At 42.5% G+C, this 71,659-nt stretch overlaps 2 protein-coding genes and 1 long non-coding RNA gene across 9 annotated transcripts; 1 reads left to right on the forward strand and 2 right to left on the reverse strand.

Annotated features, from left to right (window-relative positions):
- Window positions 1-20,833: 20,833 nt before the first annotated feature.
- On the reverse strand, window positions 20,834-26,554 carry LOC126084131 (uncharacterized). The gene is made up of 3 exons (XR_007518949.1): window positions 26,422-26,554; window positions 25,220-25,261; window positions 20,834-21,054 (listed from the first exon to the last, which is right to left on the reverse strand). It is a non-coding gene; the product is annotated as an uncharacterized LOC126084131 (long non-coding RNA).
- A 148-nt stretch (window positions 26,555-26,702) lies between these two features.
- Window positions 26,703-31,615, forward strand: SRSF5 (serine and arginine rich splicing factor 5). 7 transcript variants are annotated; one of them, XM_049898396.1, is made up of 9 exons: window positions 26,703-26,940; window positions 27,236-27,600; window positions 27,702-27,846; window positions 28,160-28,230; window positions 28,375-28,473; window positions 28,751-28,820; window positions 30,033-30,106; window positions 30,607-30,717; window positions 30,810-31,615. In XM_049898396.1, exons 3-9 carry the CDS (start codon window positions 27,721-27,723, stop codon window positions 31,069-31,071), a joined length of 813 nt encoding a protein of 270 aa, XP_049754353.1. In that variant the 5' UTR covers window positions 26,703-26,940; window positions 27,236-27,600; window positions 27,702-27,720; the 3' UTR covers window positions 31,072-31,615. The 7 variants fall into 7 exon arrangements, with proteins under 7 accessions (XP_049754353.1, XP_049754347.1, XP_049754349.1 ...); XM_049898390.1 differs by having other exon boundaries at window positions 26,704-26,940; window positions 30,807-31,615; XM_049898393.1 differs by having other exon boundaries at window positions 26,710-26,815; window positions 30,807-31,615.
- A 3,120-nt stretch (window positions 31,616-34,735) lies between these two features.
- Window positions 34,736-57,360, reverse strand: SLC10A1 (solute carrier family 10 member 1). Its single transcript, XM_049898388.1, is given in 6 exon segments — window positions 34,736-34,842; window positions 36,715-36,791; window positions 36,793-36,903; window positions 39,387-39,565; window positions 48,498-48,708; window positions 57,005-57,360. Coding segments are annotated over 6 exon segments (1,041 nt in total).
- Between the last annotated feature and the right edge of the window lie 14,299 nt (window positions 57,361-71,659).

Consider the following 71,659-nt stretch of genomic DNA (forward strand, 5'->3'; position numbering starts at 1 on the left):
CTTTGGTACAGTTGTGGTGACTTCCCCTATATCGTGTGTTGTCTTTCCCTTCACCAAATTTGACATTTGTCTACTGTCTACTCAGTGATTTCCCCTCTCCCTTCCTCCCCACCCTTGTAACCCTCAAAAAATGCTTTTTTTCTGCATGTGAATCTTTTCTTGAGTTTTTATAATAGTGGTTTCATACAGTATTTGTCCTTTCATGACTGACTTATTTCACTCAGCATAATACCCCACAGATTCATCTGTGTTGTGAGATGTTTTGTGGATTCATCACTGATCTTTATCGTTTTGTAGTATTCCATTGTGTGTTTATACCATGGTTTGTTTATCCATTCATCTGTTGATGGGCATTTAGGTTGTTTCCATCTTTTTACTATTGTGAATAGTACTGCAACAAATATGGGTATGCATATGTCTATTCGGTGATGGGTCTTATTTCTCTAGGGCATTTTCATAGGAATGGGATTGCTGGATGGTATGACATTTCTATTTCTAGCTTTTTAAGGAAGTGTCATATTGTTTCTCTAAGTGGTTGTACCATTTTACATTCCTGCCAGCAGTGCATAAGTGTTCCAATTCAATTTCCTCAAACCTCTCCAACATTTGTTATTTTGTGGGTTTTTTTTTTTTTTTTTATTATTGCCAGTATTGTCAGGGTGAGATGGTATCTCATTGTGCTTTTGATTTTATTTCTCTAATGGCTACTGATCACAAGCATTTCCTCATGTGTCTGTTGGCCACCTGAATGTTCTTTGGTGAAGTGTCCATTCATAGCCTTTGTCCATTTTTTAATTGGATTATTTGTCTTTTTGCTGTGGAGGTGTTGATGTATCTTGTAGACTTTAGAGATTAGAACCTTGTCGGATATGTTGTAGCCAAAATTTTTTTCCCAGTCTGTAGGTTCTCTTTTTACTCTTTTGATGAAGTCTTTCGATGAGCATGTTTAATTTTTAGGAGCTCCCAGTTATCTAGTTTCTCTTCTGGTGTTTGTGCATTGTTAGTTATGGTTTTTATTCTCTTTATGTCATATATTAGGGCCCCTAGTGTTGTCCTTATTTTTTCTTTCAGGGTCTTTATCATTTTTGATTTTATATTTAGATTTCTGATCCATTTTGAGTTAGTTTTTGTATATGGCATGAGGTATGGGTCTTGTTTCATTTTTTTACAGATGCATATCCAATTAGGCTAGCATCATTTGTTAAAGAGACTGTTTTTTCCCTGTTTAATGGACTTTGGCCCTTTGTCAAATATCAACTGCTCATAGATGAATGGATATACATCTGGGTTCTCAATTCTATTCCATTGGTCTATGACTCGACGACACTGGGGGATGTGTTGTTGTACCAGTATCAGGCTATTTTGACTACTGTGGCAGTTTAATAGATTTTAAAATCAGGTGGTGTGAAGCTCCCACTTTGTTCTTCTTCTCCAGTAATGCTTTACTTATCCAAGGCCTCTTCCTTTACTGTATAAAGTTGGTGATTTGTTTCTCCATCTTGCTAAGGAATGCTATTGGAATTTGGATTGCATTGTATCTGTAGATTGCTTTGGGTAGAATTGACATTTTCACACCGTTGAGTCTTCCTATCCATAAGCATGGTATATTTTTCCACTTATGTAGGTCTCTTTTGGTTTCTTGCAGTAGTGTTTTGTAGTTTTTTTTTTTTTTTGTATAGGTCTTTTATGTCCCTGGTTGGATATATTCCTAAGTACTTTATCTTCTTGGTATTGATTTGGTGATTTCCCTTTTGAAGTTCTCTTTGTTGGTGTAGAAGAATCCAATTGATTTTTGTATGTTAATCTTGTATCCTGCTATTTTGCTGAAATCTTCTATTAGTTCCAGAAGCTTTCTTGTGGATTCTTTGGGGTTTCTGTCTATAGGCCATGTTATCTGTGAATAGAGATAGTTTTACCTCTTCCTTACCAATTTGAATGCCCATTATTTCTTTTACTTGCCTTATTGCTCTAGCTAGCACTTTGAGCACGTTGTTGAATAAGAGTGGTGATAAAGGGCATCCTTGTCTGGTTCCTGTTCTCGAGGGGAATGCTTTCAGTCTCTCTCCGTTTAGAATGATGTTGGCTGTTGATGCCCTTTATTATGTTGAGGAATTTCCTCTCTATTGCTATTTTGCTGAGACTTTTTATCAAAAAATGGGTGTTGAACTTTGTCAGATGCCTTTTCTGCATGGATACATAAGGTTGTGTGGTTCTTTTGTTTTATTTATATGGTGGATTCTGCTGATAGATTTTCTAATGTTGAACCATCCCTGCACATCTGGTATGAATCTCACTTGGTCATGATGTATTATTATTTTGATATGCTGTTGAATTCTATTGGCTAGAATTTTGTTGAAAATTTTTGTGTCTGTGTTCATGAGGGATATTGGTCTCTAGTTCTCTTGTTTTGTGGTGTCTTTGCCTGGCTTTGATATCTGAGTTATACTGGCTTCATAGAATGAGTTTGGGAGTTTTCCTTCCTTTTCTATGCTCTGAAGTAAGAGAAGTTTGATAGAACTCTGAAAGTTTGATAGCATTCTGAAAATTTGATAGAATTCTCCAGCAAAGCCATCTGGGCCAGGGCATTTTTTTGTAGAGAGTTTTTTAAAAAATTATTATTTTATTATCTTCTTTTTTGGTTGACATGTGCATTTATTGCTGTAAAATGACCTCTAAGCACTGCTTTTGCTGTGTCCCAAAGGTTTTGGTAAGATGTGTTTTCATTCACATTTGATGCTATGGATTTTTTTATGCCATCCTTGATTTCTTCTATTACCCAATAGTTTTTTAACAAAGTGTTGTTCAGTTTCCATGTATTTGATTTTTTTTCTTTGCTGTTTCTGTTATTGATTTCTACTTTCTGGTATTGTGATTGGAGAAAATGCTTTGTCTTATTTTGATGTTTTGGATATTTTTAAGGCTTGCTTTGTGGCCGAAAATGTGGTTGATTCTGGAGAATGTTCCATGTGCACTGGAAAAGAATGTATACTTTGCTACTGTTGGGTAGAGTGTTCTGTATATGTCTATGAGGTTGAGCTGGCTGATTGTGGCATTTAGACTTTCTGTATCTTTACTGAGTTTCTTTCTAGAGGTTCTGTCCTTCACCAAAAGTGGTGTGTTGAAGTCTCCTACTATTATTGTGGAACTGTCTATTTCTCTTTTAAATGCTGTTAGAGTTTGTTTTATGTATTTTGGAGCCCTGTTAATGGGTACATATATATTGGTTACGGTTATGTCCTCCTAATGTATTGACCGTTTAGTCATTATATAGTGTCCTGCCTTATCCTTTATGGTGGATTTTGCTTTAAAGTCTATTTTATTGGAGATTAATATCGTCACTCCTGCTCTTTTTTTGTGATTGTTTGCTTGGTGTATTTTTTTCCATCCTTTGAGTTTTAGTTTGTTTATGTCTTTGTGTCTAAGGCGTGTCTCTTGTAGACAGTATATGGATGGATCGTGTGTTTTAATCCGTTCTGCCACCCTCTGCCTCTACTGGTACATTTAGGTCATTTACATTCAGTGTAATTATTGATAAGTATGAGTTTACTGCTGTCATTTTGCTGTTTTTTTTTTTTTTTTTTTAATGTGTGGTGGTGATGGTTTCTTTGTTTCATGTAATTTTCTGTGCTGAGTTCTTTTTGTTTTATGTATTTTCTTTTCATCTGTTTCATTATTGTTGATTTTGTATTTGGTGAGTCTATTTTTTTTTTCTTTTGATGCATAGGTTTGTTAACTTCCTTTGTGTTTACCTTGAAATTTACCTTTATTTTCCCAAGTTTAATTTTTGTTTTCCTTCATACCACCTTGACTTCCTCTCCATATGAAAGTTCTATGAGTACACCATTTATTCCCTTTTTTTGTTTTGATATTATCATCATTTACATATTAAGGTCTCTGGTTCCCTGTTTTCAATCTTTTATCTTTGTTTTTGTGAATTCCCTATCTGGGTAGGTATCTGGTTGATCTGCCCTGTGTCCTAGTCTTTGATTGTTGTTTGATGTTTTTGGTTCTGTAACCAGAGGATTCCCTTTAATATTTCTTATAATTTTGGTCGGATTGTTACTAATTCCCTTAATTTCTGTTTATCGGGAAATGACCTAATTTCAACATTGTATTTGAGAAATAATTTTGCTTGATATATAATTCTTGGCTAGCAATTTTTTTTTCCTCAAAGGCTTTATATATGTCATCCCATTGCCTTCTTGCCTACATGGTTTCTCCTGAGTAATCAGAGTTTAGTCTTATTGGTTCTCCTTAGTAGGTGACTTTTTGTTTAACCCTAGCCACTCTCAGGATTCTTTCTGTCTTCGGTTTTGGCGAGTTTGATTATGATATGTCTTGGTGACTTTCTTTTTGAGTCTATCCTTTATGGGGTTCATTGAGCTTCTTGGATAAATATCTTCTCACCTTTCATGATATTAGGGAGTTTCCTGCCAGCAAATCTTTGACAGTTTTCTCTGTTTTCTCCATTATCCCTCCCTGTTCTGGTACTCCAGTCACAAGTAGGTTTTTCTTCTTGGTAGCATCGCACATAATTCTTAGACATTCTTCATTTTTCTACAAACATGTTGGTGTCAAGGGATTTATCTTCAATCTCACTAATTCTGATGTCCATGGTCTCAGTTCTGCTCCTATGACCTTCTATTGAGTTGTCTAATTCTGAAAATCTACTGTTAATCTTTTTCATTTCTAGTTGCTGTTTTTATATGGTTTCTAGCAGCCTGTTTTTTCTGTTGTTTTGTTCTTGTATTGTTTTTCTGTGATCCTAATTTTTGGCAATTATGAATAAAGCTGCTGTAAACATTTGTGTGCAGATTTTTGTGTGAATATGTTCCCTAACATGGTAAAAGGGACTTTGCAGATATGATTTAAGTTAAGGATCTTGAAATAAGGAGACTATTTTGGATTATCCAGGTGAGCCCAATGTAATTACAAGGGTCCTTATGAGAGGGAGGCAGGTAGGTCAGAGGCCAAAAAAGTGATGTGGCAATGGAAGCAGAAAGAAAGAGATTGGGACATGCCATACTGTTGGGCTTGAAGATGGGGGGTGGGCCATAAGCCAAGGACTGTAGGCAACCTCTATCCACTGACCTACTGCCGTTGAGTTGATTCTGATTTACAGAGACCATATAGGACAGAGTAGTAGAACTGCCCCATAGGGTTTCCAAGACTGTAAATCCCTATGGAAGCAGACTGCCACATCTTTCTCCCACAGAGCTGTTGGTGGTTTCAAACTGCTGACCTTTCAGTTAGCAGTCAAGCGCTTTAACCACTGTGCCACCAGGGCTCCTTTTCCAGCAGTCTCTAGAAGCTGGAAAAGGCAAGGAAATGGATTCTCTCCTAGAGCCTCCAGAAAGAATGCAGCCCTGTGGACAGCTTGATTTTAGGTCTTCTGACCTGTAGAAATGAAAGATGATAAATGTGTAATTTTTAAGCCACTATGTTTGTGGTAATTTGTACAACAGCAATAGGTAACCAATACAACTAGGTACTGGGCTAAATATATTACATGCATTATGTCATTTAATCCTCATGACAACACTTTGCATTAAGTACTATTAGTGTACTTTTCACATGAGGAAACTGAGGCTTAGAAAGTCCGTCAACATGCTGTAAGTCAGAGATTTACTCCTTAACAAATATTGCCAGATTGTGTATTATGTGCCAGGCCCTCTTTTAATCTTTAGAGTTTACAGAAAATAATTGTTGGACCTAAGATTCCAAATGTACATCTGATCCCAACTCCTGCACTGTTAGCTGAGAGGTTTAGTTGCCTCCTCTGTATGATACAGCCTGTGGATGTTATTTGCAAAATAGCCTAGATGCTTCAGTCCTTACTAGTAGTGGCTTATGCTGAATCCATGTCCACATTCCAGCTCTCACTTTTGTAACATAGAGACAAATATGTAGCTAAAGTTACTTACCACTGATGTGACAATTTTCTCTCCTGACTTAAAAAATGCTATGAGGTTTTTGATATCTCCTTTGAATAACTGCTTTATCTCCAGAAAGAAAATTCTTTAGAACTCCAGAGTTGGAAAAAGACATACTGGGTTCAATTCAAGGGCCCACCACTTACCAGCAGTGTGACTTTCAGGTTTGGTTTCAATATATTTCAAAAAGGGAGGGAGAAGGAGGAGTCAGGAACAGAAGGAGAAAATGGAATGTGAGGCCACTTGCCTCCATGAACAACAGCCTCCTTTGCCATGAGGCTATAAGAACTGGATGGTGCCTGGCTACCATTACTGAATATTTTGATCAAAGATTTTATAGAAAAATCTTCATCAAAAGGGGGAACATCTAAAACAGAGTCTCGTGTTTTCAGGGACTCCAGACTTTCTGGAGCCACAGAGAGTGGATGAACCCCTGAAACTACTGCCCTGAGATAATCTTTAAACCTTAGACCAAAAATATCCCCTGGAGTCTTCTTAAAACCAAACAATAGTCTAGCTTAACTAGTAAAAAAAAAAAAAGTCTGCCTTGAGCATTATGTTCTTTTAAGATCTATATATATGGGATAAAATTGACAACAGCAACTTGAAAAATTAGAAAGGAACTGTCACGGATTGAACTATGTACCCCCAAAATGTGTGTATCATTTTGGCTGGGCCATGATTTCCAGTATTGTGTGATTATCCACCATTTTGTCATCTGATACGATTGATTTTCCTACGTGTTGTAAATCCTGCCTGTATGATGTTAATGAGGGGGATGGGTGGCAGTTGTGTCGATGAGGCAGGCCTCAATCTAGGAGATTGGAGTGTGTCTTGAGCTGGTTTCTTTTGGGATATAAAAGAGAGACAGGGGGCCTCATACCAACAAGAAAGCAGAGTCAGGAGCAGAGCACATCCTTTGGACCCACGATTCCTGTGCGGAGAAGCTCCTAGTCCAGGGGGAGATTGATGAGAAGGACCTTCCCCGAGAGCTAACAGAGAGAGAAAGCCTTCCCCTAGAGCTGACACCCCAAATTTGAACTTTTAGCTTACCTTACTGTGAGAAAATAAATTTCTCTCTGTTAAAGCCATCCACTTGTGGTACTTCTGTTATAGCAGCACTAGATAACTAAGACCGGAACCTTAGGGGGCAGTATGTTTACACTAATGGGGAAAGAACAACTCAGAAAAAGAGGGTGAGTATAGTTGCACAACTTGAAGAATTTAATCAATGTTACTGAATTGTACGCGTGGAAACTGTTGAATCGGTGTATGTTTTGCTGTGTATATTCTCAACAATAACAACAAAACATAAATTATAAAAAAAGGAAAAGCAGGGGAGAACTGAGGTACCCCAACCAACAGCCAGCACCACAGCTACAGGCATGTAAGTCTTCTAGCCCAGCTAAGCCCAGGTGAATGCTGCCACATGACCAGTAGAACTGCCCAGTGGACCCACAATAAACTATTGTTGTTTAAGTCCCTAAGTTTTGGGGAGGTTTGTTATGCAACAAAAGTGAACTAATGTAATTAGCAAATAAATGTTAAGTACATTAATAAATATAAGTGTGCAATCCACCCACTTTATTATAATTTCTCTGTAGATTCAATAAATTACTATATGTACAGCCAAGGTCTGGAACATAAAAAAAGGGGAAGGCATTAACTGACTTGGGAAGGTTGCATAAGGGATGGATAAGCTAATACAAAACACTGAGCACTGTGCCTGGCCTAGAGCAAGGGAAAGATGAACAGCAGCTCGTATTATTATAAGTAGGATGAGGATTGTAAAGAGGCCACAGATTTTGCAATTAGGTCCAGGTGAACCTTGACAGCAGTTTCAGTAGAGAGTTAGGGTAAAAGTTTGGCTGTGGGTGAATGAGGGCTTAAGAAAGTGGCAACTAGGGGGGTAAAGAGTAACTGCTCTGTTAAGAAGTGTGTTGGCTTAGGAAAGGAGAGGTGGGTCAGATTGAAAAGTGACATGAGTTTTTTGTTTTTTTAATTTTTAAGAGGAAAACAACATGTTTGAAAGTTAAGAATTAAAAGGTAGTAGAGAAGGAGGGCCACTATACATCTGTCAGTTTGTCATACTGTGGTGGCTTGCGTGTGGCTATGATGCTGGAAGCTATGCCATCGGTATTTCAAATATCAGCAGGGTCACCCATGGTGGACAGATTTCAGTGGAGCTTCCAGACTAGGACAGACTAGGAAGAAGGACCTGGCAGTCTACTTCTGAAAAAAGTGACCAATGAAAACCTTATGAATAGCAGCAGAACACTGTCTGATATAGTGATAGAAGATAAGCCCCTCAGGCTGGAAGGCACTCAGCTTTCACACCCTTATTTGCTTTTTTTTTTTTATGTGGCACGACTCAAAATGAGAAGCAACAGCTGCAAACATCCATTAATAATCGGAACATGGAATGTACAAAGTACGAATCTAGGAAAATTGGTAGTCATCAGAAATGAAATGGAATGCATAAAGATTGATATCCTGGGCATTAGTGAGCTGAAATGGACTGGCGTTGGCCATTTTGAATTGGATAATTAGATAGTCTACTATGCCGGGAATGACAAATTGTAAGAGAAATGGCATTGCATTCATCGTCAAAAAGGACATTTCCAGAACTACCCTGAAGTACAACACTGTCAGTGATAGGATAATATCCGTATGCCTACAAGGAAGACTAGTTCATATTTACCCTCCAACCACTAAGGCTAAAGATGAAGAAATTGAAGATTTTTACTAACTTCTACAGTCTGAAATTGATAAAATATTTAATCAAGATGCATTGATAATTACTGGCAACTGGAATGCAAAAGATGGAAACGAAGAAGGATCTGAAATTGGAAAATATGGCTTTGGTGACAGAAATGACACTGGAGATGGCATGATAGAATTTTACAAGATCGATGACTTAATCACTGCAAATACCTTTTCCAACAATACAAACGATGACTATACAAATGAACTTCACCAGATGGAAAACACAGGAATCAAATAGACTACATCTGTGGAAAGAGATGATTAAAAAGCTCAATATCATCAGTTAGAACAAGGCCAGGGCCAACTTCCAAACAGACCATCAATTGCACATATGCAAGTTCAAGTTGAAGCTGAAGAAAATTCAAACAAGTCCATAAGAACCAAAATATGACCTTGAGTATATCCTCCCTGAATTTGGAGACCATCACAAGAATAGATTGGATGCACTGAACACTAATGACTGAAGACCAGACTGGTTGTGGGGTGATATAAAGAAGGCAAGAGGTCATTAAAAAGCCAGGAAAGAAAGAAAAGACCAAAATTGATGTCAGAAGAGACTCTGAAACTTGCTCTTGAACACAGAGCAAGTAGCTAAAGTGAATGGAAGAAATGATGAAGTAAAAGAGCTGAACAGAAGATTTCAAAGGGTGACTCAAGAAGATAAAGTATTACCATGAAAGGTGCAAAGACCTGGAGATCGAAAGCCAAAAGGGAAGTACACGCTCAGTATTTCCCAAGCTGAAAGAACTGAAGAAAAAATTTAAGCCTCAAGTTGCAGTCTTGAAGGATTCTGTGGGTAAAATATTGAACGACACAGGAAGCATCAAAAGAAGATGGGAAGAATACACAGAGTCACTGTACCAAAAAGAATTGGTCATCATTCAGCCATTTCAGGAGGTAACATATAATCAAGGATCCATGGTACTTAAGGAAGAAGTCCAAGCTGCATTGAAGGCACTGGCAAAAAAAAAAAAAACAAAAAGCAAAAAACAAGGCTCCAGGAATTGATGGCATACTAATTGAGATATTTCAACAAATGGATGCAAACGCTGGAGGTGCTTACTCATCTATGCCAAGAAATTTGGAAGGCAGCTACCTGGGCAACCAACTGGAAGAGATCCATGTTTGATCCCATTCTAAAGAAAGGAGATCCAATAGAATGTGGAAATTAACAAACAGTATCATTAATATCACACTCAAGTAAAATTTTGCTAAAGGTAATTAAAAAGTGGTTGCAGCAGATTGAAGACTATGTGGCATCAGGATTGGTGGAAGACTTATTAACAACCTGTGATTATGCAGATGACACAACATTGCTTGCTGAAAGTGAAGAGGACTTGAAGCCCTTACTGATGAAGATCAAAGACCACAGCCTTCAGTATGGATTGCACCTCAACATAAAGAAAACACAAATCCTCACAACTGGACCAATAAACAACATCATGATAAATGCAGAAAATATTGAAGTCACCAAGGATTTCATTTTACTTGGAACCATAGTCAACGCCCCTGGAAGCAGCTGTCAAGGAACCAAACAACTCATTGCATTGGGCAAATCGGCTTCAAAAGACGGTTTTTAAAACATTCAAAAGCAAAGATGTCACTTTGAGGACTAAGGTGCACCTGACTTAAGCCACGATATTTTCAGTTGCCTCATATGCATGCAAAAGCTGAACAATGAATAAGGAAGACTGAGGAAGAACTGATGCCTTAGAACTATGGTATTGGGGAAGAATATTGAATATACCATGAACTGCCAGAAGAACCAACAAATCTGTCTTGGAAGAAGTACAGCTAGAATGCTTCTTAGAAGCAAGGATGGTGAGACTTCATCTCACATACTTTGGACATGTTATTAGAAGGGACCAGTGCCTGTAGAAAGATACCATGCTTTGTAGAGGGTCAGTGAAAAAGAGGAACACCTTCAATGAGATGGATTGATATAGTGGCTACAACAATGGGCTCAAGCATAACAATGAGTTGAGGATGATGCAGGACCAGCAGTGTTTCATTCTGTCATACACAGGGTCACGATGAGTCAGAAGTGACTTTATAGCACCTAACAACAACAGAGACAGTTGGAGGAGCCCTGTTGGTGGTGCAGGAGTTAAGAATCTGGCTGCCAACCACAAGGTTTGTGGTTTGAACCTACCAGCTGCTCCACAAGAGAGTGATGTGGTAGTCTGCTTCCATAAAGATTTAAAGCCTTGGAAACCCTATGGGGCTGTTCTACTCTATCACTGAGTCAGATTCGACTCCACAGAAATGGATTTGGGTTTGGGGTTTAGAGAAGGGGAAAGGCTCTCTGGGTGGTGCAAATGATTAACTGAAGTTTGGAGGTTTGAGTCCACCCAGAGGTTCCTCAGAAGACAGGCCTGGAAATCTGCTTCTGAAAGATCACAGCTTTGAAAACCCCATGGAGCAGTTCTACTCTGCACACATGGGGTCACCATGGGTCAGAATTGACTTGGCAGCAATTAACAGCAGAGAAAGAAGGACTGAATATAGAAAAAAGAGGGAAGATAATTGACGGAGCAAAATCTGGGGTCTGGTGCATAAAGAATCAAAGCCCTGAAAAGAAATAGAACTCTTCTTTCTTTGAGACAGATGAAAAAGAGGAGAAGATGGGTAAAGATATAGGTAATTTGAAGAAGGAGGGGAGAGAGATTGCGGTAGTGGTGGCCTGATGACCTCTACTTCCTATGTGAAGTAGGAGGCAAGGTGGGAGCTAGCCTCCAGGATGACCCCCATGGATCCCCGCCTCTTGCTACTCACAGCCTTGTGTAGTCTTGTCCCACACTATACCAGGGTTGGGTCTGTGTGACTATGGTATATCATTTCTGAGATTAGGTTATTAAGGACTAGAGCTTCCATCTTGAGTACACACTGTCTCTCAGATCACTTCTTCTCGGGGTAGCCAGCTGTTATGTTTTGGAGATAGGCAGCCCACGTGAAGAGGAACTGAAGTCTCCAGTCAACAGGCAGTGAGGAACTCACATCTGCTGTCTTAGGCTGGGTTCTCTAGAGAAGCAAAACCAGTAAAGGATATAAATAGATACAGAGAGAGAGATTTATATCAAGGAAATGGCTCACATGGTTGTAGAGGCTGAAAAGCCCCAGGCCTGTGGGTCAGGCTAGAGGCTTCTCTTGACTCATGTAGCTGCAGGGGCTGGTGAACCCAAGATCAGCAGTTCAGACAGCAGGGCTCTAGCTCACAGGCTGCAGGGACTAACAAATTCCAAGATCTGCAGGCAATACAGTAGATAAGCTGCTAGCTCAAGTCCCAAGACTTGGAGGTCAGATGAACAGGAGCCAGCTGCTGGATCCAGAGCAAGCAAAGGCCTGCGAGCCTTGCCAGAAAGTCCACCTGTATTGGATGCAGGTCACACCTCCAAAGAAACTCCCTTTCAACTGATTGGCTATTGACAGCAAATCCCATCATGGAGGCAATCACATTGTATCAGATCTCATCATGGAAGTGATTACATCATTATATGAGTGCTAAAATACATCATAACTGCCAAACCAATGAGAATCATGGTCCAGCCAAGTTGACACCCAACTTTCATGATCACAGTCCAACCCTTGTCAACTTGGCACCTATACACATCTCCTTAAACCATACGATAATTTTTGAATGAAGACAATCAGAAAGTCATACTTGCGGCTAACATGATACAACTAACACACATACAACCGAAAACGTACTAGCCCTGTTTACCCAGTACCCAGTGCCTTGTTTACATCTTATATTTTATAAGTGAAGAAGACAAAAATATTTGATGCACAAATACAAAGAAGAAATACTGATAACAATTACAGCCCTTGTTTCTGTAACTGGTCACATGGTGGTAACTGGTTTTTAGAACTACCTTTCTTCCACCACGCATTTGTATTCCCTTTGCCCTCAGCAAGCACCTCAGCTGATCGTGGTTCTTTGCCTAGTAGGGTGACCCAAACCTTTATTCCTGAAGGGTCTGGACCATTAGTTGTCATGTTGGAATTGGGGTGCTATAGTTTTCCGTTGACTTTAATCACAGGATATGGTAGTTCTAAGAGATGCCCTAAGGAATCTCCTGCATTCCAGACATACTCTTCAGTACCTCCATTATGTAATATCAATCCGATTTCCACTTGGTAATCAGGATCAGTCAAACCAGCCAATATGGTAACTCCTTTCTTTGCCTGTTGATACAGAGGCATAAGGAGCCCAAAGTGGCCAGGTAGCATTCTTAGCTTCCAGTTAAATGGAATCAGTGATGTATCTCTGGGTGGGAGCATAGGGTTGTGGAGACATGATGCAAAAGTATTGTGAGTGGGTCACTCCTGTTTCCACCCCTTGATTCCTGGCTATGGGAGAAACAGCCCCGTGTATTGGACACTGGTTTGCAGCATATACAGCCTCCTGGCGAACATAGCCCCAACTCTGTAATGCGTTGCCACCTAGCTGGTGCTGTAATTGTGTCTTTAGAAGGCCATTTCATTGTTCTGTCAAGCCAGCTGCTTCAGGATGATGAGGAACATGGTAAGACCAGTGAATTCCATGAGCATGGGCCCATTTCTGCACTTCATTTGCTGTGAAGTGAGTCCCTTGATCTCAGATGATGCTGTATAGGGTACCATTTTGGTGGATAAGGCATTTTGTAAGTCCATGGATGTTAGTTTTAGCAGAAGCATTGTGTGCAGGGAAGGAAAATCTGTATCCAGAATAAGTGTCTATTCCAGGAAGAACAAAATGCTACCTTTTCCAGGATGGAAACGGTACCATCTAATCAACCGGCCACCATATTGCTGGCCGATCACCTCCAGGAATGGTGCCATATCAGGGACTCAGTGTTGGTCTTTGTTGCTGGCAAACTGGGCACTCAGCAGTGGCGGTAGCCCAGTTGGCCTTAGTGAGTGGCAGTCCATGTTGCTGAGCCCATGCTTAAGTTCCATCCCTGGCACCATGGTCACTTTGTTCATGAGCCCATTGGCCAGTGTTGGGAGTGGCCAGGGAAAGAGGATGACTGGTTTCCACAGAATGTGTCATCCTGTCAACTTGCTTATTAAAATTGTCCTCCTCTGAGTTCACCCTTTGGTAAGCATTCACATAAGACACAAATATCTTCACTTCTTTGGTCCGTTCAGAGAGGTCTATCCACATACATCTTCCTCATACCTCCTTGTCTCCAATTGTCCAGTCATGTTTCCTCCAAGTTCCTGACCATCCAGCCAAACCATTGGCTACAGCCCATGAATCAGGATACAACTACACATCTGGCCATTTCGCCTTCTAAGCAAAGTAGTACACTGTTCAAAGTTTTGCCTATTGGAAGGATTTCCCTTCACCACTGTCCTTTAGGGAAATCCCAGAAAGAGGCAGTAGTGCTGCCGCTGTCCACTTTCAAGTGGAGCCTGCATATTGCACAGAACCATCTGTAAACTATACATGAGTTTTCTCTTCCTCAGTCAACTAATTCTAAGGAACTCCCCATGAGGCCATAGGTGCCAACTGGGAGACGGAAGGTAATGTGACAGAAGGGAAGACCATGAGCATTTGGGCTACTTCGTCTTGCAACTTGTGCCTTTAGGTCCTGCTTGGGCCTGATCTCATATATACCACTTCCATTTAATGATGTACTGCTGTGCATGTCCAACTTTATAGCTCTGTGGGTCAGACAACACCCAGTTCATGATGGGAAGCTCAGGCCTCATGGTGACTTGGTGGCCCATGGTAAAGCATTCAGTCTACTAATATCCAGTAATAAGCCAAAAGCCTTTTCTCAAAAGGAGAGTAGTTATCTGCAGAAGATAGATATGAGGGCTTTGCTCCAAAATCCTAAGGGTTTGCACTGTGATTTACCAATAGAGGTCTGCCAAAGACTCCAAGCCATATCTGTATCTTCCATGGACACTTTAGCCAGATCATATGGCCCAAGTGGCAGAACCACTTGTGTGGCAGCCTGAGCCTGTTGCAGAGCTTTACCTTATGCTGGGCCCCACTGAAAACTAGAAACCTTTTGAGTCACTTGATAAATAGGCGAGAGTAGCACACCCAAATGAGGGATATGTTGCCTCCAAAATCCAAAGAGGCCCACTAGGCATTGTGCCTCCTTTTTAGTTGTGGGAAGGACCGGGTGCAGTAACTTATTCTTGACTTTAGAAGGAACATCTCGATATGCCCCCACACAGCTGGATCCCTAGGAATTTCACTGAGGTAGAAGGTACCTGAATTTTTGTCAGATTAATTTCTCACCCTCTAGCATGAAAATGCTTTACCAATAAGTTCAGAGTCATTGACGCTTCTTCCTTACTAGGTCCAATCAGCATAATGTCATCAATGTAATGGACCAGTGTGATGTCTTGTGGAAGGGAAAGGCAATCAAGGTCCCTGCAGACTAAACTATAACATAGGACTGGAGAGTTGATATAGCGCTGAGGTAGGACTCTGAGAATGTATTGCTGGCCTTGCCAGCTGAAGGCAAACTGTTTTTGATAGTCCTTCAAAACAGGTATGGAGAAAAAGGCATTAGCCAGATCAATAGCTGAATGCCAAGAGATGTATTAATTTGCTCAAGCAATGAAACTACATTTAGAACAGCAGCTGCAATTGGAGTCACCAGCTGGATAAGTTTTCAATAATCCTCTGTCATTCTCCAAGATCCATCTGTTTTTTACACAGACCAAAGAGGCGAGTTGAATAGGGATGTGATGGGAATCACCACCCCTGCATCCTTCAAGTCCTTGACGGTGGCAGTAATCTCTGCAGTCCCTCCAGGAATGCAGTATTGCCTTTGATTTACTATTTTTGTAGGTGAGGGCAGTTCTAATGGTTTCCATTTGACTTTTCCTACCATAATATCCCTTATGTCACTTGTCTGGAATGTAATGTGGGGGGTTGTCCAATTCGTGAGTGCATCAATTCCAATTATGCATTCTGGAACTGGGGAAATCACTACAGAATGGCTTCAGGGACCCACTGGACCTACTGTGAGATGGACATGAGCTAAGACTCCATTAATAACCCAGCCTCCATATGCCCCTACTCTGACTGGTGGGTCATGGTGATGTTTTGGGTCTCCCAGAATTAGTGTTAGTTCAGAGACAGTATCCAATAATCCCCAAAAGGTTTGATTATTTCCTTTTCCCCAAAGAACAGTCACTCTTGTAAAGGGCCGTAGATCCCTTTGGGGAAGGTTAGGAGAAAGATTAACAGCGTGAGTTTTTGGAAGTGTAGTGGAGTCCTTCCTTAAGGGGACACAGTCTCCCCTTCATTCAAGGGGTGTGGGTCTGTAAACTCGTTCAAGCATGGGAATTGACTGAGGGGCTGTGACTCTCTATTCTGGTGATTCAAGTTAGACTGCTGTTCACTTGACCTAGAATTCTTCTGGTTATACAGATCAAGTAAACATTTAGTAGATTTCCTATCTATTTCACTCCTGGGGACACTATGACTAAGTATCCAATGCCATAAGTCCATATGAGTCAGAGTATTGCTTTAACTCTGCTGTCCATTATGGTAAACACACCCACCTTGTCTTTGTCAACCGAGTGCTATGACTTGGCCCCTACTACCACAGGGTCCAATCAGCCCCATTGTAGTTAGGTGTCTTAATTCAGTTAGGGCAGTTCCCACTATCAAATCTGACTTACATAAAATAGCAATCACAGCAGTCTTCAAGGTTGCTGAGGCTCCCTTCACAAATTTGTTCCTCACAGTTGCGGTAAAAGGTGTGTCCTCTGGGCAATCCATGTATAGGCCTGATAAATCCACTCTAACATGCCAATATCTCTAAGCCTTTCCATACCTTCTTCTACAATATACCAACGCAGGTCTGATTTAGTGTAGGCCACCACATAATTCATGCTTCAGCGACACAACCAAATAAACTATTAGAACCTTCCCTAACCTCTCAAGTTAAAGCACTGAATGAAGAATTTGTGCTCAGTGGGCCCATATCAATAAACTCAGACTGATCCATCTTTATGTTCCTTGCACCATTATCCCACACCCTTAATAGCCATTCCACACATAGTCAAGCAATTCTTTTGAAGTGTAGTGAACCTCCTCCTGGGTCACTCTTTGTACTTCACCTTTTGGGGCTCGCTGGAACTTAAGTCTAGTTACAGGTCTAGAAGCCAAAATAGGTGGTTGGGATGTGTTTTCAGAACATTCAGCATTGTCCTGTAAGTTATCTGCCTCAGGCGATGCCCCAGGCAATGACTCAGACAAAGGCTCTCTAGACACATGGGTGTGGCTAATGGTTTTACAGGGGAGGGTGGTTTAGCAGACAAAGATGGAGTAATCTCTTCAGATGGGAGTGAGAAGGCTGGTTCTGTTGGCAGGAAGGATTCAGTGGAATTTAGGGGCTCAGTATCCCTGGCTTCCTGATTATCTGCCCATATGTCCCCATCCCAAGTTTGAGGATCCCATTTCTTCTCAATTAATCCTCTCACTTTAACTTCAGACACCACTCAAGGTTGAGAATTCAGTTGGCGTTGTAACTCAGCCACTCTTATGATGAGACCCTGGGTTTGGTTTTTGGCAATATCAGCTCTGTCACTACGAGAAGTAAGGCTTTCAAGGCACAAGTGGAAACTTTGAGGTCATTTATATGGTGCTTGAGCTTTGACTCTGAAGCCCTGAGCTCATCTCTTTCTTTCACCACTTTGTCTAGTGAAAGTAGGACAAACTAACCAGCTTCCTTATACTTCTAATTCTTATAAAATTATGAAAAGGTATCATATGCAATCACCCAGAGCCTCAGCTTTCACCAATACCTAATCTCTTGGTGGTGATACTTTGCATATTTCTGTTGCCACATCATACCATGGATTAGCAGTGCCCTCTTTAATACTGGAAGCAGACTCATCAACATCTTTAAGACTAACCAGACTTGAATTCAAATTTAGAAACTCATCCTTACAATTTTGTTTCTGTGGAACCACTCTTCATACCAAATGTCTTAGGCTGGGTTCTCTAGAGAAACAAAACCAGTAAAGAGTATAAATATATATATAGAGGTCTGGATCTATGTCAAGGAAATGGCTCATGTGGTAGAGGCTGGAAAGTCCTAGTTCCTTGGGTCAGGCTGAAGGCTTCTCCTGACTCGTGTAGCTGCAGGGACTGGCGAACCCAAGATCAGCAGGTCAGATAGGGCTCTGGCTCACAGGCTTCAGATATCTATAAATTCCAAGATCTGCAGACAAGACAGCAGGAAGCTGCTAGCTCAAGCCCCAAGAACTGGAGGTCAGATGAACAGGGGCCAGCTGCCGGATCCTGAGCAAGCAAAAGCCCATGAGCCTTGCTAGAAAGTCCACTATATTGGATGCAGCCCACACCTCCAAAGAAACTCCCTTTCAACTGATTGGCCACTCAGAGCAGATCCCATCATGGAGGTAATCACATTATATCAAATCTCATCATGGAGGTGATTACATCATTATATGACTGTCAAACTACAACATCACTGCCCAACTCTTGAGAATCATGGCCCAGCTAAACTGACACACAATCTCAACACTCACATCTGCCAACAGGCAGTGAGTGAACCTGGAATGGATTCCGCCAATGGAGACTTCAGCCTCAGTGAACAGCTTGACTGCAGCGTCACGAGAGACTCTGAGCCAGAACCACGCAGCTAAGTCACTCCCGTATTCCTGACCCACAGAAACTGGGAAGTATTGTTTTAAGCTGCTAAATTTTGGGGAGTAATCGTTACACAGCAATAGGTAACTAATACTCCTGCTAACAACGAAGAATGGGTTGGAACCTGACTGAACAGAATTTGCATTTCTAACAAGTTCCCAGGCAGTGTTAATGCTGCTGGTTAGGGAGCAGTTCTGAGAACCACTAGTAAAGCAATGGTCTCAAAATTTATTACCCATAAGAATATGTATATATATACATAAATACATATTCTTATGTATATATACATATATGTATTTATTATGTATATAGATATGTATATATTCTTATGTATATATACATATATGTATTTATTATGTATATAGATATGTATATATTCTTATGTATATATATGGGGATCTTGTTAAAATGTAGATTCTGGTTCAGTATATGTGGGGCAGAAATGCAAATTCTGGGGGGGGTTTAAACTGGAATGAACTGGTTCTAGCCCAGCAATGAAGGAGCAATGGGAGAAATGGCAGCTTTAGAGAAGAGGAAGCATGGAATGACTGCTGGGGTAATGAGAAAGGAGTGAATCAGGCAAGGTCTGATTAGTGATTGTGCGAGGTAGTTCAGTGGTAGCATTCTCACCTTCCTTGCGGGAGAGCTGAGTTCGATTCCTGACCAGAGCACTTCCTGCCAGGCACTAACATCTGTCAGTGGCGGTTTGTGTGTTGCTGTGATGCTGAACAGGTTTCAGTGGAGTTTCTCCCTGGTGCAAAAGGGAAAAAGATCCTCCTTCCCTTTTTCTTAGAGCATTTACTTTAGAAAGTTTTCAATTATAAATTCCTTCTCTGGCTCTTTTGTTATGTATATAAAGTCTTTAACAAGGCTAAACAAGCTTCTAGCCTGTTTTACAGCCCAGAAATGTTTCCTCAAGGACCTGGGAGCCTTCTCTTTGAATTGCAATCATCAAAAAAGCTAGCACCTACGTCTCCTACTTTGGGTGGGAGGAGAGATGCCTAACTTTTAAGGGTGCCTTGCTCCAAGTTACAAAACAATCTCCTGTCTTAAAGATGGAAACCCTGGTGGCGTAGTGGCCAGGCGCTCCTTGGAAACTCTATGGGGCAGTTCTACTCTGTCCTATAGGGTCGCTGTGAGTCGGAATCGACTCGATGGCACTGGGTTTTTCTGGGTCTTAAAGATAAGGAGAGTTTATTTTTCCTTTTGGATAAAGACAATTAATGAACAAAGGTGGCTGCCCCAATTACTAGATAAATTTAGGATGAGTTATTTCTGAGAAATGGTGCTGTTAAATCTTCTTGTTGAAAGACTAATTATCATTTATCTTAAAACATGAATGAAATGAGTTATATCTACCTGGCTAAAAGGGTTCGGTTACTTTCTGTCTTTGCAATCTCTTTAGCATCATGATCTGGTTTAATGCTTATTTAATACCAAAATTGTTTTCACTCTATTCTACCTTTGTGGAGAATTTTTCGGGCTGGGAACAGGATTTGTTTTTAGTTACATCTCCCTAGCAGTTACAAACTGTAGTTGGAAACCACCTGCTTTGAGTGCCAGTTAAAAATTCAGATTCCTGGGCCTCAGGTGCCTGAACCAGGCTTTCTGGAGATGGCACTGAGAAACTGCATTTACAGCAAGTGCCACGATTCTTTTAAGGCACCACTGAGTTAAAGGAAAATTGAGTAGGGATGCAGAAGTGGGATGGAAGGGGCAGCAGAAGTTGGAATTTAAATTGGGTATTCATAGCACAAACTGACTTTCCAGTAAGCACTGTGCTGTGGATCTATAAAGAATTTCTAAGCTTTGTCAACACATTCTGAATTAGTGGGAATTCCTTTTTATTCCCACCTAAGAAAATATTCTTATGTTAGACCTCTTTGCTCCTTCTCTCTAGATGAAAAACAAAACAAAACAAAACCAGTTGTAGTTGAGGTGATTCCAACTCATAGCAATCCTACAGGACAGAGTAAAACTCCCCATAGGGTTTCCAAGGAGCAGCTGGTGGATTTGAACTGCTGACCTTTTGGTTAAAAGCCATGCTCTTAACCACTGCCCCACCACGCCTTTTTCTGGATGCTGTCAATTTCTTCTTCAGTTCAATCCCTGTGCAGAGAAGCCCTTCTTATTTTAATTTCTACCTTCTCTGGTCCTGGCAGTCAAAAAAAAGGCAGTCAGGACTCTGCAAATTCAGTAGAAGTGCTTCTGGTTTCTGAGACTGAGATGTTTGTAATGTCCTTAGTACGGTGCCATTGCTGCAGCTTTTGTGAACAGGGGGAAATCAGAAAGTGAGATGGCTTGGGTAGAAAAGATCGCTAGACTCTCTAAGTCTCACTTTCCTTTCCTCATTTATAAAATGTTATAATAACATCTGAGGACAGTGGTGGTTCTGTGGTAGAATTCTTGCTTTCATGCTGGAGACCCAGGTTTGATTCTGGTCAGTGCACTTATCTTAGTTATCTAGTGCTGCTATAACAGAAATACCACAAGTGGATGGCTTTAACAAACAGGATTTTATTCTCTCACAGGTTAGGAGGCTAGAAGTCCAAATTCAGAGTGCCAGCTCTAGGGGAAGGCTTTCTCTCTCTGTCGGCTCTGGAGGGAAGGTCCTTGTCATCAATCTTCCCCTAGTCTAGGAGCTTCTCAGGGCAGGGGTCTTGGGTAAAAGGACATGCACTTCTGCTTCTTCTTGCTTGGTGGTAATGAGGTCCCCACATCTCTCTGAGAAAAAAAAGAGATTGACTTAAAACACAACCTAATCTTATAGACTGAGTCCTGTCTCATTAACATAGCTGCCTCTAATCCTGCCTCGTTAACATCAAACCAAAAAACCAAACCTGTTTCTGTAGAGTCGATTCTGACTCATATCGATCTATAAGATAGAGCTGCCCCATAGAGTTTCCAAGAAGCACCTGGTGGATTTGAACTGCCGACCTTTTGGTTAGCAGCCATAGCACTTAACCACTACACCACCAGGGTTTCCCATTAACATCATAGAGGTAGGATTTACAACGCATAGGAAAATCACATTAGATGACAAAATGGTGGACAGTCACACAATACTGAGAATCACGGCCTAGCGAAGTTGATACACATCTCTGGAGGACACAGTTCAATCTATGACAGCGCCTCATGGGCTGCCACCGCCTGTCACTGGTGGCTTATGTGTTGTTATGATGAATAGGTTTCAGGGAAGCTTCTAGCCTAAGATGGACTAGGAAGAAAGGACTAGAAAGGCCTGTAGATCTACTTCAAAAATCAGCCAATGAAAACCCTATGGATCACAATAGTCCAAACCCATTGTCCACGGGGTCACCATGAGTCGGGGCTGGCTTGATGGCAGCTAAAAACAACATAACAAAACCTACACAGAAGGACTGGAACGAGGATTGATTGAGATGTTTGTAATGTCCTTAGTACAGTGCCTGGCACATATCTGCTCAGTGAAAGGCAGCTGAGACAGGATGGTAAGGAGGATATGCTTGGGTGTCTTGGTGTTAACAGGGTTTGTGTCCCAAGTCTCAAGTCTGCCTCCCTGTGACTGTCCCAATCAGGGCTCCAGCCATAACCTTCGTGAGTGATATGAACATCAATATCTGGAGGAGGGAAGATGGTGCCAGATGAGATTTTATAGAGAATAGGAACGTGAGTTCCTAGATCTACATCAGCTGTTCTCTGAGTGTTGGAATCACTGGGGACTCTTAATAACAAACTAACATCACACCCTAGACTAATTCAATCAGAATTTATGTGGGTAGGGACCCAGGCAGCAGAATTTTATGTGATTCTAAGTTGCAGTTGGTGCTGACAAACACTGATTTAGGCACTCGAATTATAGTAGCGGGTCACAGGTATTTAAAATATGGTGCACTAAATTAAACAAACAGACAAAAATCTGGGATGTAGCAATAGAAAGAAGTCAGACAGGTGTGTCAGGTTGAACCTGAGTAAAAAAAAATGGAACATTTTTAAAACCATAAATCTCCAACAGAGATTACTTAAGGATACTTATTCTTTGAAGAAATCTTTAGAATTATTAACTAAAGCAAGGATGAATGACACTTTTTCTGAACACTGGGATTTTTGGAAAGGAACTTTTAAGCATATGGTGACATTTGGGACATTTTCAGAAAAACAGACGAGCTGGTCAGAATGAATGTATCCCCACATTGTAGTCTGATGTTCAGTGGAAAAACAGATACAAATTTGAGTACAGACTTGTGATCATAACTATATTAAAACAAAGAGACATGGTAAATGATCATGACTAAGTTTTATGAATCAAAAGAAGCCACGGTACCAAATTATAAGGATAATTCTTATTTTGAAAATACAGTTGTGCTTTCAAACACTAAGCAGAAATTAAAAAAAAACCACTAAATAGTTATCCCTTAGCGGTTGGGATATGATTGATTTTTTAAATTCTGATATCTGTAATTTTTAACTTTTTCCCAAGTTTAAAAAAAACAATCATGTACTACTTTTGAATTTGAAAAGAAAGCAAAATACTCAGGGGAAAAAATGACAAGGAAATACACCAAAATCTAATCAGAGATTGATTTGGTGAGATGGGATTGTGTTTCCTTTTCTTTCACATTTTCTTTTTCCTGTGCAACAATTTTCCTGTAATAAGAATATATTTCTTTTAATTGCAATGAAATAAACTTTTTTGTTGTTTATGGTTTTACTGTCTTACAAAGGGCATCAGGTGGGGCGTTCACAGAGCAGTTTAAAGTCTAGTAATCAGCTCAGGGTTGGCAAACTTTTTCTGTAAAGGGCGAGATAGTAAATATTTCAGGCTTTGCCAGTCATACAGTCTCTGTTGCAACTACTCACCCCTGCCTTTGTCTCACAAATATCAGACACAGACAACAAGGAAATGAACAGGAGTGGCTGGGTTCCAAAAACACTTTATGGACACTGATTTTTGAATTTCACATAATTTTCAGGTGTCATGAAATATTGTCCTTCTTTTGATTTTTCCCCCAACCATTTAAAGACATAAAAACCATTCTTAGGCCTTCCAAAAACAAGTATTGGGCAAGATTATAAGCCCACAGACCTTGGTGGTCAAACCCTGAGTTAGATGAAATCCGGATTGCAATGAATGAAATATATCTATACACCGAAAGTCCCCAGCAGAGATGGCCAGTGAACTTGATATTTAATCTGTGATTTCTTTGCATTTTTTTTCCTTTACTAAAGGCAAGAGATTTACTACTCACTTGGATGTCCTTGGAGCCCTGGTGGTGCAGTGGTTAAGAGTTTGGCTGCTAACCAAGAGATATGCAGTTCGAATTCACCAGCTGCTCCTTGGAAACCCTACGGGGCAGTTCTACTCTGTCCTATATTGTTACTGAGTTGAAATCAAGTCCACAGCAGCAGGTTTTGGATGTCCTTAGGGAAAAGATATGAGCTGTTTTGCTAACATTGATATCAGAAAAACAGGACCATCAGAAAAAATGCTAATTAATGCAAATCCAGGTCTACAAATATTGAGTATTTACTGTGTTAGGCACTTCTGGAAAACGAAGACATAAATAATACGTATCATATAAGTCAATGATGAGGGAATTATAGAGCATAAACAGTATATTATAGGATCACATAGGAAGGAGATTAATACTTATGGAAAATGACTTTGTGCTTATTGGAGAAATTGGTAAGAAACAATCCTATAAGGAGACTTGGCATTAGATAGTCATCATGGAAGAACAAACATGTTTTATAATGAGTGGATTAAGACACTAAAAACGGATGAAAAAACCACAAACTTTAACAGTAAATAAATCAAGAGAAAAAGTTTTATGCCTTTTATTCCCCCTCCCCCTGAAGAAAGTCATGACATCATGGGCTAAAGGTAAGCAACATTTTCCACGATATGTAGCACCATTGGAACCCTGGTGGCAGAGTGGTTAAGAGCTATAGCTGCTAACCAAAAGGTCAGCAGTTTGAATCCATGAGCTGCTCCCTGGAATCCCTATGAGGCAGTTCTGTTCTGTCCTATAGGGTCCTATGACTTGAAATTGACTCAATGGCAAGTTTTTTTTTTTTTTTTTTTAATAGCACCATCACTCTTTCCCAAATTGCAAACCTTTTCTAGATTACTCACTCTTAGTGCACTAAATGTAACTTGGAGAAAGTAAAATCAGGAGCGGTTGCTTCCACAGTCAATGCAAAATGTACAAAAAAAGTTGGAAGCCTGCTCCAAAACCCAAGGAGTGACTGGAGGATTCGAACTGCCAATCTTTTGGTTAACAGGTGAGTTCTTAACCACTGCACCATCAGGGCTCCACTGGTTGGGATAATTTGTGCATTATTAAATGCCAACGTCTGCTACGCTAGTAGCTAAAACCAAAAAACCAAACCCATTGCTGTCTGGTAGATTCTGACTCGGGGTGGATTACCCAATAAGCAAAGTAATCATGGGCTTACATATGTGAAATTGTTCACTACTCATTAATAAGTAAGCACAAGTAAGCCCATGCTTTGATTCTAAAGGAAGTTGCTGTGGGGTTGGGAGAGAGACAGACGCCAGCCATACCTAGAAACAGAATCTTTGATGTGAAAAATGTGAAACTGTTCGCTACAACCTGCATTGGGCAAATCTGCTGCAAAAGACCTCTTTAAAGTGTTAAAAAGCAAAGATGTCACCTTGAAGATTTAGGTGCGCCTGACTCAAGCCATGGTGTTTTCAATTGCCTCATACACATGTGAAAGCTGGACAACGAATAAGGAAGACCAAAGAACTGATGCCTTTGAATTATGGTGTTGGCAAAGAATATTGAATATACCACGGACTGCCAGAACAAACAAATCTATCTTGGAAGAAGTACAACCAGGATGCTCCTTAGAAGCAATGATGGCGAGACTACATCTCACTTACTTTGGACATGTCATCAGGAGGGATCAGTCCTTGAAGGACGTCCTGCTTGGTAGACGGTCAGTGAAAAAGAGGAAAATGAGATGGACTGACACAGTGGCTACAACAATGGGCTCAAGCATAACAACAATTATGAGGATGGCGCAGGACCAGGCAGTGTTTTATTCTGTCATACACAGGGTCGCTATGAGTCAGAACCAACTCCAGGGCAGCTAACAACAACGTAGGAAAGGTAAGCCCGTTCTACTCATAGCGACCCTATAGGACAAAGTAGAACCGCCCCATAGCGTTTCCTAGGCTGTTATCTTTTTGCCAGGCCAAGTCTTTTCTCCCATGGGGAGGCCTTTCGGTTAGTAGCTGAGCGCTTAATCATTGCACCACAAGGCCTTCTTTATTAGGCTAACGGCTAAGATGACTGGTTGCCATTCAGTAGATTCTGACTCACAGGGCCCCTACAGGACAGAGCAGAACTACTCCATAGGGTTTCCAAGGAGCAGCTGGTAGATTTGAACTGCTGACCTTTTGGTTAGCAGCCGGGATCGCTAGTGGTTCAGTGGTTAAGAGTTCGGCTGCTAACTAAAAGGTTGGCAGTTGGAATCCGCCAGCTGCTCGTTCCCTCAGTCTTCTCACTACAACTAAATCACACGTCCAGGTGTGGTTAAAAAATAATTCACTTTAATATCAAGGAGCGCTCCTCCCCCAAAATGCAACCTTAAGTTGCATGAAGCAAGAGGTCAGAGATTGCCAGATAAGTGTACTTTAAATTTCATGAAAGTATACACAGGAAAGGACATACCATTCCAACAAATTCTACATGTACAATTCAGGGACATGGTTTACATTCTTTAAGTTGTGTAGCCATTCTCGCTATTCCTTTCCAGATTATTCCACCACCACCAACCTCCTTATAGTCACTGCTCCCGAAACATCTTATCTAACCTTTCCAGAGGCTGCTGTCAATGTGATTCCACATACATAAATCTTTGAGAGAGCACAATGCTCAAGATCACCAGATATTTTTTACAAATTCTGAGTTTCTTCATTCAGTAACCCTAGAGGCTGACTCGGCAGCTACAGAAAAAACTTTAGCTAGAAGAAGCATGCCATTGGTCCAAACATTGCTGCGCAAAAACCGAAACTCCCTCTCCCACGCCCAGCGTCGACGGCCGCGCCCCGCCCCTTGGTCCCGCCCCGGCCCCGCCCACCGCGGCCGGAGCCTCCCTCGTCCGATAAGGATTCTCTCCAACGCGTTGCTGGTGCGTCGACACCGACTCATAGGGAGCCTATGGGACAGAGTAGGGTTTCCAAGGTGTAATCTTTTTGGAAGCCGACTGCCACATCTTGCTCCCGCGCAGCTGCTGGTGGGTTACAGTCCGGCTGAAACTTCCACCCCAGGCTCCAGAAGGGCGGGGCCCCAAGTCTCGGGGCGGTTCCGGAAGTGACGGAGAGGCGCGCCCTCCATTTTGTGGAACGCCAGCGCTGTTAAGTGCGTCAGTTGTGGAGAGACGTAGGCAAGTCCTGGTCTGTGGGGAGGCAGACGACTCCACTGCAGACTACGGACGGCTCTGGGTCTCAGCTGCCAAAGATCCCTTCCGGTAGGTGAGTGGCTCACTTTGAGGGAAAGGCTTCTTGGATCGAGGCTTCTTCATGGCAGCTCAGATCGCGGGGAGCCAGGGCTGCCCTCTTTGCGGAGGACGGCGTCTAATGACCACAGTTTGTTCGAGGTGGGCGCTGGGACACGTTTCCCTTTTGGTATTGTTTGAGGGGGTGCTGAAGGTGGAAGGGCGGTAATGTTTACGGTCCATTCTACACGGGGGTTGCGTGCCCTCCCCACCTCTTTTTTAATCTCATCCGAACCCCTCGAGTGTGTGCCTTTGCTCGGGTGTGGTGAGGGCGTTTTGCGGGCGGGCACAGTGACTCCCGAACGGTGGAGTCGGGGAGTGGGCGGGAGAAGGGAGTTTGGCACGCGCGGCTCACCCCCATCGCTGACTCTGCGGCCGCCATTTTGTGGCTGCCTAGGGTCCGCCCGCCGCTCTCTGCGCAGGCGCGGCTTTGGCGTCGCGAGATTCCGGCTTCCACCTGCTGTGACGCTCCCAGGAGGCGGCGACGCGCTCGCGGCGAGCCGCCATTGGGCTGGCCTTGCGGAAGGCGGGGTCGGCTCCGCCCGCACTTCTCGGCCTTTCTTAACTGCGGCAGATGGGAGGGGGCCAGAAGAGCCAGGGAGAGTGTGCGACTGCGCAGTTCGAGAGGTGGCAGTGGGCGTTGCGGTCGCTGCGGTCTGGGCCCAGGGAAGGATCGTGTTGGCAGCCGAGTTTTAATTTTGTCTGCAAGGGACCTGGCCTAAAAAGAGGCACTCTTGGCAATCTTGTTTATAACATCAGCTGGTAAACACTTTATTTTATGCCGTTTATGTTTTTGCCCCATTGACCAGATCTTCCTCTAATACTCACTGGTGTTTGAATTGAAAAGGATTATTTTCTAACAGGAAATACTAGCCGGACGTCATGAGCGGCTGTCGAGTATTCATCGGGAGACTAAATCCAGCGGCCAGGGAGAAAGACGTGGAAAGATTCTTCAAGGGGTATGGACGGATAAAAGATATTGATCTGAAAAGAGGATTTGGTTTTGTGGTACGTATTAAATCATCATCTTCCGTTAAGTAGATAAAGATTTGTTATAAGCAGTGATTTTGATCTTAGTAAGCATTGGTAGGATATCTTCAGTGAGTGTGAGGCAGCCTTAAAGCAAGAGACTTTAAGGAATAAAACAGCCTCATTATGGGCTGGAGGGAATGCCTTCCCAGTTACTCCTTGGTTGGGTGTATTTGTATGATAATGTCATTAAGATATTTGCTTTCCTGTTCTCTCACGTTTTTAGTGCTGTTAATGTGTCGAATACACTATTAAAGCCATGTTATGTATTTAAATTTTTTCACATTTTTAGGAATTTGAGGATCCAAGGGATGCAGACGATGCTGTATATGAACTTGATGGAAAAGAACTCTGCAGCGAAAGGCAAGAATGCTTTCATTGTATAACTAGTTAGCTCTGGGAAATAAAGCTGAATAGGTTAGCTGGGGTGTTTTTCTAGATTAAACGGTGGATCTTCTATGTAGCTTAAGTATATGATTAATATTTTTTTCCCTTCTGTTTTTGTAGGGTTACGATTGAGCATGCTAGGGCTCGTTCTCGAGGTGGAAGGGGTAGAGGACGCTACTCTGACCGTTTTAGTAGTCGCAGACCTCGAAATGATAGACGGTATGTGATGGATGGGTGGTGGCTGCCTTGTACAGGCATTACGCAGGGACAATTTAAGGTTCAAGGACCATTAGTAATAATTCTGGGAACTATCATAATCTGTTCTATTTTTGTGTTATCCCCACACTGTTCCTGATGAGTCTTACAGAATAGTGCAGAAACTATGATGGAAGCCATTTGAATGACATGTCTGATTCCTTGAACTTACCCACAGTTGAACACAAAAAATGTACACCACTGCACTTCTTCCTTTTTGAGTACTCATTTTCTTCCTCAGAAATGCTCCACCTGTAAGGACAGAAAATCGGCTTATAGTTGAGAATTTATCTTCAAGAGTCAGCTGGCAGGTTTGTTAAAACACGGTTTTGAGTTATTTCAATGTGGTTTTTTAAAAAGTTAATGGGTAGATAAAATTTTAATAATACGTTTTGTTAAAAGTAGTTTTATTTTTAATTAAATTGTGGGTTTAATTGCATTATTTTAAAATTTTAATTAAATGTAACTGGGGGATATTTTAATACTTAGTGAACAAATGTAAATGTTTTGAGGATTTTTTTCATGTTTTTAAAAATCAATTTTAACCAAATATTAAACCCTTTATTTGCCAGCCTATCTGTGTCGTTGGCCTTATGACGAGGAGTGCCTGTGGGTTACCTAATCGTTGTCTTGGTCACTCTTGGTTGGGCCTGGTTGACTTTGCCAGTCAGCTCCTACAGTGATCAGTTGGCCACCTCTAGATCTGTGTTTGCCGGTCTAGACGTAATCGGTGCACTTAAACTTGAAGTGCCAGGTTGCAGCGATCCCAGAGCGTTGATAACGTGATCTGATCCCTAAGTTGAGAGCGGTCTTCCTGTAACGCTTCCGAATAAGAGGTCCTGGTCGCAAAGAGTTGAAAGATTCGAAATTAGTTGGTCGTTGGAATCCTGATCGCAGTAAAGTGGTCCTTGGTAACTGCACAAGATTAGAACATGTCTGCATCCGCCAATAGCTGCTAATAGGGAGGGCTGTGCGATAAAGGCTTCCATCGATTGGGTAGTGTCCTTCAAGTGGGTGGCGAAGAGCCAGTCGGGCATATGTCATGAAGGTTTCTCCGACCGATTAATGGTTTGCTGCTTGACTAGCCTAGGGAAATGTTAATGAAGGTAACGTAAACTTTTTTAATGACATATGGGGCACAGAATAACTGGTGTCTTGTAAATGTTGTTTTTAAATATAAAATTCTTGCTTTAGTCTTTACTTTTAAAAATGTACTGTTTTTTTCTTGTTTTTTGTTTTTGTTTTTTTTTTGTTTTTTGTATCGAGCTCAGTATAGACTAATACTACTTTAATGTTAAAATCTGAATTTTCACTAGCATCTTGCTTAAAAGCAATATGCTCTTTGTTTAATTCGTGCCCTGCTATAGATAAATTTTGAATTCTGATAGAATACAAGTGTGGTAGAAGCCATGTTTGTACTTTATCTAACATCTTCTCTTTCAGTAGTCTTTGTTTTTATATCTTGTGATTGTTTGTGTGTCACCTTTCATTGTCTCTGCTTGACACAATTATCTTGTGTTAAGGATCTCAAAGATTTCATGAGACAAGCTGGGGAAGTAACGTTTGCAGATGCACATCGACCTAAATTAAATGAAGGGTGAGTGTGTACTGGAGATGATGAAGGCCTTTTAAAACATTTGGAAAGGTACACTGTTAACATTTTGGAGAATTTTAAAATTTGGACATGCTCAAATGTGGTGGTTCTCAACCAGGGACAATTTTGCCTCCCCATAGGGTTGCTATGAGTCGGAATCGACTCAATGACGGTGGGCTTGGTTTTTTGGTTTGGAGACATTTTTGGTTGTCACACCTGGTGGTGGAGGGTTCTACTGACATCTAGTGGGTAAAAGTTAGGGAAGACTGCTAAAGATTTTACAACGCACAGGACAGTCCCCCACAGCAAATACTTACCTTGTCTAAAATGTCAGTAGTGCTGAGGTTGAGAAATCTTCCTTTGACGGTATGTTTATTTATCAAGAAACGAATCTTAAAGATAGTAATAGAAAAGTGAGCTTAGAAACATTAGACTGCCTTATGTACTTTGCGAGGCAGTGTGATATATGTAATTTATAAATGCCTTTTTTTCTTTAATCTTAGGGTGGTTGAGTTTGCCTCTTACGGTGACTTAAAGAATGCTATTGAAAAACTCTCTGGAAAGGAAATAAATGGGAGAAAAATAAAATTAATTGAAGGCAGCAAAAGGCACAGGTATCTCTTTAATGTTTTTAAGGCACACTTTTATTAAATGGATTTGTAGGGTCTGTTACTCATGTTGAGTTTTTTCCCTCCTTCCCTAGTAGGTCAAGAAGCAGATCTCGCTCCCGAACCAGGAGTTCCTCTAGGTCTCGTAGCCGATCTCGTTCTCGTAGTCGCAAGTCCTACAGCCGGTCAAGGAGCAGGAGCCGGAGCCGGAGCAAGTCCCGTTCTGTTAGTAGGTCTCCTGTGCCTGAGAAGAGCCAGAAACGTGGTTCTTCAAGTAGATCTAAGTCTCCATCTGTGGATCGCCAGAGGTCCAGGTCCCGGTCCCGGTCAAGGTCCAGATCAGTTGACAGTGGCAATTAAACTGTAAATAACTTGCCCTGGGGGCCTTTTTAAAAAAAAACACATTCACAAACCATACTTGCTAAAAATTCTGGTAAGTATGTGCTTTTCTGTGGGGGTGGGATTTGGAGGGGGGTTGGATTGGGCTGGATATCTTTGTAGATGTGGACCAACCAAGGGGTTGTTGAAAACTAATTGTATTAAATGTCTTTTGATAAGCCTTCTGCTCACATTTTTGTGAATGTCTGGAGTATATAGTTTGTGTATATTGACAGAGCTCTTTTATAACTAAAGCAAATTTAATTTTTTTGTACTAGAAAAAATTTGAATATTTTAGTTCCTGGTTATTCAAATATGTTAATTCAGAATCAGTTTAATGCCTCAAATAATTAATGGCTTTGGACACATAAAAGAGCTCTAAATTTGCTTGTATATAAAGGCTTAATTTGAGTTTTCCTTGTTGGGGTCAAGGGTGTCGTCCCACCCACCCTTTAACAGCTGCAGGACAAAGACAACGTATTAAAGCAGCTGTTTGTTATTGATAATAAAATATTATAAAACTGTTTTTGTGTGTTTGTCTGAAATGGCGTGCTGTTTACCCTTCCCTTTAGACCTCTACATTAAACATTTAAAATCCCTTCCAGAATCCTGGGGTGGTTTTTTTTTAAAAAATACTATTACTGACATTTCCTGGCTAGTCAGAAGATGGGCAAAGAAGTCAATGAACTGTTCAAAACAGGGATTACAAAGAGTTGTAGGAGTTTCCCGCACGCGTGTGTGCACGCACCAGCGCACCCCCTGCACTTTTGTCACCCTCACTTTATTGTGTTGGCATCAGGTTACTTAGGATTTAGGAGCCAGGCAAAGAAGGAAACATTTGCGAAGCGAACTATCAAGTTTAATGTGTTGTATGCCTGTCTTAAAGGTTGCAATATCATAGGTCCAGTGGTCAGAGATGATAAAACATTTTTTTAAGCGGTGCACATGAATATTCAAGTGGGCTTTACATGCCTTTTCGTTTAGTTCTCAGACATGTATGTGACAGTATATGTTAAGGAAAAAATAACAGTGAAAACTGCCTCAGGTCCTATATCCATCTTAATTGTTAGGGACTTAAGCTGGAGCCCTCAAACCCTGCTGTGCTTGCATGAAATGTGAGTTGTTTCTTGTAGGAATCTTGTTGGAGACCAGTTCGATTTTCTTGGTCCTCTGTTTGGGTACTAGTCTATATAAATACTTGGTAACAGTAACATCTACTTAATGTTCAGTTACTGCAGCCAGACACTGTTTTTAGTGTCTTATCTGTATATCTGCTGAGTCTTAAAACTGTTGACTAAGGCCTTTCCCAAAGAGAAGTAGAAGGTAGACTGGTATTCATGCTCTGCTTTCACTCTTGGGCTATATTTTCCTGTCCTAGCATTGCATGGTTTTGAGGAAGGTGAAATTAGAAGCGCTAGAGAAATTTGTCTTTTGATTTCCCCATAGCGGGGAGCGGAAATCTCCATTTGGAGGTAGATTTTGATATCCTGGAATAAAGGCCACTTTCTGCTGTGTAAGACTGTAGAACTTAACGTTCTGAAATTGTAAAGCTGATCCTTTATAGATGAGGCAGATTTTGGTAGGGGTTTGTGTGGTCTACATGTTAAGTTTACTCGGATGGAGGAAACGGGGCTTGAATCTTTTTGACCTCAGAACCTAGGATTTTCTGTTGTGCATCTGAGGGCCACACGAATGAGCCAAGGTCGTCTTGGCTGGTATTTTGGAAGTTGCTAACAAAGTGGGAAGAGAGGCAGTTTTTTCCCTTTGGTTTCTTAAATACGGTAACTCAGGGCATAGTCTTTTTTATTTTGACGTTTTATCAGTGGTGGTTTACCATTTTTTTTCTGAGTTTTTTCCTTTACCCCTAAATAATACCAAAGACTTGCTACTTCTGGTACAAATGCTTGTTATATAGTGAGGGAGTTAAGAATTCCTTCCATGGGAAAAACGGCAGATTGTGTTATGTTCCAAAAGGAATGGGTTGGGTGTTTGAATTCACAGATCAGCCTGGATATTCACATCTGGGACCTGTATAAATCGGGAGGTGGATGAATCTAATCCCAAGGAAAGTTCCAGGACTAACTTGTGTAGGACATGACACAATCTCTGTTTTCTGTATATTACTTTTATCTAATTGCTCTAAGGATAGTTTAGGGGTAATACATCTTAAGTTCAGCCCTTGTTGGGTGCTGTCTAATTGATTGTCACTCAGTGACCTCATGTGACAACTGTCCCATCAGGTCCTCTTGGCTGTAATCTTTACAGAAGCAGATCGCCAGGGGTTTCTCCCAGGGTCACTGGGTGGGTTTAAACCATCAACCTTTTCGTTAGCAGCTGAGTACTTAACTGTTGTCCCACCAAGGCTGCTTGGTTCATCTCTGCCTTCGTCAAAAAACTAGTTAAGCTTTTTTTTTTAAACTTTGATCTAATTAACCAAGTTTCCTGGCAGATGATCTCAGCTAGTTATTGAACATGAACAGATACATAAATATGGGTATAATATGCAAATGTAGGTGGTAGGTCTTTTAACAAATTTGCGTTTTTTTAAGAGTATTGATGACCCAAATCGGCAATTCTTAAACTTTTAGTGGTGTTGGGAGTACTTGGTAGTCAGTCACATGTGCCAAATTGATGTCATGCATAATTTGTTTTGGTTTCAGTTGTACCTAATCATACTAAGTACACAATCACAAGTATCAGCATGGTCAGCTCTTTAAACATGTTAGTATTAATTGTTCATTGATTTTTCACTTAACTCGTTTGCATGTGAGTGATGTCAAAATGTTTAAATTGGAGGAAATTTGAGAATTTAGCTAATTTAGTGTTGGGAAACCACTTGTTTATCAATAGCTGTACTCTGAGTTTTGGGGGAGCTGGTAGAAACCACTGATATCTAATGAACTGATGAATAGATTATTAGTAAAATAACATTCTGTTGTAGATCTTGTTTTCTGGCTTCTTCTATGGTACTGGGATTGTATTCTCCAAAAATTCCATTTCATTTCGTTATCTGAGAGCAGCTCAGGTTTGTTGCCCAGTGAGTAGTTATTTTGAGTTGTCGTGAGTTGTCTCTTTGGCATTTTTTTCTTGTCCTATTTGGTGATGTTCTTAGAAGATTTTAATTCCAGTAGTGAAGCCAGAAGGGAAGGAATGGGGTCTGAATTTTTTAGGTTAGGTATGACTTCTGAAGTCTGCTAATCCTACAGTATTCTTGAGCATTTGTTTCACTTACAGGTTCCAGTATTTGGAATAGGATTTGGGTATTCGATCTTAGGGTAAGCAAGAGTCCATTTATTGATTGGTTCAGAAATTGAATGCCTATTTGCTAATCAGGCACAGTTGTGGAGAGATCCAGGGACAAAAAGCAGATTTGGTTCCTGCCTTCATAGGGTTTACAGTCTGTCACTGTAGTCTCTTTTTTTTTTTTTTCTTTTTAAAAACATGTCAAAATCTAAGCTGGGGTAGATGAGGCTTCCGGTGTAGACATCCACTCTGTCCTCAAGGCCAAGGCTTGATGATTCTGAGGGGTTCTGCTGAAGGAATGTGTTATTCAGACAAGATGAGTTAAGATCATTGCTGTTCTCTGTAGAATATCACTGATTTTCTGAATTGCCCTCTAACCAGATCCAGGCCACTGTGAGGAGGGCTAGGCTGTGCAAATGGAGCATTCTTCCCCTTTGTAGGTGCTGTTTCCCAGAGCTGCTGGATTTGTTTCTTCAGTTGTGGCAGCTGTGTAGATCATTTTTGTTTTATCTGTAAAGGTACAAAAGATGAAGGGAGCGTAGGGAGAAAACGTTGACACAAGCTTGCTCAATCTGGAAGATAAAAGAATACCAGTTCACCCCTAGGTGTGTGCTGAGGTGTGTGTGTGTGTGTATATATATAGCTTTTACTGTCTGTCCTTCCATGATTTAAACTGAGGAAGAGTTTATTTTTCCAACTTCCCTAGAGGTAAGACTAGTAATAAAAGGCCTAATAAGAGTATTAAGGCTTTATCAACCCATCTAAACTTTATTGTACATAAAGAATGGAGGAAATGTGTTTGTGTAAGCAAGGATGACGGATGTGTTCTGGGCGCAAGGAGGGGCCAGAGAGAAAGCTTGAGAGGGGAGTATTCCCAAGGGTGAACTCCCTCTTTGGGTTTGATTATGTTTGGTCTACCCCCTGAGGAGCTGTGACGACAGGAGTCAGGTTCCACCTTTCCAGTTCTCCCCTTTCTGTACCATCATGTGGTAGAAGCGTTCAGGGATCAAAAGCACAAAAATTTTTTGTGACAGTCTTCAGTCTGAGCAAAGATGTTTAGGAGTCCTTATAACCCATTAGTCCCAAAGAAATAGCTGCTTTAGCTTGGTTTTGCAGCTGGTTCCCCCTAGTCTTCTGATACGCATCGTGAGGGAAGTTCTTTTTCTGTCCTGAGAGCATGAGGACTCAGTATCTGCCCCTTGGGTGCATTAAGATTTCAAACCTGGGAAGCTTCTCTCTTTTTCGGGGGGTGGGGGGGCTTCATGGGGCACCAAGTCTGAGCTGCTCTCAGGCAAGCATCAGACTAGGTTTTTTCCCCACAACTCCACTGTACTTTTAAACCAAAGCAGCTAAAATGGTTCTGGAATGTAGTCAGCCATTTATGGTTTATTTTTAGCTGCTTGACCAAGGTTTTTCCTAATGGTAAAGGGGGAAGAGACTGCATTTGCTACTACAAGATACTGAATGCCTCTAGGAGAAGTTGTACCTTCCTCCTAGAGTGTAAATCACAGTCCCCAGGGACTAGAAAGGGTTTTGAAGGGACCATTAAGAGCATGGGAAATAAGGGGCAGTTGAAGGATTTGGTTACGTGACTAGGAAGGATATGATGGTGTTCTATTAGAGTTAAAAACTGTGTACTGAAATGTGTTACCAAGTAAGGTGGTATTTACTGGATTTGAAAAAAAACTATTTGGAGTTAAGGTACCCATTGAGGAAGGGACTCTGGGCTTTCTTGGGGTTTGATAATATTTTGAAGATAATGAAATACTCTGAGCACCTTATAAAAAGGTGCCATCAGCTAGGAAGTTACTCAGAAATCACTTTATTATGTGATAATGACTTCAACAGGCTTGTGCTTAATGGTTTATAGTGTAACCAGAATTTAAGAAGTCAGTTTGAATCTGGGTTATTAGGCCTCATTGTTTTAGTATTGTTTCCCCTCATGGCAATGCCAGTGGTGCTGGGAGTCTGACCTGGTTCCAGGATATGAGAACCTGGTCCTGAAGGGCACAGAAGCTTCCCCAACTTTTGTGGATAGGGGCCTTTCACATAACTAATCATAACTCAAAACTAATATTCAAGGCAGTTCTCTGCTGTTCCTCATGCTGAACCCTATCGCCACTTAGACAAAGTGGTCAAAATTGCCGAAGTCCCATGAGGCAAACTCCACCCACAGTTTGGTTCTCCCAGCTAGAAGGCAGAGATGGAGGCAGTTAATGGAAGTAGCCTTGGCTGTTTGAGGCCCCTTGAGTAATTCTTGATGCTATCTGGTTTCTAGTGATTTCATAGGAGTCACTTATCCAAACAGTCCATGCCGGAGGCTTGCTGGCAAGAGCAGGTCCAACGTGGAAGCAGAACTCAAGGGGATGATTTAATACTCACCCTTGGGAGGCTTGGTTTTCTGATAGCACCGAAAGATGGCAATGAAGAGAAGTCCTTCTCCAATCTGGAAAATCATGGAGAGGAAAGAAGAAAAGTGGTCCAATAACTTCAGGAGGAAAGGTCACGTTGAGGATGGTGGAGCAGAGTTTATTTTGGCAACCAGTCTCCATGCTCACAGTGCGTCTGCACCTGTGCAAGTGAAAAAACCAGCCTCATGTACCATCAGAAAAGATGTGAGGGTGCAACTTTACTTGCTTTTCCCCTCCCTCCCAGAGACTAGGAGCTGCATGGGAAGAGAATGTAAACCAGGTGTGTGGAAGGCATGTGGGTTCAAGAAAATCCAGGTTGCCCCATCTGTTAAAAACACTAGTTATGTGAGAATGGTGACTAGTAGATTAACATCAGAATTTTTGTGAGATTTTTGAGTAGGTCGGGAATGTATGTTTTGTCTACTATTGTAGGATTGCCATATTAAAATCTGGAGAAATGTCTGCCTGGTGAGGGATAGAAGTGAAGCAGTATTCAGTGGTTATGTCAGTCGTACATGGGGGACAATTATCTGAAGTGTTCAGGACCTTTTCCTGTCCCAAATGTTTCTGGCTTGGACACCATTAACCCCTATATGCATGATGACTTAAAAAAAAAAAGGACTGGAGTCAGCTCCATTTTTGGAAAACATTCTGTTGATTATGCTTTACATTTTATGCTTTGAGGAATGGGATGTTTACGTTTAGTGAATACACATTTAATTCTTTGCATTGAAATTCAGTGTGTTAAAATACTTGTTACCCACTTGAAAACCAAGAACCATGAGTGAGCATACTGTGATGACATTGGTGGTGTGACCATCTGTGGCAATCTGCGTTACCCTCTCTGATGAAAATCCACATCACTGAGTTGTCACTGGCAGATTCTTGGCTCACTGCGTCACCATGTGTTACATATATAAAATGCCCTCGAGTCGATTCTGACTCATAGCAACCCTATAGGTAATTTGGTATCTATTATGTTTGTGTGGTTTTAAAAATAGATGATGATTATTTATTTATTTTAAATAATTTTTATTGTGCTTTAAGTGAAAGTTTACAAATCAAGTCAGTCTGTCACATACAAGCTTATATACACCTTACTACATAACTCCCATTTACTCTCCCCCATAATGAGTCAGCCCGCTCCCTTCTTCCAGTCTCTCCTTTCGTGACCATTTTGCCAGTTTCTAACCCTCTCTACCCTCCCATCTCCCCTCCAGACAGGAGATGCCAACACAGTCTCAAGTGTCCACCTGATACAAGTAGCTCACTCTTCATCAGCATCTCTCTCCAGCCCATTGTCCAGTCCCTTCATTGTCTGATGAGTAGTCTTCGGGAATGGTTTCTGTCCTGGGCCAACAGAAGGTTTGGGGACCATGACCGCAGGGATTCTTCTAGTCTCAGTCAGACCATTAGGTCTGGTCTTTTTATGAGAATTTGGGGTCTGCATCCCACTGTTCTCCTGCTCCCTCAGGAGTTCTCTGTTGTGTTCCCTGTCAGGGCAGTCATTGGTTGTGGCCGGGCACCATCTAGTTCTTTTGGTCTCAGGATGATGTAAGTCTCTAGTTCATGTGGCCCTTTCTGTCTCGGGCTCATAGTTTTCGTGTGACCTTGGTGTTCTTCATTCTCCTTTGATCCAGATGGGTTGAGACCAATTGATGCATCTTAGATGGTCGCTTGTTAGCATTTAAGACCCCAGACACCACACTTCAAAGTGGGATGCAGAATGTTTTCATAACAGAGTTTATTATGCCAATTTACTTAGAAGACCCGTTAAGCCATAGTCCCCAAACCCCCGCCCTTGCTCCGCTGACCTTCGAAGCATTCAGTTTATCCCAGAAACTTCTTTCCTTTTGGTCCAGTCCAGTATATTGTCCTTCCCTTTACCTAAAGTAGTTCTTATCTGCTAACTAATCAGTAAATAACCCTCTCCCACCCTCCCTCCCTCCCCCGTCTCGTAACCACAAAAGAATGTGTTCTCAGTTTATACTAAAAAATAGATGATTATTTTTGCTTAGACTGCTGGGTAAGTATTTGTTTACTGTGGCAGAAAAGAGGAAAAGTCCCTGAAATGTGGTACTGCTCTGTTTAGACAGGATACCTGACGTTCCCACACCATGCTCGCAAATGGACTCTTCCCCTAAAGTGGCGGTTGTGTTTGTGAACTGAGTTAGATTATAGCAGAGTTCCACAGCTTCAGCTCTTGAGTGCCATTAGAAGAGCTGACTGTCACTCAGTGAGGACCAAAGTCTATGCAGAGAAGGAAAATTGGAAAAGCGAGAGGCCTATTCTCAATACCTGTCAATAACGTGAAGCCGCCCCAGTGCCATTAACTACCAGGGAATTGGGTGGGAGAAGACGGAATCTGTGGCTCTGGAGGGCAGTACTTTGCGGGTAGCTCTTACTGTTTGGATGATTAGATGCCCTTGTTCTCTGGTTTTGTGTTAATGTTTCTACCCCCTTCAGTACATTCCCTCCCCAGTATTTCTCACAGTCCGAAGTTCCTTGTTTAATTGGCACATTTGAACATATTGCTAAGAAAATACCTCCCCCACATCTCAGATTCCTAGCTCCTATCTTTTTCCTGAGGGACTAGCAGAAGAATGAGCCTTAGGGAATAGTGGGACCTAAAGTGATACTTACTGTTCATTGAGGCGGAAGAGGACAGAGAGAATGTAGCCCATCAGGAAGCCGATAAAAGGCATCAGGGAGGAGGTGGCCAGCAAGTGTGGTGTCATGACGAACATGATGCTTTTGCCCACGTTGATGGCAGCGAGGACTGAGATGACCACAGTAAACAAAAGCAGGAAGATCATCCCTCCCTGGGAAGGAGGGCAAGAAGATGCAAGTAGGAGGGTGGTGGAGATAGGTGGAAACATTTTAACTTCTTAAAAATTCGGTATTTGAAGTGGAAGGAAATATGAAAGACCTTTATGTTCCATCTTTTCCAGATTTCTTACTGGTAGGTAGGAAGCTTCTTGGCAGCAGAGACCTTTTTAACATTTTTATTACTAAAAACTCAGCTAAGCATAGCTCTGGAAAGCAGGTTTTTAGTGAAGTGCTGTGTTCCTCTTGTAAATGAAAAATTCTTTAAAAGTCATCTCTGGAGCTTGTATACACACTCGTACAAGACTGCCATTGCTCAAAATGTCTTGTAACTCATTAAAGATTATTAGAACCTGTCACACTGTCTCAAATACCTCTGTTGTGGGTAGGAGCTTCATCCATTTGAGATGAGTTTGGCTTCTGGAAATTGCCAAAAGTCATTTGAAGTGAAGCTGGTGAAGAAGGTGGATGAGCAAGCCAGGTAATACAGTTTTAGACCCACAATGATGTGTAACTGTAAAGGGACACACCACCTTAAGCGATCTGCAAATTGGATATGAAAGAAAGTCCCAAAAGAAGTTTCAGAAATGTCTTTGGGTGATAATAGCATCTTTGGAGAGAGTCCACCCTACCCCAGGTAACCTGCTTTGGAGGCAGCATTTATTGGGAGCAATGATACGCTTTCACTTGTTTTATTTTAAAATTAGTTGCATCTTATTTGGCATTTAAAATTTTCAGTAGGTAGATTTATGATGAAAATTATAATGCTAAGATTTTTCATAAGAATGCCAGCTCTCAAAGTGTACTTCCATGTCTGTATTTTAGAGAATGACACTCTCCAAGTTGATGAACATGTATGCATACACTAGAAGTTCTTTGACCCTGTCATCGTCTGAGTAAAGAAGCGTATAGCAAGCTTTTCTCAAGCTTACCTTGTTATTTCATAATGGTTGTGTGTGTTGGTTCAGTTTCTAGTTTATTCATGTATGTAGCATTTTAGTAACTTTTATTGTGGTAAAATACCATAAAATTTGCCATTTTAACCATTTTGAAGTGTACAGTTCAGTGGCATGAATTACATTCACAAAGTTGTGGCTTTTAAACAATTACTTAAATTGCTGAAATTCCAGCCGCACAGCTTTGCGTTTCCATGCTTATAATCCAGGCTGCACCTGACGTGATCAGTAAAACATCACCTGTACTGACTAGGGGTGCTATCCCAGGACAGGCAGGACTTTCACAGGTCCCATCAATAGCCAATGCTCAAGTTCTGTTGAAACACTTCATATTAACTGGTGGGCTACCCTGTTTGCCCTTGCATTTTGAATGGATTTCTCCTTTTAGATTTCTGCCTTTTGGACTTATCCTCTACCCAGTGACGAATAGTTTTTACCCCATCAACAGAGTAATATAACTTAAGGGGCATTGGGCTACAGGAATTGTCCATGAAACCAGAAGCCATCCTCTTCTGTATGGGTGTTCACTCTCCAAGCCTCACTCTCTTCCCGTTCTTGCGGGTGAAGGAGTGGTTATGAGCACAGACTGTGGTGTAACCCAGGTATGCATGCTTGCTCTGCCAGTCTCTAGCAGTATCATCTTTGGCAAGTCTCTGAATCTGAGATTCCACCTCCTTAAGTAAAATGAAGAGAATAATATAACACTAAGTAGAGTCGACCTTAACGATGTGGATGGAGTAAAGCTTTCGGGACCTTCATTTGCTGATGTGGCATGACTCAAAATGAGAAGAAACAGCTGCAAACATCCGTTAATAATCGGAACCTGGAATGTACGAAGTATGAATCTAGGAAAATTGGAAATCGTCAAAAATGAAATGGAACACATAAACATCGATATTCTAGGCATTAGTGAGCTGAAATGGACTGGTATTGGCCATTTTGAATCGGACAATCATATAGTCTGCTATGCTGGTAATGACAACTCGCAGAGGAATGGTGTTGCATTCATCATCAAAAAGAACGTTTCCAGATCTATCCTGAAGTACAACGCTGTCAGTGATAGGATAATATCCATACGCCTACAAGGAAGACCAGTTAATACGACTATTATTCAAATATATGCACCAAACACTAGGCCCAAAGATGAAGAAATAGAAGATTTTTATCAACTGCTGCAGTCTGAAATTGATCGAACATGAGATCAAGATGCATTGATAATTACTGGCGATTGGAATGCAAAAGTTGGAAACAAAGAAGAAGGACCAGTAGTTGGAAAATATGGCCTTGATGATAGAAACAATGCCGGAGATTGAATGACAGAATTTTGCAAGACCAACGATTTCTTCATTGCAAATACCTTCTTTCAGCAACATAGATGCCGACTATACACATGGACCTTGCCAGATGGAACACACAGAAATCAAATTGACTACATCTGTGGAAAGAGACGATGGAAAAGCTCAATACCATCAGTCAGAACAAGCCCAGGGGCCGACTGTGGAACAGACCATCAATTGCTCATATGCAAGTTCAAGCTGAAACTGAAGAAAATCAGAGCAAGTCCACGAGAGTCAAAATATGACCTTGAATATATCCCACCTGAATTTAGAGATCATCTCAAGAACAGATTTGACGCACTGAACACTAGTGACCGAAGACCAGAGGAGTTGTGGAGTGACATCAAGGACATCAACCATGAAGAAAGCAAGAGGTCACTGAAAAGACAGGAAAGAAAGAGAAGTCCAAGATGGGTGTCAGAAGAGACTCTGAAACTTGCTCTTGAGCATCGAGCAGCTAAAGCAAAAGGAAGAATTCATGAAGTAAAAGAACTGAACAGAAGATTTCAAAGGGCCTCTAGAGAAGACAAAATAAAGTATTACAATGACATGTGCAAAGAGCTGGAGATGGAAAACCAAAAGGGGAGAACACGCTCAGCACTTCTCAAGCTGAAAGAACTGAAGAAAAAATTCAAGCCTCGACTTGCAGTAGTGAAGGATTCCATGGGGAAAATATTAAACGGCACAGGAAGCATCAAAAGAAGATGGAAGGAATACACAGAGTCATTATACCAAAAAGAATTAGTCGATATTCAACCATTTCAAGAGGTGGCATATGATCAGGAACCGATGGTACTGAAGGAAGAAGTCCAAGCTGCTGAAGGCATTGGCGAAAAACAAGGCTCCAGGAATTGATGGAATATCAATTGAGATGTTTCAACAAACAGATGCAGCGCTGGAGGGCTCACTCGTCTATGCCAAGAAATATGGAAGACAGCTTCCTGGCCAACTGATTGGAAGAGATCCATATTTATGCCTATTCCCAAGAAAGGTGATCCAACTGAATGTGGAAATTGTCGAACAATATTATTAATATCACACGCAAGCAAAATTTTGCTGAAGATCATTCAAAAACGGCTGCAACAGTATATTGACAGGGAAATTCCAGAAATTCAGGCTGGTTTCAGAAGAGGATGTGGAACCAGGGATATCATTGCTGATATCAGGTGGATCCTGGCTGAAAGCAGAGAATACCAGAAGGATGTTTACTTAATTATGCAAAGGCATTCGACTGTGTGGATCATAACAAACTATGGATAACACTGTGAAGAATGGGAATTCCAGAAAACTTAATTGTGTTCATGAGGAACCTTTACATAGATCAAGAGGCAGTTGTTCGGACAGAACAAGGGGATACTGATTGGTTTAAAGTCAAGAAAGGTGTGTGGCAGGGTTGTATTCTTCCACCATACATGTTTAATCTGCATGCTGAACAAATAAACCGAGAAGCTGGACTCTATGAAGAAGAATGGGGCATCAGGACTGGAGGAAGACTCATTAACAACCTGCGTTATGCAGATGACACAACCTTGCTTGCTGAAAGTGAAGAGGACTTGAAGCACTTGCTAATGAAGATCAAAGACCACAGCCTTCAGTATGGATTACACCTCAACATAAAGAAAACAAAAATCCTCACAACTGGACCAATGAGCAACATCATGATAAATGGAGAAAAGATTGAAGCTGTCAAGGATTTCATTTTACTTGGATCCACAATCAACAGCCACGGAAGCAGCAGTCAAGAAATCAAAAGACGCATTGCATTGGGCAAATCGGCTGCAAAGGACCTCTTCAAAGTGTTGAAGAGCAAAGATGTCACCCTGAAGACTAAGGTGTGCCTGGCCCAAGCCATGGTATTTTCAATCACATCATATGCATGTGAAAGCTGGACAATGAATAAGGAAGACCGAAGAAGAGTTGACGCCTTTGAATTGTGGCGTTGGTGAAGAATATTGAATACACCATGGACTGCCAAAAGAACGAACAAATCTGTCTTAGAAGAAGTACAGCCAGGATGCTTCTTAGAGGCAAGGATGTCAAGACTGCGTCTTACATACTTTGGACGTGTTGTCAGGAGGGATCAGTCCCTGTAGAAGGACATCATGCTTGGCAGAGTGCTGGGTCAGCGGAAAAGAGGAAGACCTTGAACGAGGTGGATTGACGCAGTGGCTGGAACGATGGGCTCAAGCATAACAACAATTGTAAGGATGGCTCAGGACCGGGCAGTGTTTCGTTCTGTTGTGCATAGGGTCGCTATGAGTCGGAACTGAGTCGACGGCACGTAACAACAACAACAAGTGGTTTTGAGGATTAAGTGAAGCAACGCATATAAAAATTTTGGCACAGGGTCTGGCATAGAGGAAGCACTAAATTGTAGCTCCTATTGTAAGTAAAAGAGAGGATCTTAACATCCTAAAGTTTCCTGCTGTTCTCACGTGTGGAAATCTCAAGTCCACAACTTCCCGCAGAGGCAAGTGTCCCTGGGTAGTTGCTTCATGAATCACCATGTTTTGTACCATCTAACTTAACTGCCCTGGTCACAGCTGATTGGGGTGAGTGCCCACTCATCAGCTTGCTAGTGGTCAAAGAGATAACCTGGCCCAAATTCTGCCCACGAGGGTGGTCTACAGAGGTTGATGAGTGGTCAAACCAAGCAGATCCTCTCATTTAGGGAGTCTGCAGAATTACAGAGAGGGAAGCAATAGCAGGGACATGTGCTGAAAGACCAAGCCTGAGAGCAGCAGAAGCCACGAGTTAGCAGAAGCTATGAGGCAAAGGAGAACGAGTTCATCAGTAGCAGCAGCGGCTATGGGAAAGGCATAGGTACGGTGGTTGAGTCAGTGGACTCGTGGAACATATTATTAGAGTGGCAGGTGGCCTGCGGTGAACGTGGCTCCTGGACCTCGTTACCAGGTTCGTCAACCGTCTGACCATATAGCCTCTGCTTAAACCCTTGCATGGGTAAGTCAAAGTGTTAAGTTGCCTTTCAAAATGGGGCATTCCTGAAATTGTACCTCTACATTTCTAACTGTGACCTTTCACTAGGGAATGCAACTCGTTAAGCAGACTTTGTGCAGATACCTTCTGCTATGAGCCAGCTCTTAGGGGTTATTTTGGTCTGAAAAGTTCTAGGAAGGTTAAGTGTACCAAGAAGCTGGGGCCATTTTTTCCTCATTTTTCAGCTTGGCACTCACTGTATTTTATGGGATAGGGAGGTGAAGGATGTGTACCACCCTCAAAGAACCATAAAAATAAGGAAACCTTAGCCTTTGCACCTTGACCCACGTGTTTGTCTGCATCCTCACAGGAGTGATTCCAGCTTGGGAGTGTTAGGACAAGTTGGATCTGTTGGCCTTATTGTTTAAACCTGGAGGTGTAGCCAGGGCCTAAGTGGGTCCAAGGAACGCCTGCGATTTGCAGATTACCTTTCAGATGCAGTCCCTTGTCATTGATGCCTGTCTTTCTGGCCCAGGTATTTCCTAGCTCTTAATGTTCTCTGGGGTTATTTTGACTCCATTTTCATTGTGCAATTGAGTGGTGGAAAGGGCAACAGAACAGGAACGGGAGGCTGATTGATAATCCTGGCTCTGCCGGCAACTTCTCTGGACTTCAGTTATTCTGTTATTCTATAAGGCAGGAGACTGGACTTTATCTTGAAGGCCTTTCCAGCTTTAAGATCAGATTCTACTTTCTGCATCCTCAAAAGAACATTTTTTAAAATTAATTTTTTAAAATTGCGCTTTAGATGAAAGTTTACCTCACAAAAAGAACATTTTTAATTAAAGTTATTCTGAGGTTAAAAGGTGTATGTTCTAATATCAGTTGTCACTAGCAGTGTGACCTTGAGGTTCTGGCCCTCAGTTTTCTCACCTATAAAATGGGGGCAGTGCATTAAATGACTCTGTGGTAACTTCAAATGTTCATTTTTTAAATTCTTATATCCCCCCAAACTATCTTGAATAAATGAAATGATGGAAACAAACAACACTATTTGTTTTCCTGTTGATGTATGGAAGACACAGGTAGCAGGAGACAGGGCTTGTTCTTCATTCCTTTATTTCTTTATTCCCAGGCATTAGCTTTGTGAAGGGCATTGTGATAGGTGCTGGGGATTCATTAGTTATTCAAAGACCCAGCCTTGGGACCTTCCTGAGGAACTTGCAGGTGAGTGGGGACTAAAAATGAACAGTTAATTATAATACAGTGTGATAAGTGTTACAAGAGGCAGGTGCTCATATGGGAGCACATAGGACAAGCATCCTTCCCTGGCTTGAGGAATTACGGAAGGCTTCCTGGAGGAAGTGCTATTTGTTTTGAGCCTTGAAGGGTGAGTTCAGTGAAATGTGAGTGAAGTGGGAGCTGGGAGGGGAGTGTTCCAGAAGGAAAGAAAGGCATGTGCAAAGAGAAAAAAGCTGAGACTGCAGAGGAGACCTAAAGTCAGATCAAAAAAGGTGTGAGGAGCCACATGAAGGAGTTTTAACTCTGTCCTGGAGGGGAGTAAGAAACCTATGAGGGCTTTAAGCAGTGGAGTGACATGGTACAATTTGTATTTTATACCTCCACTCTCAGGTTAAAACAGCCAGGGAGCCCAGTTAGAAGGTTATTGCAGTTTTCTAGTGAGAGAGGACGGTGGCCTGAATGAAGACAGTGGAGAGGAATGGATGGATTCAAGTGATGGAAGGTAGAATTGACAGTTGCTCATAGATGAGTGTGAGGGGGCAAGAAGAGGAATGTTGACTGACCTTCAAGTTTCTGGCTCAGGCAGTTGGGCGGATACAGTGCCATTCACTGACAAGATCACATGGGGAGGAGATGACTGTAATTTAAGACATACTGAGTTTTAAATGCCTGAGTTATATTCAGGTAGAAAGGTCTGGCAGTTAATAAAATGATTTGCAGTTAAAGAACTCAGGAGTAAAGATACTGTTCTGGAAGTCATCTGGTCGTAGATGGTATTTGCAGACCTGAGATGGACCAGATCTTGGGACGGGGAGATCCTGGGCAAGGGGAAGTCTGGTAAGGAAAGCAGAAGGCTTGGACTGAATCCAGAGAAGTAGCAGCTTTCAGCAGAGGTACACACAAGGGAGTCTAAAAAGAACTGCCAGAGAGGTGGTAGGAAAGCAGGAGAGCTCCGAGTCACCGAAACTGAGGAAGAAGGCTTTTGAGAATGAAGCCATGGTCAATCATGTCAAAGGCTGCTACAAGGTCAAGGAAGAATTGAGAAACGTCCATTGGATTTGTTGAGGACGGTAGAGCAGGTGGTCATCAAGATGCTAGGTGGAAGGGAGACGTTGGAGGGAAGAGAGGAATTCAATGATCTAAAACTGTTGAGGGCTTGCTCGTGAGAGTGGTTTGGTGACAGTGTGGTGGAAATGGAAGGTGTAGTATGTGTGTGTGTTTTTCTGAAGCCTGGCTAGGTGTTAGCTGGAATGGGAAATGGGAACCTGGTGAGGATTTTTTTTTTTTAAGGTAGGAGAAACGTGAACCTGAGTCAGTGCTGATTGTGAAGAGCCTGCCCATATACCCAAAATCAAACCCAGTGCCGTCGAGTCGATTCTGACTCATGGCGACCCTATAGGACAGAGTAGAACTGGCCCATAGTAGGGACGTTTAAAACATGTGAGTGAGGGGAGGGGCCGCAGGTCCAAAGCTGCTGTCAAGTCCCCAAGCAGCACACCCTCAGGATGTCAGGGTACTAAGTTCTTACTGAGGACCAGGACAAAGCCTTGGCCCTGGGGTTTTGGAGGATGAACAGTGAGCCAGAGGGGAGACTGGAAGGGACTGAGCTCCAAGGTCACAAAAGTTGGTAGAGAGACCGGGGCAGCACTCTAAGTCTGTGGATCTTTGCTTCTTCTGAGGACAAGGTATGGCATGATGCCCTGTCTATGACCACGGTGTCCCCCAAACTCTCTGTGGCCTCACCCACTTCGCTCCCTCCTGTGCCTCTCCTGAAATTGTGGGAACACCTACACCTCTTTTTCTCTCCTGGTCTCTTCCCCGCTAGCTTCTTGTCAGGTCGGTCAAGTTTGCCCTTGGGCAACTAGGGTCACATAACAATGTGTGCATAAGTTTTTGGATGAGAAACTGACCTGAATTGTAAACTTTCACTTAAAGCACAATAAAAAAAAATTTGCCCTTGGTACTCCTCTGAACTTCTCTATTGGGCCTCATCTCCAGGCTTACCAAATCCTACCCTTTATGTTCTGGCGTAAAAGCCCCTTCCCCTCCAAGAAGCCTTCATTGACCACCCTGGCCCTCACTAATCTCATCTCCATGCATTCTGCCAGTACCTGATTGTACTCTTCAGTTTCTGCAAATCAGTTTAAAGTCTTTGAAGACAGTGATTCCTCAGTGTCTAGCATAAAACTTAGCATCTAGTAGGTGCTTAATACAAGTTTAATTTTATTACCAGCATAGTGAATATAGTTTATAATTGTGTCTGTAGTGGTTTTTCAAATTTTTCCACCTAACTTTTCTAAAGTATTTCCAGGTACTACTTAAAATCCCATGAAGTAGATGTAGTAGTAGCAATAATAGTCTTTTTTTTTTTTTTTAAACAGGAATGAATTTGAAAAAACCTGAGTGGCTTGCCTCAAGCCACACCCTGAGATGATGGTGGACCCCCAGGTTCTTACCTTGATGACATAGCGCACATATTGTGGCTGCTTGGCCTTGAGGAAGATCCCTATGCTGCAGGGAATGAGAATCAGGACCAGTGAGACCGCAATGCCTCCATAGGGCACCTTGTCCTTCAGGTCCCCATCATAGATCCCTGTGGAATAGATGTACAAGAGGAGGGGCATCATGCCCAGGGCAAGGAAGGTAGAGCAGGTGGTCATCACAACGCTGGGTAGGAGACATAGGAAGAGCAAAGAGAGAGCCCATTAATACAGACTATTTTGATGAGTGCCAGCTTTGTGCCAGGCACTGAGCTAAGAGCTTTACGTGCTCCATATAACTGAAGTGACATGCTTCATTTCCTTTTTTTTTTTTAAATATCATTTAGGTTTTTTTCCTTTAAAATTTATTTTGTTGAAAATATACACAGCAAAACACACACAATTCAATAGTTTCTACATGTGCAACTTAGTGACATTGATTACATTCTTCAAGTTGTGTAATCATTCTCACCCACTTTTTCTGAGTTGTTCTTCCCTCATTCACATAAACTCACTGCCTCCTAAGGATCCCATCTGATCTTCTGAATTGCTGTTGTCAATTTGATCCCATATAGATAGTTCTTAAAAGAGCATAATTCTCAAGGTAGACCTTTTTTCCACTAGTTATGATAAACTATTACTCTCTTTAAGAAGACTTCAAGGGATATGTTTGGTTCAAGGTTCAAAGATTATCTTAGGGCAATAGTTTCAGGGGTTCATCCACCCTCCATGGCTCCAGAAATTCTAGAGTCCATGAAAATTTGAAATTCTGTTCTACATTTTCCCTCTTTTGATCAGGATTCTTTTTATGGAATCTTTGATCAAAATGTTTAGTAATGGTAACCCGGCACCATCCAATTCTTCTGGTCTCAGAGCAAAGGAGGCAGTTGTTCATAGAGGCAATTAGCCACACATTCCATTCTCTCCTCCTGTTCCTGACTCTCCTTCCTCTATTGTTCCAGGTGAATAGAGACCAACTGTTGCGACTTAGACGGGCGCTCACAACCTTTTAAGACCCCAGGCACTACGCATCGAACTAGGAGGTAGAACAGAGGCACTAAATACATTACTAGGCCAATTAACTGGGATGACCCATGAAACCATGACCCTAACCCTCCAAACCGGGGAACCAAATACCATTTTTTGTACATACGTTTGGTGTTTGGTTGTATATAAGCAGGCTCAACAGCTACTCTTTTTTTTTTTGTCATTGTTGTAAATGTATCTATCACACAACTTTTTAAAAAAATTTATTGTGCTTTAAGTGAAGGTTTACAAATCAAGTCTGTCTTTCATACACAAACGTACACACCTTGCTATATACTCCTAGCTGCTCTCCCCCTAATGAGACAGCACACTCCTCTTCACCCTGTATTCCCCATGTCCATTCAACCAGCTCCTGTCCCGCTCTGCCTTCTCATCTCACCTCCAGACAGGAGCTGCCCCCACATAGTCTCATGTGTCTTCTTGGGCCAAGAAGCTCACTCCTCACCAGTATCATTTTCTGTCTTATAGTCCAGTCTAATCCCTGTCTAAAGAGTTGGCTTCGGAACTATGACTTCTGGGGTCCCTGTAGTCTCAGTCAGACCATTAAGTCTGGTCTTTTTATAAGAATTTGAGGTCTGTACCCCACTGTTCTCCTGCTCCATCAGGGATTCTTTGTTGTGTTCTCTGTCAGGACAGTCATTGTTGGTAGGCAGGCATCTACCACATGACTTTGGCCAATTCAACTTTTTATTATTTTTTTTATTGACAGCAATTACAATAATCAACTGTGCAACCCTACCCTTAATCAATGTGATTTTTCCATCACTGTTAACCCCTCTTTTCCCCTTCCCTCCTACCACTAATAAACTTTGTTCTCTATACATTTGCTTTTTTTTGTCTTTTTGTATAAGTAAGTTCATAAAATATTTGTCCTTTTGTGATTGGCTTATTTCACTCAGCATAATGTCTTCAAGCTCTACCCATACTGTAGCATGTATCAAGACTTCATTTCTCCTACTGGCTGAATAGTATATTCCATTGTATGTATGTATGTACCAAATTTTGTTTATCCATTCATCTGTTGATGGGCATTTAGGTTGTTTCTACCTTTCAGCTATTCTGAATACTGCTGCAATGAACATCGGTGTACAAGGCTCTTTTTGAATCTCTGCTTTCAAGTCTTTTGAGTGTATACCTAGGCATGGAGACACTGGGCCATATGGTAGTTCTATTTTTAGTTTTTTGAAGAACAGCAGCACCGTTTTCCCCAGTGGGTGTACTATTTTGCATTCCCACCAGCAATGGGTTAGGGTTCCAATTTCCCCATGTCCTCACCAACATTTGTTATTTTCTATTTTTTAAATCTTAGCCATTCCAGTGGGAGTGAAATGGTTTTTCATTATGGTTTTGATATGCATCTCTCTGATGGGTAATGATGCTGAGTATCTTTTCATGTGTTTGGTGGCCATTTGCATGTCCTTTTTGTTGAAATGTCTATTCAAGCCTTTTGCTCATTTTATAATTGAGTTATTTGTCTTTTTTTTGTTAAGTTTTCAAAGTTTTATATATATTTTGGTTATTAGATTCTTGTCAGATGTATGGTTTCTAAAAATGTTCTCCCAGTCAGTAGCTTATCTTTTCAAATTTTGGGTGAAGTCTTTGATGAAGAAAAAATTTTAATTTTCATGTGGCCACATGTATTTATTTTGTGTTTTGCTGTTTCTGCTTTTGATATTATATTAGATAAGCCATGTTGAAGGCTAGGCCTGACAGCATTGACCCTGCTTCTAAGAATTTGGTAGTTCTTCTGGCACAGCGGTTAAGAGCCATCAAGTCAATTCTGACTAACAGTGTCCGTATAGGACAAAGTAGATCTGCTCATGGGGTTTCCAAGGAGGGGCTGGTGAATTTGAATTGCCGACCTTTTGGTTAGCAGCCATAGTTCTTAATCACTGCCCCATCATGGCTCCATATGAAGAATATTGAATATACCATGAACTGCCAAAAGAACCAACAAATCTATGTTGGCAGAAGTACAACCAGAATGCTCCTTAGAAGCAAGGATGGCGAGACTACGTCTCATGTACTTTGGACATGTTATCAGGAGGGATCAGTCCCTGAAGAAGGACTCCATGCTTGGTAAAGTAGAGGGTCTGCGAAAAAGAGGAAGACCCTCAAGGACATGGATTGACACAACGGCCGCAACAATGGGCTCAAGCATAATAATGATTGTGAGGATGGCACAGGATTGGGCAGTGTTTTCTTCCATTGTACATGGGGTCACTATGAGTCAGAACTGACTCGACGGCACCTAACAATAGCAACATACTATATATACATTATATATATAAAACATTATATATAAAATATATATATAAAACATATATATGTAAAACCCATTGCCTTCAAGCTGATTCCAACTCATAGTGACTCTGAAGGGCAAAGTAGAACTGCCCCATAGGGTTTCCAAGGCTGTAATCCTCATGCAAGCAGACTGCCACACCTGTCTTCCATGGAGTCACTGGTGGTTTGAGCCACGGACTTTTTGATTATTAAATCACACAGAACAATAATGTATCTTGGTTATGAATATATACATAAAATAAAAATTATAGTATAATTAAGTGCTCAGCTGCTAACTGAAAGTTTGGCGGTTTGAACCCACCAGCTGCTGTAGGAAAGAAATGACCTGTCAGTCTGCTCCTGTAAAGATTACAATCTAGGAAACCATACGGAGCAGTTCTATGAGCGGTTGCTATGAGTCAGAATCAACTCAACAGCACGCAACAGTAACAACCACAGTAATAGCGTAAAAGGATCTATGGAAATGCTAAACACCACATTCCAGTAGAAGGGTGGGAATGAGATGGAGGAGCTCAGATAGGGGCCTCAGTGGTAGCTATTGATCTCCACTTAGGTGAGAAGCCACACACATCTTTGTGCTTTTTTTGGTGTCCTTGAGAAGAGGGGTCATGTTTACTTTGGCTTGGTGCATCAGGAGTTTTGGAATTTGGTCTAGCACTTGGTGTGCCTTGCCTTGTCTGCTCAGAAAGGTGGTGGGTGGGAACGCTGCTCCTAGACCTCCAGGAACCTTCTCATGCCCAGGTGACACCTGCCTCCCTGACTTGGAGCACCCTGTGGTCCAGGGTATGCCGGGGGCTAGTCAGGGACACTCATCTTGGAATTTGCTGGTATTTGCGACTATTGTGATTCTCAGGTTGCCCTGAGAGGTAGGAGTGGGAGGTGACTTTTCCAGACTCTAGTTCTGGAGATTGGAACCTGCTCCATAGTAACATTGAGGGCCTGGTTGCCACTCGGGGCAAAATGGTCAGGGAAAGGGGGTTTTATTTTTCCTTCCTGCTAAGTTCTCAGAGCAGTACACAGACCCTGCTGTGGCCTTCTGTATGACCTGTTGGCATCTCTCTGGTGAAAGTGAAAAACTTATGCAAACCTGGGGCTTCTGTCTCATCCTGGTTAGGCTCCTTAAGTCATGCAGAGGAGACCTGTTGGAATCCTTGGTTGTGTCTCTTTTCCCCTAGCTATTGGTTCTGGTCTCTGATGTGGGACTGGTTGGGGGAGCAAAGGAGCTTGAGGGGCATCAAGGGCAGTAAAGGATGTCAATTATTTCCCTTCCGGCACTCCCTCTTCTGTCCTTACCAGTCCAGGCTCGCTTCAATGTTGAGGGCATTTTCTCCTGCCTGTGGATCACCTGCATTTTTTGGAGCTTGTCTAGTGATATCCTTGAAGAAGTAGCTGCCATGTCTGGCTGCCTTGGCATGTTCACCTGGTGGCTTAGCCTCCTGGGACTATACCCAGACTGACTGTGATGGCTGGCTGACCCTAGACTCCCTCCATCTGAGAGGCAGAACAATGTTGAGAGGAGAGCCTTAGGTTCTAGAGATACTTACCACTGCACTCTGGGAAATCTTTGGCAAGTCTCTGGACTTCAGCATCCTCCTCGGTAAAATGGAATAGGTGTCTTATAATTCCTCTCCACTCTAAGTGGGAAAGAGTATAGAGCTGTGCTTCATGAGAAGTCTTAAACTGATAGACTTTGAGCCTCATGTGGCCCTTCAACACATTTTGTCTGGCTTCACCAAACGAAAAAACCAAACTCATTGCCTTTGAGTAGATTCTGACTCAGGGCAGCCTCGTGTGTGACAGAGCAGAACTGCTCCATAGGGTTTTCTTGGCTGTAATCTTTATAGAAGCAGATCTCCAGACCTTCCTTTTGTGGTGCCGCTGGGTTAGCAGTTGTTTAGTTAGTAGTTGAGAGCAAGCCATTTGAACCATCCAGGGATCTCTTGGCTTACATAGCGTTTGTAAAATTTTTGAATAAAAATTGGAGATTCTATCTCTCTTGAACAACAGAAAGCCCTGGCAACTCCCATAGGACACCAGTTGCTGAGATGAGAGTGTCTGCCCTGTTTCCAGGGGCCGTGCTGTCTAGGTGGGCCATCAGCCTCCAGCCACCTCACTATGTGCACGCCTACCCTGAAGATTTTTGAGTAAATGCACAGGCGCTGGAGCCACCCAGACCTTGGAAAAATTTATTAACTTCAAACCCACCAGTCTGCCCCGGTAAAGATTACAGCCTTGAAAACCCTATAGGGCAGTTCTACTCTGTTCTATAAGGGTGGCTATGAGTTAGAATTGACTGGACAGCAATGGATTTGGCTTTTTTTGGTTAAGGCTCAGACACTTCCTCTCTAAAACGAAGGTAGTTATAGGATGTTTATGAGGATTAAATGTACTTATCCAGGTAAGATGTTCTGTACAGTGACAGGCTCTTATTCATTATCAGTATCGTTATCATTATTACAACACATGTAGCAAGTTGTCCCAGATGAACTCAAATAGGAATTCAAAGTCTGGCGGCACATACTGGTAGATGATGAAATCCGAGCTCTGCCTATGAGGTCTTTGTGCATGGGGGATCTATTTGGGGAAAGGGGCTTTATAGCAGGAGGTGGCCTTGACCAACAGAGCATTATCTCCTGCAGAGCCTTGGGAGCAGTGATGATCCCAAGGTGAGTGGACAAAGTGGTGATCAGGAGACCATGCAGAATCATGCTCCTGAGTCACTGGGTGCTCCACCCCAGTGGGCAGTATTGGAGAAACCTCGTTAGCATCCACTGGCTGATGAGGCTGTGATAGCTGGTCGCTCACACTTAAAAGACTCTCCCATTGTCCTTTACTCTGTCCCACCCTGCTCTGCTTCTTCTACAGATCACCTTCCACTGACACCTGACTTCCTGCTTCCTTCCTTTGACATTGTTTTTAGTTGTTGTCCAGTTGGTTCCAACTCATGGCGAAGTTATGTATAGTAGAATGAAACTTTGCCCAGCCTACACCAGTATTAAAGTGCAGTTAGAGCTTTTCATGACATAGAGGCTGCGACAAGCCTTGTCCACAAGGCCAGATAAAAGACCTAGGGTTTGCTTTGCAGCAAGAAGGATTTGGATTAGATAAACTGAAAAAAAAAAAAAAAACAAAAACCTGTTGCCATCGAGTCGATTCTGATTCTTGGCAGCCCCATTGTTACAGGGTAGAACTGTTCCATACGGTATTCTTGGCTATAATCTTTTACAGAAGCAGATTGCCAGGACTTCCTTCTGAGGTGTTGCTGGGTGAGTTCGAACCGCCAACATCTAGGTTAATAGTAGAGTACAAAGCATTTGTGCTACCCAGGGGGCTTTGGATTAGATAGCAGGAAGGATATCCTGATAGTGAGGTGGTTGAACATTGAAATATGTTCCTGTGGGAGACTGTACAAGCCAAGTTCCGTCTTTGTGCTTCCCTTCCCATTGACTACCTCACACAACTGTTGCCATGGAGTTACTCCGACTCACGATGACCCATGTGTGTCGGAGTAGAACTGTGCCCCATAAGGTTTTCAGTGGCTGATTTTTCAGAAGTAGATTGCCAGGCCTTTCTTCTGAGGCACCTCTGGGTAGACTCAAACCTCTAGACTTTTGGTTAGGAACTGAGTGCATTAACTATTTGCACCACCCAGGGACTCCATCCACTACCTCAGTGAGGGTTAAATCATATGGGTAGAAAACCTGAGGCTTCTCAGATTCTGGGTTCTGGTGAACCAAAACTCTCATTCTTTCACTGAAAAATTGGCCCAGCCTTCACTTTGCATCACCAGTTAGTTGGTTTTCTTAGTAAAATTCAACTAGGGACAGAGTGCTGACAGATATAAGCTGGCAAACTCTCTGATGGCATTTCAGTGAATAGCATCGAATAGCATCTTCACTCAACACCAAACCAGAGGGAACTGGCATGAAACATGAGGCTTAGATGAAAGCTTCCACCAGTGAGTTTTATTCAGCCTCAGCACAGGCTGCTGCTGGAATTGGAGAAATATCTGAAATATCCCCCTCTGGGAGGTTTTCAAAACAAGAGAGCCCCACCAGCTTGGAAGGATGGAGTTCAACCAGTCCATGGATGCTGGCCATGGAGCAAGCCCTCACCGACTTCTGCTCCTAATGCTTTAGGCGGGGCATGCTGCTGGTCTTCGCCTTACTAGTGTGTCTGAGGTGAGGACCCCGGATACCCTGGGCTGGTGCTGGGGAAATTCCTGGATCTACTAGATTGTACCTTCGTTTGGAAGTATCCCTGCATCAGCTGGGAGGATGGGGAGGATAAGAGGCACACATCCCTGATGCCTGAATAATTTGGAGGATTTTTGGAAATTCTTCCTTTGCTCTGCAGACATCTGAGTGTCAGAATCGACTTGATGACATCAGACTTGGGTTTTTTTTGTTTTTTGATTATCTTATCCAAATCCTTCCTGCTGCAAAGCAAGTCCTACGTCTTTTATCTGGCCGGTGGACAAAGCTTGTTGAAGGTGCTCATTTGGTTCAAAGCAACCTTGATTTCCCTGGAGAGGCTTGGAACCATTCTGTATCCCCTTTCAGATCTGGCCTCAAAGCAGACAACTTGCCCATAATCATGGGCTGGTATAGTGCTCCAGAGGAGTCCCCAGGTGGCACGAACAGTTATGTGCTCAACTATTAAGCATTCAAACCCACCAAAGGGTGCCTCAGCAGAAATACCTGGTGATCTGCTTACAAAAGGTTACAGTACTGAAGCCCTATGGAGCAGTTCTGCTCTGTACACATAAGGTTGCCATGAGTTGGAATCGACTCAACAGCAGCTGGGGACAACAACACAGTGCCCTGGAGTCCACTTCGGTTTAAATCTGCAATCCTTGAAGGCAATCTTTTTGCCTCACTAGAGACACCTCTGGGTATAAGGGTGTCTCCAGATCAGCTTGACTCCTTTGGCTTGATGCTTAAACCAAGATGCACCCCAGCACCTGCCTCCCCCCAATAAATGCCAGCCACCCCTTGCCCTAGCACTCTTGCGGGGTTCGGCCAGCCCCCATTCACTCTCTCTCCTGGCTTAGCCCAGTTCTTCCCCTTGATTATGACGTCTCCAACACTGCTCCTGTCCCCAGGTTGCTCCCTTGTCATCCCCAGTCCTACCTGAGGTTCATGTCCCCCTTCACCGCCAGACTGAAGATGTTGGACAGGTTGCCCCCCGGCGAGCAGCCGCAGATCAGGATGGCCAGCATCTCCACGTTGTTCAGCTTGAAGAGCTTGCCCAGCCCAAAGGCAGTGAGGGGCATGAGGCCATACTGTGCCACCAGGGCGACGACCAGCCCCTTAAGCTTCCAGAAGTGCACTTTGATCTTGCTGACCTCCATGGTGCAGGCCAGTGAGATCATGATGATGAACAGCATAAGCACCAGGCGGACGCTCAGCGCCAGGTCAGAGAGCCGCTTACCGAAGTTGGGAGGTAGGCTGAAATTGAGAGGGGTGGACATGTTGGGGGTCTCCATCCTCCTGTATGATAGTGGATGGCTGAGGGGTCCAGCGCAGCCCTTGTTCAACTGCTGACTCCCTTCCTACCCAGTCCTTGCTGGGTGCCTTCTGCTATCGCCTTCCAGAGCAGAGAGTGTCAGGGTAAAACATAGCTCTGGGTAAACAGAAGGATCAGGCAATTGGCTGAGCCAGTTTTATTTTCTCTGGCTGAGACCCCAAAAGAGAAGAAGCCCAGGGCTTCATCTGCCTAGCCTTCCCTATCTCTTTTGATCTCCCCAACCCCTGCTGCCCCCCTGGGTGCCACTCACACTCTTATCAACTTGTGCTTCTGGGACAAGAGAGCTTTTTTTCTCCCCTTCACCCTCCACTGAGCACACGTCCCAGCATTCTATTTCTGGGGACAAAGGCAGGGCCCACACCAACCCAGCTTACCCCTGATGTCTTAGTTCCCCGGTCTGGGGAAGGTGCCTACTCCAGACCCAGGGAGGAGGTCACCATTTTGCCCTCAAAACCCATGAGAGTGAAATAATCAAGGGGAAGTGTTACCTTTTGTTCCTGGACATAGGTAGTGCCTTAGTCATCTAGTGCTGCTGTAACGGAAATACCACAAGTGGGTGGCTTTAACAAAGAGAAATTTATTTTCTCACAGTCTAGTGGGCTAGAAGTCCAAATTCACGGTGTCACCTCCAGGAGAAGGCTTTCTCTGTCGGCTTTGGAGGAAGGTCCTTGTCATCAATCTTCCCCTGGACTAGGAGCTTCTCTGCGCAGGAACCCTGGGTCCAAAGGATGTGCTCTGCTCCCGGCGCTGCTTTTTTGGTGATATGAGGTCCCCAACACTCTGCTTGCTTCCCTTTCCTTTTATCTCTTTTAAGATAAAAGGTAGTGCAGGCCATACCCCAGGGAAACTCCATTTACATTGGATCAAGGATGTGACATGGTAAGGGTGTTCCATCCCACCCTAATCCTCTTTAACCACAGGCAGAGATCATGGTTTGTAACAGATAGGAAAATCACAAAATGGAGGACAACCACACAATACTGGAAATCATGGCCTAACCAAGTTGACACATATTTTTTGGGAACATGATTCAATCCATGACAGTAGCATATCCCAAGGGATGTGGGGCAGGGTAGGAACAGGAAGTGGTGGTCCAGGAGGGGATGTGCCCCTGCCCCTTGTCCTGGGAGACACGAGGTGCTGTGTCCTTCTTGCCTGTGCTGTCCTATCCCCAAACCTGACTGTACAGGCACCAGGGGAGGAACTCCAGATAGGGGCTCCTCCACGCTCCCTGGGATGCTGGGGATGGCAGAGGGGCTCTCAGGGAACTTGGGGGTTGTTTCCTCAAAGGGCAGCTCTGAGAGTACCCTGGCTGCAGAGCTTTGTTTGTGCCCAGACTCCCTGGCCAGGAGCTTGGGGAGCCCTATGGCTTGGGAAACTTGCTGAGAAGGAAGCAGGAATGCATGGCCTTTTCTTTCCGATTTCCTGACTGCTCTACTTTTGCTCTTGGCCTGTGTGTCTCAGGCTGGAAGCCAGGCTCTAGGAATGCAGCAATAGTAGAGAAGGGCAGGTGGCTGAAGCAGGGCACACCAGGGTGTGCTTGGCCTCCCTGAGCCTCTTTCTTTCCATCCCAGCTGCAGGGACGGTATCTTCAGAGGTAGGACAAGGGAGGTGGTCTCCTGCAGAAACACAATTGCCTCTTGGCTGGGCTGGGATGCAAAAGGGCTGGGTGGGGTCTTCTAGCTTCACGTTTGGCAAAACTGGTGATTAGGCTTTTTGTGTAGGACTTCAGAGGGCCCAGGAGTCCTGGTTGGTGCAAACGGTTAACATACTCAGCTGCTGACCGAAAGGTTGAAGGTTCAAGTTTACCCGGAGGCACCTTGGAAGAAAGGCCTGATGATCTACTTCTGAGAAATCAGCCCCTGAAAACTTTACAGAGAACAATTCTACTTTGGCACTCATGGGGTTGCCATGAGTCAGAATTGACAGTAACTGGTTCAGAGGGCAGTACAGGGACCAGGGTACAAACCACTACAGTCTATGGATAAGGGCAGTTTTGGCTTGGTATGAGGAACTACCTAAAAACGAGAGATCCGGGAAAAATGTAGAACAAAATTCTAACTCAAAAAGAAAGACCAGACTTGCTGGCCTGACAGAGACTGGAAAAACCCTGCTGGCCCCTGAACGCCCTTTCAGCTCAGTAATGAGATCACTCCTGAGGTTCACCCTTCACCCAAAGATTGAACAGGCCCATGGAATAAAACTAGACTAAAGGGGTGGAGGGAAAGGAAAGCTGGCAATACAGAACCCAGGGTTGAGAAGGGAGAGTGCTGACATGTCATGGTGTTGTTAACCAATGTTATGCAACAGTGTGATGAGAAACTAGTTTGTTCTGTAAGCCTTCATTTAAAGTTGAATTAAAAAAAAAAAAAGAAAACGAGAGCTCTGGGCCTCTGGAACCCTGCATAGATAAGAATTGGGTGACAGAGTTGGCACATTGCATTGTATCCATGAGCAGGCTGCTCCTGGAATTGTGCAGCGCGCAGCCTGAGGAGCTGTACAACACGGCCCTGGGCGACATGGACTTAATGATTCCCTGGTGCTCGAGAAGAGTTGGTCTCAAGGGGAGGGCAGTCAGAGAGCCTGGCACTGGGTGCGGATGGTGGGGACGGGGTGAGTGTGGTGCCTGGACTGAGTGTGCCCCAAGGGTCAGGGCAAGGCCCAGAGAAGGCTGCTTTTCTGGTTGGAGCCAGTCAGGAGAGGCCCCCTAACAGAGTTAGTAGAAGAGAATTACTGATCATCAACTAGAGCAAAAATGAAAACCTTCCTAAATATGAGAAGGATTACTCACAGCAACAAGGACAATAGACTACATAGTGAAAGATTTTTTTAAAAATGTACTAACAAAAAGTATAACAAAATATGATAGAACTAAAGCTAAACATTGGATCCCTGGATAGTATGGTGGTTAAGCACTCAAATACTAGCTGAAGGGCTGGGAGTTTGAACCCACCCAGAGAGGCCTCGGAAGGTGGGTTTGGCGATCGGCTTCTGAAAGGCCATAGCCTTGAAAACCCTATGGAGCAGTTTTACTTTGCACACATGGGGTTGCCATGAGTCAGAACACATTAGACAGCAAATAACAATAAGAACAAGGCTATACATACCCAACATATCAATAAATGTTGAAATAGGATTAAATCACCTATTAAGAGAAAAAAGATATTCAAACTGTATCCCTGGGCAAAACCCACATTTATACTATACTCAAGTATGTGATGCACATACAACAAAGTGTTTTCAGAAAGGTTGGAAATAAAAGGATGTACAAACCTATATGAAGCAAATGCAAAGAAAAAAAAATGTACAGGTCGTAATCTTAATATCACACAAGGGAGAAGTGAAGACATTTTATAATGCTCAAGGATACAATTCACAATGAGGACATAACAATTATCAATATCTATGTACCAAATAACAAAGCACAATATTCATGACGTGAAAATTACAGGACACACGGGGAAAAAAAAGCAAGCAAACGAGTAGTAGGAGACTTGAACTGAACCCTCTCAATCAATGACAGACCAACTGGAAAAAACAAATTGGGACATAGAAGACCTAAATATCATATATGGTTCGGTGGTAGACTTCCTTTTTTTTTTTTTTAATAGATTGGGTTTTTTTTTATTGAAAAAGTAAGAAACATTCACTTCATATAAAAAGTTTTGAAGAGTGCAAAAGGAAATAACAATGAAAGCCAGTCTACCTCTGCACATACAAGCATATGTATGTATACACAGGCAGTTCTCAGATTACAAATGAGTTTCATTCCTAAGTCTGTCTTTAGATCAAATTTGTACAAAGATTTAGGTACAGTTCGTATCTAACGTCAGTCAAATGTTTGTCTGAGTATATGTGCATAAAAAACATTAAATAGTTCCAGATACACTAGAATATCTTTAACATAATTACACAGTAATAATAATAATGTTTTGATGTATTTCACAAAGTAACACACATTAGTTATCATGAACCATTGTATGTACCTCAAATTTCTTTTTTTTTTTAATTGTACTTTAGATGAAGGTTTACAGAACAAACTAGCTTTTCATTAACGTACATACTGTTTTATGACATTGGTTACCATCCCATGACATGTCAACACTCCTCTTTCTCGACCTTGGGTTCCCTATTACTAGCTTTCCTGTCCCCTCCTGCCTTCTAGTCCTTGCCCCTAGACTATTGTGCCCCTTTAGTCTCGTTTTGTTTTATGGCCTGTTTAATTTTTGGCTGAAAGGTGAACCTCAGGAGTGACTTCATTACTGAGCTAAAAGTGCGTCTGAGGACCATACTCTTGGGGTTTCTCCAGTCAGTGGTAGAATTCTTGCCTTCCATACAGGAGATTCAAGTTCTGTCTATGTACCTCATGTGCAGCCACCCCTTGTCTGTCAGCAGGGGCTTGCATGTTGCTATGATGCTGAACAGGTTTCGGCGGAGCTTCCAGACGAAGAGGACCTAGGAAGAATGTTCTGATGATCTACTCCTGAAAACCAGCCAGTGAAAACCCTCTGGATCACAATGGTCTGATCTGCAACTGATGATGCAGATGACACAGGACTGGGCAGCGTTTTCTCCCACGTTCATGGTCACCATGAGTCAGGGGTCAACTCAATGCCAGCTAATAACAACAACAAATATCACATGCAGAGTAGCAGGTAAACCCCAAAACCAAATCCATTGCCGTTGAGTCGATTCTGACTCATAACAACACTATAGGACAGAGTAGAGCTACCCCATAGGTTTTCCAAGGTAGTCATCTTTACAGGAACAGACTGCCACATCTTTCTCCTGCAGGCCAGCTGGTGGGTTTGAACCACACATCTTTCAGTTAGCAGCTGAGTGCTTAACAGTAATGCCACTGGGCTCCTTCAGAGCAACAGATACAGGTTCACAATCTCTTAACCAAAACCATTCATAATTTTTCAAATTTTGAAAAGGCGACACGAGGCATAGGCAGCATATTACGTAACATCCCAGTTGGAGTCTAGGACAGTGCCCCATAATCAAACATATCAATACTTCTTCGATGAGTCACAGGATGGGGTAAATAAAGGCCATACGTAGCCTTGTGCCTATTCAGGAAAAGTTTTGCTGTCAAAAGAGTTACCAAAAAACATTTAGATTTCAGAACATTTTGAGTTTAGGAATTGCCGAGTTGAGAGTGTAAATCTGTATTTGATTGCATATCAAATGTAAGGATATGTAGGCGGAAATTTTAACCTATAACTGTCTAAGGAAAGAATGGGTGCCTTGTGAGTTCCTGTCACTGGGGCTGAGGTGGAGTAGGAGAGGTTCAAGCAGAGATCATTATTTTTCAGGGGACTGAAGTATCAAGACGGGGGTTAAACTAGGAGGCCGCCACGTTATTCTCTAACTTGAGGTTCTAAGGTTAGATTAGTTGGGGGAAGGGATGAGGTTAGAGAAGGGGGAATGAACAGAAGAGGTTCGTACAATCCTCAGCATTGTTTGTTAGTTATGTCTGTTGAAATTAAAGCAAACAGTACCTAGCAACTGTTCGAACATGTGGTTGGGAAATGTGTATATAAGCTACTAGCTATGGCTTTATCAGCAAAGATGACAAGCACAGAGCCTTTTATAAACACGCAGAGGATTGATTTTATTCTAAAATAAATATAAAATGTGTTGAAAGGTAGGGTAGCAAGTGGGGTGTGTGGGCCCAATGTTCCTTGGAGGAACAGCTAGCTTGACTTCACACTTTATATGAGCTGGACAATAGCGATACCACTTTTGAAATTCTTCTGTACTTTTTCTGTTCCACAAAGCACGTTTGTAAATGTCTGAACATGGTGCTATATAGTTAGGGGCCACAGCAGGTTCGGTGATGCTGACAATAGAGAGCTTGGTCCATCTCTGAGCTGATAGGTCAGGTGGTTGCTGGAAGGTGGCTATGGGTGGCAGGCATTTGGCCTTTGATGGGACTGTGATGGTTGACTTGATGTTGTGTGCTAGGACTGTGGGCTGGGGAGCAGAGCCCATTGGTGCTGGCTGATTGCTACCTGTTATGTGTCAGTGATATCCTCCTGGAGAGTAGAGGTTCCTGACTGTTGTTGGCTTGCTCTATCTATTCCTTTTTTAAACTTCCCAAGGACTCATTCTGTCTCCTTGAGAACAGCTTCCCGTGTCGTACTGCTTTTACTGAGGAAGTTCTTCTAATTATCTTCCTGGAATCGCTGCCACACTCTCTATGGTTCCTAGACTACTCAGCCTGGACAATGGTGGCACTGGTGGAGTGGAGGCAAGCTTTACTCCCTGGAGCGACTCTTACCCCTTGTAAATTCAAGTAAATATTCAGTGGCCAGAAGAGAGCAAAGTGCATGGGAAACTAAAGTCCCCAAGGTTGTCAGCAGCAGGACCCACAGGGTCAGGAGTCCTTTATAACATTGATTTCTTTTCAGCTTAACCAAAATTACGCAAGTTATACAGATTCATTTTAGAACAGGCAGAAAATAAGATAAGCATAAAGAAGAAAACAAAGACCGGTGGTTTCCAACTGGGTTCCTGGGAGCCCTAGGATCTGTGCAGCACTGCTAATCCTTTGTTGCCGTGTAGATTCCCACTCAGCCACGCTAAGGGACAGAGTAGAACTGGCCCATAGGGTTTCCAAGGAGTGGCTGGTGTATTTGAACTGCTGACGTTTTGGTTAGCAGTCAAGCTCCTAACTACCACATCACCAGGGCTCCGTGCAATGCTTCTAAGACACCATAAATACCAGCTAGAATTTTAAGATACTGACCATATAAAAACTGCAATAAACAAATGTACAGGCAAGCTTGGGGCGTGCAATAACCTTGTGGAGACCACAGCATGTGAATGTGTCTCTCTGTCAGCCTCAAACCCAACCCCTCCTGCAGTCCCTGGATGTGTACTTGCACTTGTCTTAAATGAGCCTCAGTAGCAGGGCTGGAGCCCTACAGCCCTGCAGGCCTGTCTATGGGAAACCATGAAGGAATATGCATGAAGTCAGCAGACAGTGGGGTTCTCCTTTAACGGCCTAGAAGGCTGAGGGCCTTCCCTTCTGCACATGTTCACTGTTACGGATTGAATTGTGTCCCCCCCTCCCCACCAAATATGTGTTGTAACTCCTGAGCTGTATGCCTGTGGTTGAGGCCCTGGTAGCCATGTAGTTAAGTATTTGGCTGCTAACCAATATGTCAGCAGTTTGAATCCACCAGTTGCTCCTTGGAAACCCTATGGGGCAATTCTACTCTGTCCCGTAGGGTCCCTGTGAGTGGAAGCTACTCTCGATGGCAAGGATATGCCTGTGGTTACAATCCCATTTGGCAATTGGTTGTCTTTGTTAGGTTAATGAGGCAGGATTAGCGTTAAATGCATTTTGAGTCAATGTCTTCTGAGATTTAAACCAAAAAACCAAACCCGTTGCTGTTGAGTCATTCTGACTCATAGCTACTCTATCAGACAGAATAGAACTGCCCCATAGGGTTTCCAAGGAACAAATGGTGGATTCAAACTGCCGACCTTTTGGTTAGCAGCCTAATATTTAACCACTGCGCCACCAGGGCTCCTTTTGAGATATAAAAGATATTAAACAAGCAATCAAGCTAGCAGAGATGGCAAGATACATAGAGATCTCCAAGGACCAGGAAGCAGAAGCTGAAGAGACAAGGACCTTTCTCCAGAGCTGACACAGACAGAGAGCCTTCTCCTAGAACCGCTGCACTGATTTCAGACTTCTAGCCTCCTAAAATGTGAGAGAATAAATTTCTGTTTGTTAAGGCCACCCACTTGTCATGTTTCTGTTATAGCAGCATAACTAAGACATTTACCTCACGTGGAAATCATGGGTTGTACAATCAGAAGTGAATTTGTAACACATCATGACGTGATTATCTCACATTATGGATTGTTTTAGCACCAATCTTTTATTATTATTGATAGGAATATCTGTTTATAAGTGGCAGGATACTAATGCTGAGATCTTTTTTTTTTTTTTTTAAATGTTGAGATCTTAACCTTCCCCATCCCCAAATCCACAAGGTCCTTGTCCTGATCCCTGTGGCTCCTCCTCAACTTGGCTGGCCTGGTCTCTCATGTCTTTAGAGGAGGATTTTAGAAATGCAGAAAGACACATGCAAATACTCAGCTTTTTAACGGGAAACTCAAGACCAGAGTCTTCAGACTCTTCTAGACCATGGTCTAAAAAATAGTCTTAGAAGTTCTGGGTTGGGGAAGGGAAGAGAGTCAAAGTGAAAGCCAGATAGAAATAAGGCTTATACTCTGTCACCTCCATCCCTATCCACCCAGAGTCACAATCCCAGGTCAGGGACAGTCACCTGATAAATTTGGGGGCTCTGAGGGCACAGAGGACTTGTGCTGTTTCCTGGGCAAGGCCTGGGGAAATCAGTTGAGATTCAGAGTCCCCTGCAGAGGGCCAGCAGCTGTGGTATAGAGACGGCAGGATGGCACATCTGGGAAGAGAGGAACCAAGTTGGCAAATTCCCTCTCTCCCAGACTCTTGTGGTCCAAAGGGCATAGGATTGGCTGAGAAGACCTGTGGTTTTGAAAGGACTTCATGGTTGGGACAGAAATAGCAGAGTGCATAGACAGACCATGTATTAGTTGCCTAGGGCTGCTACAACAAAAGCACAAACTTGGTGGCTTAAAACGACAGAGCTTTACTGTCTCACAGTTCTGGAGGCTAGAAGTCTGAAATCAAGGTGTTGGCAGGGCCACAATCTCTCTGAAGGCTGTAGGAGGGGAATTTTCCTTGCCTCTTTCTAGCTTCTGATAATTGCCGGCAATCCTTGGCTTTCCTTGGCTTGTAGACACATCACTCGAATCTCTGCCTCTGTTGTCATATGGTGTTGTTTCTATGTCTCTGTGTCCAAATACCTCTTTCTCCTTATAAGGCCACCAGTCATATCTTAGATTTAGGGCCTACCCTAACCCAATATGACCTTAATTTCATTCCATCTGCAAAGACCCTATTTCCAAATCAGGTCACGTTCTGGGTGGGCATGAATTTTTGGAAGACATTATTAAATACAGTACAGACCATGGCTGGGGACAGAGTATTCTGGGCAGAGGGAACAGCAGGTGAAAATGGTCTGAGCTGGGAGCTTGTTTGGCAGGCTTGAAGGACTGCAAGGAGGGTAGGGTAAGGCAGCCACGGGAGGGAGAGAGGGGTAGGTGAGAGGAAAGAGAGGGGGCAATTGCTACATCATGGTGGGCTTTATAATCCATGAACAGGACCTCAATTTTATTCTCAGAGTGGTGGGAAACCATGAAGACTTCAAAAAAGGAAGTGACATGATTTGATATGATAGCTTCACTCTGGCTTCTTTGTGGAAAACTGCCTTCTGGAAAGCAAGAGTGGAAGTGGAAGACAATTGTGATAATCCAGACTAGAGGTGAAGTTTGCTTGCATTATAGCTGCACTGTCCAATATGGAGGACGCTCAACTCATGTGACCACCGAGCACTTGAAATATAGCTAGTTCAAATCAAATTGCTCCCACTAGTGGAAAATACATGCTGACTTTTGAAGACTTAGTCCAAACATAATAAAATATCTCATTGATAATTTTAAAAAATATTGATTACATGTGGAAATGATAATATTTTGACTGTGTTGGGTTAAGTAAAATATGTTAATAAAATTAATGTCACCGATGTCTTTTTACTTTTTTAATGTGATTTCTAGAAAATCTAAAACTCATCTAAATCAAGCCCTCACCATCTTTGTCTGCCCAGGGGCCACAGATCTCCTCCACTCAAGTCTTAACCTCTCTAGTCTGTTCCCAAGCATAGCTCTGCTCAACACACACACACACACACACACACACGCACACGCATGCACGCATGCACGCACACACACACGCACACACACCAGGCCTCCATGTTCCACAGGATTAAAATTCAAACTTTTTAGCAAGAGATACAAGGCCTTTCATGATCTGACTCCATTTTAGAATCTTCCCTATGTTGTAGTGGCCTAGCTCTCGTTGGAGGGGACTATTTTCCCTCCTCAAAATTCTGTCACGTTGGTGTGTACTTTGTGAAGGTGCTCAATAAGTATTTGGGAACCTCTCAGGACACTTCCCTGTGCTTTTTCAGTTCTTTGTTTTCCTGCTTTGGGTTCCAGACCAGATGAGAAGCTCCTGGAAGACAAGAGCAGAGACAGGCTTGGGTGGACCAGCTGGGCAGTTATCTGGGGGCATTCAGCTGCAGTGGGCAGTCTTCAGCTATTGGACTCTCCAGAATCCAGCTCTCTGCCTGGTATGGGCTCAGGACCCATACTCAGAGCACTGTTCTGTTGTGATTGAAGGATACCAGGACAAAGATAAGTGGGGTTCCTGTCTGCAGGGGCAGTGTACCCAGTGTCAGTGGTAGTGGGCCAGCCCCTGAGCCCGCTGGCTCCTGCCTATTCCAGGCCTGATTGATCCTCTAGCCTCCTATTAATTCTGTGAACCCACCCCCTCTTCTTTCAACAACCAATGTTTTGGTTTAAGGCCTTTGAAGTTGGTTTCTGTGGTTCTCAATCAGGCACTCTGACTGACATAGGTGCAAAAAATTATTGAATTGGATTACCCTTGTGAAGAGGGCAAGGAATACATTGCGAAAAGCATACAAGGGCTAGGAAGTTATTATCAATGTTCTTTTTCTTGTCTGGCGTGATGCGTATGGGTACATATTCTGTTATTCTTTATGTCGTATAGATACAAGCATCTTTTAGATGGAGAAAATATTTCATAATCAATATAAAAAAATAAAAAATCTCTAGGATGTATTGGAAATCTAGTGCCAGTTAATTTAGATTTATGCATGCAAGTCTGGTTATATCTGGGTAAAACTACATGCGTCCTGCTTTCACCGGTTTAGTGTTCTAGATCAGGAACAAAGAACAGTCCCTGGCAGTATCAGGCTGGATCTGGTGTATATTTTTGTGACCTGCAAACGCAACCTGTTCAGTGCCACACCAGGTCACATCACCAGACCTGAGAGCCATTTGAAGTCAGTGAAATTCTGAAATCAAATAATCACAACCTAGTGTTATCAACTCAACGGTAACTATCAACAACTGTTATCAATAGGTCCCTGAGTGGTGCAAGTAGTTTGCAATCGGCTACCAACTGAAAGGTTGGCAGTTGGATCCACCCAGTGACCCCATGGAAGATCTACTTCTGTGAAATTAAAAAACAAAAACAAACAAAACCCACACCTTCTGCTGTGGAGTTGATTCTGACTCATGGTGACCCCATGTGTTACAGAGTAGAACTGCTCTATAGGGTTTTCTTGGTCTTACGAAAGCAGGTCACCAGGCCTTTCTTCCTGGTAGGTTCCAATGTCATGAGTCAAAATCAATTGGGTGGCAACGTTTTTTTTTTTTTTTTCCTGTAAGATTACAGTCATTAAAAACCCTGTTAAGTGCATTTTGACTCTGAAACACATTTGACCATGAGTCAAAATCAATTTAACGGCAACAAGTTTTTGTTTCATTTTTTGTTTTCAGTGTTATCGGTAGGGGTGATTCACGTAAAATCTACATTTAAGTCTTTGAATTTGCCTCTCAAAAAGTTGTTTTTTAGGAAACTTGCAAAAGAAAACAGAAGAGAGAAGAAATAATACAGAAAAGTTGGAAACATTTTACTGACAAAGTCAGAAAAAGATTTTCTAAGCACTTATGGACATTATTTTATACCTATATGATTTAGATTTTTCCTTTCCTTGGCTGAGTGTGAATGGTTAAAGCTTTATGTGAGTGCATGTAAGAAATTTCTTATTTGAACATAAAAAATTATCTGATTTTTGTTTTATAAAATAAGAGAATCCCTGCTCTAAATAAACATTTTTTTTTTTATAATAACTTTTATTAAGCTTCAAGTGAACGTTTACAAATCCAATCAGTCTGTCACATATAAGTTTACATACATCTCACTCCCTACTCCCACTTACTCTCCCCGTCTTGAGTCAGCCCTTTCAGTCTCTCCTTTCTTGACAATTTTGCCGGCTTCCCTCTCTCTCTATCCTCCCATCCCCCCTCCAGACAAGAGTTGCCAACACAATCTCAAGTGTCCACCTGATATAATTAGCTCACTCTTCATCAGCGTCTCTCTCCCACCCGCTGACCAGTCCCTTTCATGTCTGATGAGTTGTCTTCAGGGATGGTTCCTGTCCTGTGTCAACAGAAGGTCTGGAGAGCATGACCGCCGGGATTCCTCCAGTCTCAGTCAGACCATTAAGTTTGGTCTTCTTATGAGAATTTGGGGTCTGCATCCCACTGCTCGCCTGCTCCCTCAGGGGTCCTCTGCTGAGCTCCCTGTCAGGGCAGTCATCGATTGTGGCCGGGCACCAACTAGTTCTTCTGGTCTCAGGATGATGTAGGTCTCTGGTTCATGTAGCCCTTTCTGTCTCTTGGGCTCTTAGTTGTCATGTGGGCTTGGTGTTCTTCATTTTCCTTTGCTCCAGGTGGGTTGAGACCAATTGATGCATCTTAGATGGCCGCTTGTTAGCATTTAAGACCCCAGACGCCACATTTCAAAGTGGGATGCAGAATGATTTCATAATAGAATTATTTTGCCAATTGACTTAGAAGTCCCCGCAAACCATGTTCCCCAGACCCCCGCGCTTGCTCCGCTGAGCTTTGAAGCATTCATTTTATCCCGGAAACTTCTTTGCTTTTGGTCCAGTCCAATTGAGCTGACCTTCCATGTATTGAGTGTTGTCTTTCCCTTCACCTAAAGCAGTTCTTATCTACTGATTAATCAATAAAAAAACCCTCTCCCACCCTCCCTCCCTCCCCCCCTCGTAACCACAAAAGTATGTGTTCTTCTCAGGTTTACTATTTCTCAAGATCTTATAATAGTGGTCTTATACAATATTTGTCCTTTTGCCTCTGACTCATTTCGCTCAGCATAATGGCTTCCAGGTTCCTCCATGTTATGAAATGTTTCAGAGATTCGTCACTGTTCTTTATCGATGCGTAGTATTCCATTGTGTGAATATACCACAATTTATTTACCCATTCATCCGTTGATGGACACCTTGGTTGCTTCCAACTTTTTGCTATTGTAAACAGAGCTGCAATAAACATGGGTGTGCATATATCTGTTTGTATGAAGGCTCTTGTATCTCTAGGGTATATTCCTAGGAGTGGGATTTCTGGGTTGTATGGTAGTTCTATTTCTAACTGTTTAAGATAACGCCAGATAGATTTCCAAAGTGGTTGTACCATTTTACATTCCCACCAGCAGTGTATGAGAGTTCCAATCTCTCCGCAGCCTCTCCAACATTTATTATTTTGTGTTTTTTGGATTAATGCCAGCCTTGCTGGTGTGAGATGGAATCTCATCGTAGTTTTAATTTGCATTTCTCTAATGGCTAATGATCGAGAGCATTTTCTCATGTATCTGTTGGCTGCCTGAATATCTTCTTTAGTGAAATGTGTGTTCATATCCTTTGCCCACTTCTTGATTGGGTTGTTTGTCTTTTTGTGGTTGAGTTTTGACAGAATCATGTAGATTTTAGAGATCAGGCGCTGGTCGGAGATGTCATAGCTGAAAATTCTTTCCCAATCTGTAGGTGGTCTTTTACTCTTTTGGTGAAGTCTTTAGATGAGCATAGGTGTTTGATTTTTAGGAGCTCCCAGTTATCGGGTTTCTCTTCATCATTTTTGGTAATGTTTTGTATTCTGTTTATACCTTGTATTAGGGCTCCTAGGGTTGTCCCAATTTTTTCTTCCATGATCTTTATCGTTTTAGTCTTTATGTTTAGGTCTTTGATCCACTTGGAGTTAGTTTTTGTGCATGGTGTGAGGTATGGGTCCTGTTTCATTTTTTTGCAAATGGATATCCAGTTATGCCAGCACCATTTGTTAAAAAGGCTATCTTTTCCCCAGTTAATTGACACTGGTCCTTTGTCAAATATCAGCTGCTCATACGTGGATGGATCTATGTCTGGGTTCTCAATTCTGTTCCATTGGTCTATGTGTCTGTTGTTGTACCAATACCAGGCTGTTTTGACTACTGTGGCTGTATAATAGTTTCTGAAGTCAGGTAAGGTGAGGCCTCCCACTTTCTTCTTCTTTTTCAGTAGTGCTTTGCTTATCCGGGGCTTCTTTCCCTTCCATATGAAATTGGTGATTTGTTTCTCTATCCCCTTAAAATATGACATTGGAATTTGGATCGGAAGTGCGTTAAATGTATAGATGGCTTTTGGTAGAATAGACATTTTTACTATGTTAAGTCTTCCTATCCATGAGCAAGGTATGTTTTTCCACTT

This window comes from Elephas maximus, chromosome 10, assembly GCF_024166365.1.
Source record: "Elephas maximus indicus isolate mEleMax1 chromosome 10, mEleMax1 primary haplotype, whole genome shotgun sequence".
NCBI lineage: Eukaryota > Metazoa > Chordata > Mammalia > Proboscidea > Elephantidae > Elephas > Elephas maximus.

Coding starts and splice junctions, on each gene's coding strand:
- SRSF5 (XM_049898390.1), top strand. CDS start 27,721: ATGAGCGGCTGTCGAGTATTCATCGGGAGACTAAATCCAGCGGCCAGG. Junction 28,231..28,374: donor AAAGAACTCTGCAGCGAAAG/GCAAGAATGCTT, acceptor CTGTTTTTGTAG/GGTTACGATTGAGCATGCTA. Junction 28,821..30,032: donor CTTCAAGAGTCAGCTGGCAG/GTTTGTTAAAAC, acceptor TCTTGTGTTAAG/GATCTCAAAGATTTCATGAG.